The sequence below is a fragment of the Centroberyx affinis genome, unplaced genomic scaffold, assembly GCF_046629955.1.
Source record: "Centroberyx affinis isolate AG114_WGS23_722 - 3 ecotype Tasmania unplaced genomic scaffold, CSIRO-AGI_Caff_v1 ptg003179l_1, whole genome shotgun sequence".
Taxonomy (NCBI): domain Eukaryota; kingdom Metazoa; phylum Chordata; class Actinopteri; order Beryciformes; family Berycidae; genus Centroberyx; species Centroberyx affinis.
The window spans coordinates 22,849-94,937 of record NW_027281226.1 but is presented as its reverse complement, the minus strand read 5'-3'; the positions used below and the strand labels follow the sequence as shown (position 1 = coordinate 94,937).

General features: G+C 40.8%; 3 protein-coding genes across 5 annotated transcripts; all 3 read left to right on the top strand.

The window, feature by feature from the left end:
* Window positions 1-22,413: 22,413 nt before the first annotated feature.
* Window positions 22,414-29,618, top strand: zc3h14 (zinc finger CCCH-type containing 14). 2 transcript variants are annotated; one of them, XM_071537987.1, is made up of 17 exons: window positions 22,414-22,568; window positions 22,959-23,001; window positions 23,126-23,240; window positions 23,427-23,467; window positions 23,642-23,813; window positions 24,015-24,348; window positions 24,708-24,874; window positions 25,429-25,529; window positions 25,636-25,794; window positions 26,355-26,432; window positions 26,898-27,054; window positions 27,242-27,456; window positions 27,818-27,959; window positions 28,097-28,236; window positions 28,575-28,654; window positions 28,853-28,959; window positions 29,380-29,618. In XM_071537987.1, exons 1-17 carry the CDS (start codon window positions 22,533-22,535, stop codon window positions 29,381-29,383), a joined length of 2,091 nt encoding a protein of 696 aa, XP_071394088.1. In that variant the 5' UTR covers window positions 22,414-22,532; the 3' UTR covers window positions 29,384-29,618. The 2 variants fall into 2 exon arrangements, with proteins under 2 accessions (XP_071394088.1, XP_071394086.1); XM_071537985.1 differs by having other exon boundaries at window positions 24,012-24,348.
* An 11,840-nt stretch (window positions 29,619-41,458) lies between these two features.
* On the top strand, window positions 41,459-46,391 carry batf (basic leucine zipper transcription factor, ATF-like). Its single transcript, XM_071537997.1, has 3 exons — window positions 41,459-41,697; window positions 42,891-42,995; window positions 45,389-46,391. Exons 1-3 carry the CDS (start codon window positions 41,632-41,634, stop codon window positions 45,593-45,595), a joined length of 378 nt encoding a protein of 125 aa, XP_071394098.1. The 5' UTR covers window positions 41,459-41,631; the 3' UTR covers window positions 45,596-46,391.
* Window positions 46,392-47,515: 1,124 nt separating this feature from the next.
* Window positions 47,516-68,411, top strand: flvcr2b (FLVCR choline and putative heme transporter 2b). Of its 2 annotated transcripts, none has more exons than XM_071537993.1 (11): window positions 47,516-48,097; window positions 51,585-51,726; window positions 55,295-55,435; window positions 56,793-56,860; window positions 57,909-58,012; window positions 59,381-59,491; window positions 62,957-63,062; window positions 63,377-63,488; window positions 64,964-65,016; window positions 66,336-66,492; window positions 68,306-68,411. In XM_071537993.1, exons 1-10 carry the CDS (start codon window positions 47,516-47,518, stop codon window positions 66,426-66,428), a joined length of 1,512 nt encoding a protein of 503 aa, XP_071394094.1. In that variant the 3' UTR covers window positions 66,429-66,492; window positions 68,306-68,411. The 2 variants fall into 2 exon arrangements, with proteins under 2 accessions (XP_071394094.1, XP_071394093.1); XM_071537992.1 differs by having other exon boundaries at window positions 64,964-65,019.
* Window positions 68,412-72,089: the final 3,678 nt, after the last annotated feature.

The window sequence follows — 72,089 nt, the reverse complement described above, 5'->3', positions numbered from 1 at the left end:
GGAGCGAGATGGAGGGAGCGCAGAAAAACAAACCCTACCATTGCTGCCTGTGTGTGTTAAAGAGAGTGCGATGGATTAGTGCGGGGTGGGGGGTGGGGCATGCCTCCCCCTCCTTGATAGATAACTCCACACTCATACAGAGAGAAACAAAGGGGGGAGGGGGGAGATGAGGGAGTCGTAACAGAGAAAGAGGAGCAAAAAGACGCAGAAAATTTGAAGAAGAGAAATATGCCAAGAAGATAAAACACAGAAAGGTTTAAAAGGAAAACAAAGATTCAAAAGATGGTTGAAATGAAATAGCTGATGTGATGTCTGATAATATCGAGGGACAATGTGGTATTATGATTGTTATGAGATAGTGGTACCATGCTTATTCTGAGATTGTTATGAGATGTAAATTTTCAGCCATTTCAGTGTTAAAAAAGAGGTTCTCAGTCTTAGCCATTGTGTAGATGTCTAGAGCACCAGCTGTGACCCCAAGCTTGACCCCTGTGACCTTTTCGAGCTACATCCCAACCTGCAGACAAGGCAAGGTAAAACAATAGCCACAGTTGCGGTATTGCACAATCTATCACTATCTCTAAGTAAGCTAATAAAAACAACATATTGTTGATGAGATAGGTGAAAAAGATTAGGCAAATTTGTTCCGGCTGGCTATTCTAGCCCCCCTCTCTCCTCTCTCTCGCTCTCTCTCTCTCGCTCTTTTTCTCTTCCACGCACGTACACATACACACACAACCAATACCAACAACCAAAACAAAGTGGGATATCCTGTTTTTCCAGGGCCCACTCCTCCCAGAATAGCATAGCATGGCAAGGGAGGGTTGTTATCGCTCTTATCGCAGCCCACGTTATAATGGTCTGTGTGGCAAGGAAACATCCCTTATTGTTTTCTCACAGGCTTCCTTTCAGACAAGCGGCCGGAGCGGCCGAGAGGGGCCCCATACGCCTGGTATCACTGTCGTTTTTCCTCCTGCTCTGCCCACCTCATTAAGAGGCCGTATCTCCATCAGCATCTTCGGCTAATGTTACATAGACCACCTCCCCCCACCTCGCTTAGGCTGCCGGGGCATGTAGATGAGGGTGTATTGTAAGGACACGTACATACAGACACACACAAAACACAATCTCATAGTCCCCCGCTTTTATTGGGTTATGATGGTATGTGTAAGACAATATATGCTAAGGTTGCACACGCTCTAATTCTTGTATTTGAGGTGTGTCAGCAAGTTTCAGAGGCTAAAAGTAAGTAACATAGTGATACACCAACTAACATGCCCCTCGCTTGTGCACATACAGTGCATATCTCAGTAAGCATCCCATGCATGTGCAATGTGTATTCACTGGGCATTGCTTACGCTGGGTTTATGTATCATAAACACGCAAACACACACACACACACACACACACACACACACACACACACACATTCACACATTAGTTACACCCGTATCTGTATCTCTCCCTCGAGCGCGTCAGTTCTCATATCCACTCACTGATAGTTAGGTATGTGAAAATATCATAGGCGCATAACAACCAGCTCTACACAGCAGCTGCTGTTGTGGTCATGTGCGTACCGCTGGCACGCCTTACCCCATAAGTAAACCCACGCTCCAGGTATTTGCGGCATGCGATCCGTCCCACGCCAGGGGCATGGTGCACTTGCGCAGGGGTCAAGGCAAACTTCAGTGGAGGTCAAAAAGTCAGCTATGTGAACAGCGAGGTCAGAACTTTCAGCTGGAGGGGCAGCCTGGCCAGAAGGTTTGAGATGGGACGGGGCTGCAGCTTCATTGCAAGAGTAGACTCCCCTCTATTGGTTAAGTGTGCTGCTAAGGTGAAGGTGTGTGTGTGTGTGTGTGTGCGTGTGGGGGAGTGAACTGAACGTTTGTGTGGTGGGACAATAGAGGTTCTGGTGTTTAGTCCATTTGGCACATGGTACGTTTTCTATTTACAAAAGAACACAATAGTCCTCTGCGCTCTCTACTATGTCCTCATAGATATGCATACAAGGTGCGTTGGATTGAACAAAAACTCACACAACATGAAAGAAACCTGCACATTTGTCAAAAAAGGAATATCCAAACAGAAGAGGCTTCACCGAAGCGAAATAAATGTATTCACTCCAAAAGTTTCGGTCCCATAGACACAGGAACTGAACTGACAAATGCGGAAATGTTTTCTACTTGTGCAGGTTTTTTGTCACTATGGAACACCTTTTAGTGAAAAGTTTTATTTTGTATCCGTAAAACCTCTTCTGTTTGGGTATTCGTGCTGGTTTCTTTCATTTCATGTTTCTATTTATAGCTAACACAATATCTGCCTTTACTTCATTAGCTCTACTTATGCTAAATTTGTATTGTTTCCATTGTACAAATGCTAATCCCTCTAACACCTAACCTGATTCATCTATGGAATTATGGTACAGTATTTTTTTCCTGGCACTGTAATCTTAGTACTATTTATCCTGCAGAGCAATACTGAAAATCAGCTAGGCAAAATACACAATGACACAGTGAACGCCTTCAGATGTAGACTGTGTTTAAATAGACTAGTGTAACTAGGCTTACAAGTAACCATTTAATTCTGCAATGTAAACATAAGGCATTTTAATGTTAAGCGCCTGTAAGGCAAACAGCGAGGTCCTCCCAGTTCACTTAGGAGAGTCAAGGTCATTATGGTTAAATAGCATTGACACTGGAATGCATTGCATAGTGAAAGGCGTCCACCTGTCCCGCTAACCGTCAGGGCCAACTGTCGTGGACAGACAGTCGTGGGAAAAATCAGCCTGCACTGCGCTATGATGGTTTGTGAGTCTGCCTCAGCTTAGTCAACAGATGATTTGTCAGCTATGGAATACCAGCTAAATTTACAGGCCAATAGATTTGGTTGTGAGGCACTTGCCTTGCCACATGTGCTCTAGCTTTATGTGACAACGATGAGCAAGATTTATATTCTGACCTACAGAGTCTATTTTAAGAGAGACTAGTTTAACAAAAAAAAAAGAGAAAACAGGTTTAATTGCCTTCATTGCCTTTAAATTACCTATAAACACATAATATCTTTAGAAGTGGTTTTGTTTCCAAAAGCTGTCAGAATCACATTATATGTCCTACGCTGCACATAAATCTTGGCTGAATGAAGGAAATATTTGCCACATTTTTAAGGCAGGAAAGAACAGAAGGAACAAAAGGTATTAAGGTGTCAACATACTGGATCAATGGAGTTAGCTGTCAGTGGGCTTGTTGAGACAAAATTAATTTCAGTACATTTTCAAGGACATGGCTTTCTTTCATGTCCATCTTTATACTTGTATTTGTAGAAGTGAACATATTAGTGGTTTAAAATGATGCTATGCCGAATCTAAATAGCCAAATGTGTAACCCCCCTTTTCATGATAAACATTGTCTCCTCTGTGGTTCATGGGAGGACAGCTGAAATTGTTTGGCACACCACGTCTCACACTTCACCCACAAGGTCTGAACGGGGGCTGAGGAGGAGCGATGTCTGTGTCTACCTCCACACTCAGCTTGGCCGCACACGACCCATAAAGTCATTCTAACACAATCTTCAGAGGTTTATGATTTGTGCTATATGATGTGAGCAATTTCAGAACGATTTTAAGAGTCCTTGATGTTTACCAGCCTTTAGAAACACAATGGTGTGCATTATTTCTCATCAGCTTGAAAGTGTTGGAAGAAATACTAGTGTGTGATGAGATACCACAAGGAGTCTACTGTTCAGTCACATAAAATCATATTATCTTTAAGGGGAACTCCAAGGAGGTTTTGTGTGGCCAGCTTTGTGTAGCCATGCAGTGTATTATGGTCATGTGGTAATTAATTATTTCAATGCAATAATACAGGTTAAAGTGGATATGTATGACTTAACATTTATGGGGAGAATCTAACACAGTCTTAAAATGTGAAATGAGCACAAACTCTGAGAGGCAGATTATGACAAATTATGTGAAGATTATGTTTCTCCACCACAAATGGATAAGTGGAGATTTTCACTTGGTGAAATAGTTAGCTAACAGTTAAGTTTAGACAAGTAAAACTGCTTTGGTTACGGTTTGGTTTGGTTTGGTTAGATTTAGACAACTAAAACTTTGGTCAAGGTTTAGGAAACTACAACAATTTGGATAAGCTTAGGGATAAGTTTTGTTCAGGGATCAATAAAATTCACCACAGAAAACTTCTTGGGATGAGTTGGAGATTGAACCTGGGTTGCAGAGGTTAAGGCAGATCTATATGCCACAGTGTCCATGACCACAGTGTTCTTACTTTCCACAACGTCTTTCCAATGTCAAACTACTGCCTGTTTCTAGTCGTGTCTCCTCTAATCCTTTCATAGTGGGGAAACATATTTGTCTCACTTTTCGTGCATGGAGCATGTAATTGCATTTTAAGACGTGGTGCTTGTTTCATAAAATTTCAGGAGACCAGGCTCAATATGGAGCATTAGATATTTGTGCAGTTACCAACAAAGGCCACTCACAGGTCCATTCGCAGATCGTGGTGTGTCAACAAATCAATTTTGGCAGGAAAAAAGGTGAAGATTTGAGCAATTTGAGCACTCAGGAAATCTACTTTAAGTTTCTCATTCCAAGTTTCACAACTAACAATCTAAATGGCTTAAATAACACAATTTTTTTCTGTGGGTCTGGCTGAACCAGACAACAAAACCAAAAAAAAAAAACTTTCAAATTATCAGAACCAAAGGTTATCCCTCTGAAGTGCCTTCTGAGTTTTTTGACAGTGTCTCTTAATTGGTCAGGTTGTGGTGCCAAGTCTCTATATGAGAGTGAAGTTGTGAAGCGGTGCCAGCAAAATAGCCAGGCCACAAGAGGAAGGAGTATTGTTCTTGGCATGGATTGAAGCAACCAAATCCAAGCACCCAGATGGACTCCAACAGGCTCCAGCAATAATACACACACGGAGAGAGAATAGAGGTCACCTCAGGATACACACACAATAAATCCATTGTGACTGGCTGTCTCTTTTCAAAGATATTTCACTGCTTGGAGACCTTATCTACCTCGGCACACCGAGGGGAACAACTTAGTGAACAATTAGTCTCAAATCTAAACACAGACCAGGCCCTCAAAACAGCACAACTGGAGACTTTTAAGTATATAGTCAGCTAACTGCATCAACATGCAGGGCTTTGGCTTTAGATAAAGAGTCATCATGGGAGAATATTTGAAGAAACACACTATAACCTTGAATGTAAAAATCCACTAACTTGTTTTACCGAGTTTAAGCATTACACAACCACACCATGTCAAAGCACTGTGAGATTCAATCATTATAATATATTCTGGTCCAAGATCTACTGCAGTGCCTCTTGCTGGAATTCATTATGCTACTACAGGACATTGTCAGTGCAGTATGAACTTGAAGGAGCCTTTGTGTTGGTATGCAATGCAAAGGAAACTGATGCATTGACACTTAAGAGTCTGTGCAGATACACACAGACAGAGAGAGGCAAGGCTTTTTGAAAAATGAAACAAAAATTGCGAGTGCGGTACACACTCATCCCACATTTGTAGTTTCCGATCCAAACCATGTATTTTTAGATTATCATTCAGCAAAATCTAAACCTCTATTTTGTATTTTTAGCAGCCTGGCATGACATTAGCCATGCTGGCATTTACGGATTTGACTGTCTCCACTAGTAACCGTAACAAATTAATTTCTAATGCTTGCAGGCATAAAAAGAGACTGGTGGCGTCTGTGTAAAGTTAGCTCTCCAGGCTCGGATGGCCCATGTGTATCTCTGCTACTGGCATGGTGTGCAAACTCTAACAGGTTGCTGTTTACCCAGGTGACATGAATATGTCAACACAGTAGCAGTCTAAATCCACAATATGAACATGTGGCACTACTGTCTAGACAAGTGCAGACACCTAGCGAGATAAAGCGACAGACACAGACAAATGTTCATGCAGATTTAGAACAAGTGTGCATGTGCAAACCGCACAATTTGAAAGTACAAACTCAATCGAAATGTCCCACCCACGGAAAATCACACGTTTATCCACAAGTCATCCTCAAGTGCAACATCAGTTACTTTCACATTCACATCAGCCAACACAAAACCCACTATGACTCTTCGCCACAATCAACAGATTTCAACTGGGCATATATTATAAATGTTGACACCATCGACTTTACGATTAACTGCAGCACAAACACTGGGAGTGCATTAGATTGAACCTTTACCCTATATGGGAGCTTTACTGGACTTCTTTGAATGGGGGAAATGTTCTCTCTCTCTGTCTCTCTCTCTCCCCCTGTCTCTCAGTCACTCTCTCTCTCTCTCTCTCTGTGTCTCTCTCTCTCTCTCTTGCTCTCTCCAGGTTTTTCTCTCAGGAAAAACAAAAACCGCAGCAGCCATAGCGACAGAGAGCAAAAGGAAGACCTGGCCCGGGCCTGTCACCTTTGGAGCCTCCTGATTGGTCGAGGCCCACTGTGTGCGCTTTGTTGCCGTGTGGATGGCGAGGCAGGCAGTTCTGTGAGCGTTGCCGTGGACGCAGAGCTATCTCAGCAGTCCTGTCAGGGTGGATTTACACTGCAGGCTCAAAGCTGTTTTTTTTTCATGTGACACATTTTTGAACTGGATAGAAAAAGCACTTCATTATCAAGGTTCATATATCGTTCAGTGGCACTGACTAAGGATTGATTGACTTATTGATTATTCACTGACTAAGGACATTTTAATGAGCTGAATTTTGTAAAATTGGGAAAAATCACAGATAGCAATATAATTACCATTTTGTTGTCACACGAGTGTAAAAGTCATATTTGAGCATGCAGTTTAAATCCACCTCTTAGAGTATTACAATAGACTCTGCTCTCTCAGTAATCCTGTCAGTCAAATCAGCACTTTCATACTTTTACTGCACTGAAGTTCAGGTAGGAAACAGTGCAGATGAATCCGCTTATAACACCATTGTTAGTCACCCTATCCCCCTTTGTTATTGCCCTGCGGCATGGTGTTGATAGATGAGGTGAATATGGTGAAAAACTACCGACAGTTATTTCCTCCTCGGGAAGGACAGATACAATGACTCCTCTGATTCTGTTGTTTCCAGACTAGGTCCAGATTGAGGTTATGACTTCCTATGACTCCTCTGACTCACTTTTGTCTGCGTTGCGGATCCACTCTATGTTGATACAGACTGTGTGCGTCTCTCACAAGTGACAGCGTGGGTATCAGTGTGGATACAGTGAGGAGAACAAACTTAACCCTCTGCGTTCTCAGCTTTGTTTTTCTCCCACGCTGCTTGGATGGCATGAGTGTAGCACACAGCATTAAAATCCTTTTCCTCTCACTGTGCAATTACAATTCACTTATCATTTGGGTCCAAGTGTAATTCAAAAAGAATGGTTGACTGCTCTTTGGGCAACTGTGCGATACAAATGGAGAGATGACTGGGTAAAAGGATAAACTGTTTGTCAAGTTCCTTTGTCATGTATTTCTTCATGTACCCCATTGTAAAGGATAAGGCTGGTGTTGCATGCATTGCTTACCATCAACAAATCCTATGAAAATAACAAAATCAGCAATGCGTTTGCTCTACTCCTGTTACTTTCTGACTTCCCACGTACCGTTTTTAGCCGTCAACCCGGAAGTCTTTGGCTCCAATTGTAAGCTACAAACCTTGAAATACAGCTCACAAAGACATAGTTTACATTTTAAAAATCGCTAACTGTTACCACGGAAAGTCAGGCTGTTGTAGTTATTACCAAATCAAATTCAAATGGGAACAAATTCTTCATTACGCCGGGGACTATTTTACGGAACTACTTTCCTGAGATCGCAAAGTGTTTACAGCCGGCTTATTAAGTTGTTTGAGGAAAAAGTCGGCTGGCCCGGTGCATCGCGATGATGAAATATGCTGCCCAGAGCAACGGCATGGTTCTGTGACGTGTTTTTAATTGTTTTTTTAATACAATGGAGTTCTATGGCTGCTGGGACATGGCTTCATTGGGCACCGGCTACATGGACGAGACTTGCTGGCAAAACAAAATCATTGCTGATTTTGTTATTTTCATAGGATTTGTTGACGGTAAGCAATGCATTAAAAAACACCAGCCTTATCCTTTAACATCAATTGCTGTAGTAAAATAGTTGAAGACAAAGGCAAAGAAAACCAACACAGTCCACAAAATACAGTCATATGGTGTAATGAGTAATCCCACGCTGATCTGGCAGACAAAGCCAAACATGGCAGAGAACCGAATGTGCAACTTGAAGGCAATTTCAAACAACACTTCTCCTCTTACCTTTCTTATCCAAGATGACAGATACATACGTGCGGTTGAGGAGTGTCTTTTATTTAAACAAGAGAAATGGCTGTTTCCAGAGAGTGTCTGTGTACACACATCTGACACATAACAGCGCTTCTTTCTTTTGCTCCTGTTAGATACACCTTTTGCATTTTTGATAAACGCAGCTCTATCCATGACCGGTACTGTACATGCACCCAATATGTCTTTGTGTCTTTCTGTGTGTTTCTGTGTGTGTGTGTGTGTGTGTGTGTGTGTGTGTGTGTGTGTGTGTGTGTACGTGCACGGGCATGTTTCATACCACTGTAGTGTACATGCAGCTGGGTCTGTAATTACCTAATAATGCGTCACGCCATTAGACAGAGCTGTGACCCCTTGGTTTGCCCAACTCCCCTGTGAGCAGCCTGGGGGATTCTCACACACTACAGTCAACTCACAACAGTAACACACAGGATAAAGGCCACATACACAAGCATACACAGATACACACTTGTGTATGAGCATACAAATAAGGGCACATGCAAACATTCACACATGGACACATACAAAACCTCAAAAACTCGGGCAAGTGAAAAAAAAAAAATACAACATAGTGAAGTAATTTTCTTGATGATGGCATGAATAAGTTAACAGAATTATGCTTTTAACCCCAAACTGCTTGTTATCTATATTTAGCCTAATCAGGTGCTTATGGTACATGGCCATCAATTGTATGCTAGGATGACACGTGACAACCTAATGAAGGAATTCCCCACTGAATTCTCTCATAATCAATAAGCAAAAGAAAGATTCCTGGGACAGTGCCTGATGTGTCTGTGTGTGTGTGTGTGTGTGTGTGTGTGTGTGTGTGTGTGTGTGTGTGTGAGTGGGGGGTGGGTGGGGGGTACTTCTTTCAGACCACAAGACTAGGATGAAGGCATAAGGGGAACATCAGGAAAATGTATTGGCTCTGAAGTAGGCTTTTATAAGGGATGTGCTTCAAAAGCCTTATAAGCCTTGTAACAAGATTAGAGAATGTCAGTTATAGTAGTAGTAGTAGTAGATGTAATAGTAGTAGGTCACAGAATGCAATGTTTACTGTTACAGCTTGAGGATGACATGTGACCATTAATGAATTGTTTTCAAAAGAGATGTGATGTTGCTGTTAGAGCATTTATCAAATGGTAAAGTCGGCTAAAGTCTGTTTTGTTTATGAATTAGAGAGCGACCACTACTTGATGAAACAGCTATTGTTTGCTGATTAAAAATTGTTTATATAAAGCCCTGACAGATGTAGACAGTGTATCTTTTCATATGGTCCTTTAAAATCTAAATTTGCATAGCTCATACAATCATGTTTCAGTGTAATCAAAGCATGATATCCATGGACGGTCAACATCAAATTTAAATCAAAAAACATCACATTATCAAACCAACTATCCCTGTTTTCCTATGCAAAGTTGTAGCATATTAAAAAAACACTTTTATATCATCAGACTCGACTGTTCTTCGTCATTTAGCGCCCTTAATTTCACATGAGGCTTGTCCAACCCTCAGAGATAAGAGTCTAACTCCTCTGTGTGAGCCTCCCCTCTCCCAGCCATCAGGTGTAGTGTGTCCAACAGCTTTATTCATGCCATAACGCCAGCGGTGAAGTCCATACACTGGTAATTAATCTGGAAACCTAAGGCCGCTCCCCATTCATGGCATATTAGATGGATAATTATAGCCACAGGCTTTTGGGGGTACAAGGCCAATGCGAGTGTTGAAAGACATGGTTAAATGGGAGACTGAAAAGTTATATTTAAAGTTTTTTTGTTTTCCCCTGCTGAGTTTCATTTGCTCCTCGAACCAGCTGTCCTGTCTATGAAGTAGGGGAGAAGAAGGCAATAATGATGATTTGGCTGTGAGAATAGAACATAAGAAGAAAGCAGTCAATGGTTTTAATTTGTGTTTTATTGTTCAAAAGAAATGTTCAGTACAAAAACAGAACAGAAGAAAGATCTGAAAAAAAGTTAATTACACTTTCTGTCACCCCTTCAGAAAGAGCTGTTCCCTATCCCACTATAACTATCTAGCAGAAAGACATGGCAGGAGGTTAGGGGCGGTGTGGGTGTGGAGTTGACTTAATGGTGATGCTGATAGATGAGTTGAGAGGACAAGGTCACAGTTCAAACCTGGAAGCCAAACCTGATTACTGCAGAATTACCGTCTTAACTAGCCATTGTTGTTTGGACATTCCCTCACATCTGTGGGATGTCAGATCGGCGTTAAACCCTCTGCAGGGGTTCTGCAGGAGTCCACAAATTACAAAGTCATCACACAAACATTCATAGACATGTCCATCTTTTGCTTTGTGGGAACTGTTTAGCTTTAGTGCACAGCCAGTTCTCCATCAAATTGCAGAACAAATGTATGTGTAATTGATATTTAGGCATATATAAAAAGGCCTGAAAGCTTCCCTTATTGACTGTGTATCACACTGTGTATAATGTCATGTATGTATGTTATAGTAGTGTAATAGGCCTGTGCTTAAATGCAGCATAACTTTCAATCAGACACAACATAGTCACTGTTGATCCATTACCAGTCAAGGCCAGGCATTATCAGCTATGAATAATGAACTCATATTCTGTTATCAAATGGTTCAGTCATGTTGCCAGCTGCACCAGTGGGTAAAAAAATGAATGCTTGAACTGCATCACATGGGTTGTTCCTCCACTATCATTTCATTGCATCGTGACATGTGCCTGCTTGCGGTCAACATTGCTTCATAGAGGGTTCTGAGATAACAATCTATAATACACAGATGTAGATTTTGTAGCACTTAACTGCTGCAATGTAGCTATTTGGCTGTTTGCCAGATCACTCTCTTGTTATACAAAGGACAGCAATACTAAGAAAACCTGCACCCTCTGCACCCTTAAAGTGGGCATCGTGACTGAGCAGCCTGAAGAGACGTTTCTTATCTTATTCTTATCCTATGATAATCTGTGATGCTCTGGCCGAGTCACCAAGTAGAAAAGAAGCTGTTAATAAGTTCAATGTTCAAGTCAGCAGGTCAACTGTTGCTTCCTTGAAATATTTATTGGCTGCCTCAACTCAACCTGTGTGCTAGTTTGAAAATATGATTGCTGTATTCTGAGTCACACACAAATAACTAATAACCCTATTTCAAGAAAGCAATCTGCTTCGTTTAGCTTAAGTATAAAACATACACAGTGCGCTAAATAATGTCATAAAATTGCCAATATCTACATAAAGTTAAGATATAAGCATGCAGCATTTGATAATGTTGAAACGGTGGTACACAACATATTGATATATGATCAATATTGACATGGGATAATTGGAGATTTAGGAGGAGAAACAAAATTGGCCAAAAGCTTGTGAGAGCTTGTGGCTTTCAGGTTTTTTTTCTTCTCCTCCCAAAAATGAAATCATACACTGGGTTCATGCAATGCTGGAACAGATTTCCGTGCAAGAAAGGTTACTGGTAACCCCTACTTAGTGGTTTTGCAAGTTTGAGGATACATCTCACTGTACTCCACAGTAAGCAAATTCACACCCACAACCTGTCTAAATGAATATTTCCTGTGGCAGGGAAACGTCCTTCATGTGGATGTGAGAACATCTCAGGATGGCATGGTCAAAAGATTGCACCGTCTATCAAAGTGATTTAGTATTATATGGAGGAGCCGGAGTGTTGCAGGTCAGGATGGTCAAGATCAGTCGCAAACAAAGTGCTTCCTCTGTATTTAAATTATAGGAAATAATAAAACTGTCAGTAACTCCTGACCCCAGAGATAGAAAAATAGAAGAAGATTCTTTTGCCAAACGAGAAACTAGGGTTATGCTGAACTTTGATGACAGCCAGTAAATGAACAAAATAATGAAAAACGAATTATCTAAATTTTTCACAATGTGCAGCTTAGTGATGTCTCTTAATAAGTATATTCATAAACAACATGATCACTATTATAAAGATTTGCAAATGAATATCATATCTCAACATTCAGGGAAGAGATTAGTTTTATCAACAGCAGTGATAAATTAGCTCTGCAGGGTATTTCATTGTGCAATTTCTCTTTCCTTCAGTCCACTGATGAAAAGCAAGGCTCGGCATCCTGCTAATACTGTAATTAAAGCCAAACAGGAACACAGCTTGCTCCACCACATAATCAGTGACCCTATTACCAAGATTAATTTACACAATGACATGTATTATCTCCCTTATTCTGTCGTTATAAGAAGATTATTAGCTAAAATGGCCAGAACGTGATGTGCTTCATGATTCTGGAGGGGAAAAAAAGCCAAAATGTTTATGGAAAGAATATGGGAGCTTTGTCGACCTCTGTCAAAAAAACCTTGACAACTGCATTAGATGATGACTTTATTGGAATATATTGTCTACAGCCTAATTTCACATCCTTATTTTCTATAATTCTACCAACTATTAGGAACTTTAGGACCAAAAGTACCAGATGTCCTTAGAGGAATAATACTATTATTGAATGCTACAGTATGGGGGAAAAATTGTCTTTCAGGGGCTGAAGCCCTCTGCAAACAAAGAGGTTCTACATATGTTGTCTATTCAAATGGGAAAAAAGCACTTGTTGAAGCCAACCAGCTGCAAATGCAATCAGTGAAGGTTGTTACACATGACTCTGTGTGGCATGCCAAGACCTGAGGTTTTTTAACAGGCTTCGGTTACGGCTGAAGTCTCTCGAGTAGCTGCAAACTAAACCTGTCATTGCCATTGATTCAGACCAACACAGTCTCACCAAATGTGCAAGTAATTGTAAACAAGTCAAGCTCAGATAACACTGATTCTTGAGACCTGGAACAAAACGTATCCCACAAAGAAAAGTGCTGCTCTTGTTGAAAATGAATACAATTTTAATGTTAAAATGCATCAGAGGTGATCATCTGAAGGCCCTTTGCTGAAAACCAACACATTTTATGATATTTTGGATTTTTTTTATTTTTTATTATTGTGTGATTACATGTTAGCCAGGAACCTGTAAAACCACTTGTCCTCAGATAAGAGATCACAATTTCAAATTAACAAAACAGGATAAAAAGTTAAATTTTAATTTAAGTATCAACTGAGCATGAACAACATACCAAGAGAATGCAGTGAATTTTAAACAATATTTCCTAAAAATGTATCCTTTTTTTTCATCAGCACTGTCAAATATATATATATATATAAAAAAAAAGATCATAAAACCACACGGTCAACTATAACCCTTAAGACTCTTTCTCCACTTCCCATTTGTGCTTAATGCATCAAGGTCACATAGGTTCTAACAAGTCTGCTATTTTTTGATAATTTATACCGGTTGTATTGATAATACTGCTGTTTTGACCTTGTAGCACCCCCCTCAGGCTAATTGGTGTAATTTTGAGAAAGTACCAGAAAGCAGTGGTGAGATGCATCATTCTCCCAACCTTCAGCAAAATCAGATCAGCGATGTCTGAGATGAACGGACAGAAGGAAAAACAAACGAAAGGACAGAGAATGATCCGATGTGTTTGCATGATAATTCAGCAAACAGTGAAATAAACAGAGAAAATAATGTAGATAAGTTGGCATATAACGGCCCCAAGTCTGACTAGTCATACCTTGTCAATACCTTTTGCGCAAGTTAAAGGATTGAAAACCTTGCCCCATTTATAATGTGATTCTTTATTGATCCCCATAGGGTTATTATGTATTTGCTTGCCTGCTGCCCTAACTGAGCATAACCACTCTCAATTGTGAGGGAGAATCGTAATGATCATCATCATCATCGTCATCATCATCATGTGGAGTCCCCTGGGGCAACTCGGGCTCTTGAGATGACACCTCTCCACACATCCCGGTCCAGCATGCCAGAGCGCAGTTCATCAGCGCTGGCGTAGCCAGTGTCCTTCTTCAGCACGTCCATGTATGTTATCCTCCTAGCACCACGTGTGGCTTTACCATGCATGGGTTCCCAGAGGACAAGTTTTGAAGCAATATGGTCAGGATGGCGCACACTATGGTCGGCGAGCCTCAGTCTCCTTTGATGTATCTTATTGTATCTTATTAAATCTTGAAGAAGGCCATCACTGGACGTGAAGAGGAGCTCTGGGTCACCCTAGCACCCAGGAGGAGTCGTCGTGTACCAGCTGTCACAGTTACAGACCTCGACTATACCGACGACATCGTGCTCATCTCAAACACCGCTGAGCAAGCTCACGAGCTCCTGCTGGCAGTCGAAATGGAATGCCTAAGAGTGGGACTTCAGCTGAACTCAAAGAAAACCAAGGTCTTGGCCTTCAACTCTGATGACACAGTTGTGTGCACCAGCAGTGGAGAGACCCTCAAAGTGGAGGAGGACTTCAGGTACCTCGGTGCCTGGATCTCATCCTCCCTGAAGGACCTCAAGACCAGAAGGGCAATCGCTTGGAAGGTGCTGCACGACATGAGGAAAATGTGGAAGTCTGAGCTCAGCAGGAAGATCAAGCGCAACCTCTTCATCTCCACTGCTGAATCGGTCCTGCTATATGGGGCAGAAACATGGACACTCACCGCTGCCCAGGAGAAATCGCTGGACGGGTACACCAGGATGCTCCGTATGGCCCAGGACATCTCTCGTAATGATACAGCTTCCTGTTGCATGGTGAAGTCAGATGTTTCAGCTGCCATTCACAACGTTTCTTGCTGAAGAGCACTGACAAAAGTGAACCTTGATCAGCACTCCTGCACAAAGATGCTTTTTGAAAATGGTTCCAGCTGTGGTTCCTGAGTCATCCAGACTTGGTGCTAGAAAACCTGCAGAGTCCCACCCAGTCCATCTACTGAATCCCCAGCAGGTTTTGACAACAGTGACAAGTCCAGCTGTAAATCTTAATGGGCCTTCACTTTCTCGCCAGGTTAATGGTGAGCAAAAGCTACACCACTCAAATGTAGTGAATTAAAAGTGGGTTAATGCTTTGCCATCTGGTTGTGGTTGAATCTTGTCCTCAGTCAACCTCTCTGGCATAAGCTAGAAAAAAGGAGTCATATACACATTACACTGCAAAAAAATATTAAGGCACTTTAACTTAAAAACATAAGTTTCCTTGCTGCCCTATAATTGTGAGTTGACTGAAATAGTACTGAATAGTTAGGTCAAAGATCATTAGTTGTTATAATGTAGAAAACATAACTGAGTGAACTTACAACTAATACTAATGACAATAAGTTCAATCAACATGTCTAGGCATGCTGATAAGTGTTTACAAGTTGAACACATTAACTGATGAACTGCATTCCAGTGTTACTTATTATTTCACTAGTGAGGAGGATTTAGTGCGAGTTGCTCTTGTATCACATGATTATTACACTGTTTGGCATAAAGTATGCAGCTGCAATACAAGTGCTTGAAGTGGATAGTACTTGCCATGTGTAATAGATAATGTCAGCTTCACCTTACTGAAGTACCAAAATCTGTAGATACAAAATTGTATCGTGTTTTTTTCATCATCATCATCATTTTATCAGAGATTGATCTATGATTCACCCAAGATACATACATAACAAGTCTCCATCCTGTAACTTCATTCAAACCAGAAGAAGGAAGAGTTTCTGGAGAGTTAAACCAAATGCAGTGCATACTGGGAAGTCTGCTAATAAGCTAACAGTGTTTCTTAATAAACTCTACTATGATCAGTTTAGTGAATGCTTTAGAAGGTGTTCTTTCAACTCAGAATTTTAAGTCACAAGACGTGAACTCATGAAGTCATGAAGCTCATAACAAACACATCAAACACATCCATATACATTGTGTTAAAGATGGGTTGATTTTACCATGAGTTTTTACAGTGCAAGTATGTTGTTTTGGTGACAGTGCAAGATTTGAACCACAAAGAAAAAATATATCATATTGCCTTGGATGATGCAATTCCCTTTTCCATTAGTTACTCCATGTTTCAGCTAACTTGGTGATTTGGTCTTTCCAGGTATCTGTGGTTCCACTGGTCTTGTAGCTCTTCTGTGTATCTCTATCCAAGTGTGTTTCCAAGTGTGCACATAACCAAAACAGCTGTTGCAGTGTGTGAATGTGTATGCATGTGTGTCTGCCGTTCTGTGTGTGTCTGTGTGTGTATGTGTGAGTGCATGTGTATGTGTGTGTGTGTGTGTGTGTGTGTGTGTGCACAATATGAATGTGTGATTGTGTGCAGACACCCAGCTGCAGCAGCTTCATTCATACAGGTGTCATCTCATCCAGGAAAGCCTGTATTGGGTTACTGGACACTGTCAGAACAGGTGCAATGAATTATCTCCCAATGCACTTCTTTGTGAAAGCCTTTTGTCCGGTCTCTAACCTTCTATCTTTTCCTCCTCTCTTTTCTCTCCTTTCAGCCTCGGGGCAGGATCATGACTTATCTACACTGTAATGTGACACTAAAAGAGTATTACTTTCCCTGATGGTGGACAAGTTTCAGAGGGGGACAACAGGAGCACTTCATTGTGCCTTTGGGTCAGGAACAGGCGAGGTGGCTAGCAGGATGAACTATTGTCATCGCTACGCGTGCGGTGGTAGAATTCACGGAAGCGCATCAGTGATTCAGACTCTTAGTTTGCGACAACATTTCAAAGAAAAGGGAAGTGGCGTTACCACAGTCCTCTGTATAGGTGTGCAGGGTAACTGATGTCAGCCACAGGAAAACAGATTTACGATCAGATACATGCAGACCATCGTGACAAGAATGCAGTTGCAGTTGGCATTAGCACGCACACACACACACACACACACAAGCACACACTCATACACACAAACTAAAGGTGTGACTCAAGAGAGGTTTAGTGCAACTTTCTCAGAAGTGGTTTTCACACTACAGTATCAGCTTGCGTTACTATTTTTCCAAAATTGATCACGCTACTTTGTGGCAACTCAAGACAATTCAAATAGCACTGTGATAAATGTATGTGTACAATTTTTTAACTTAATTCACACAGAAATAGAGAGGGAGATAGTCAAATACAGATCACTGATTTCATGAGATATTTCTAAAAACAAAACTGATTGTGTTCAAATTTAGATAATAATATGCTGCCAGTACATAGAAAGCACACACAATGAACAATTTTACGGTCATCCACAGAGGATCATATGTTTATATTTTGTTCTTAGCAACTGCATCTAAGTTGCATTTGCATTGAAAGTATCCTGAGATGCATTAATGACTAGTGAAAGCCAATTCACATTGGGTTTAAATAAAGTTATGACTGACTCATGTTGGGAATTGTCTAGCTACCCTATGTAAGGCTGTTTTGAGGATATGCATATAGTATTTGAACCATTTTTTGACTTGAAGTGTTTGAGGCGCTCTTCCAAAAACGCAAGGTGCCTAGACCAGAAAAATGCAAGACGCCCAGCAATGCAGAAGCAGTGCGCAAAACACTTCACTCCCATTGAAAACAACTAGAAACGGCCGCCCTCTGCTGCTAAAAATACGTTCTGTGTGAATGGGCCCTCAGGTGAGAACAAGTGCAATTTTCTGGCCCTTGATGATGATGGTATTTTGGAAGTGGAGATTAGGCTTGTGCACATGCTCACCGCACACAATGATTGAGATTTATAAAACGGAACAATGTGTGAACATCATGTGAGCAGGGTTTTATAAATCCCAAGAAAAGACTGTATGCATGTTTCAAATTTTGTGCATTGTTGATCATTGGAATGTGCAGAAGTGTGGAGATGGGATGTCTGATCAGGCTAGAAAGACTCCAAGGACGAAAACGTATCACAAGTACTTTTTTATTGAAGTTGACCCACAGCAACCAGCAAAATACTGAGCTTTTCATGCTATTTACTAGGGTTTTTCCAAATTACATAAGCAAAAACAACCCAGATTCATGCTAGGAAACACAAGGTTCTGCTCTCAGCCTTGAAGCTACATGTCTCCATTATCTTCCCAGCACAAAAAGAAGAGAGCAACCAGCTGCATGGGTGCCCTCTTTACAATGTTAGTCCCGCCTTCCCAGTTTAAACTAGCCAGTCAGGGCTCAGGATCTGGAATCATTCTCATAAGAGATCACAAATATTTACAGAATATGATTAATCACAACTAGTAACCCATCGTTATCTGACATGATGATGATCTGTTTGACATGATCATATTTAACTATTTTAAGGTTCAGTGGTTAACACCTCATGTGTGGTGGTGCTTTCTGACAAACCTTCCAGTCAAACCCAAGTAAGCACCTATGGAACTGGATGTTTTGTATGGCACAACTCAGTACCGGGGACCAACTCCTTTCAAAGGGAACGGAGCAGAGCCTTGCCAGGGCAAGGTATGTGCATTAGTAATACAAATATTGCACCATCTGAGAAGGAATGAACACCTTCCTCTCATTGGAGAAAAAGGAAAAAAAAAATTCTGTATCGCAAATCAATGGGCAAAGCAAGACTCCAACTTATGGAATAGTACAGAGTATGTACTCTTTCACATACATACGCAGATTTTTGGTCTTGAATCTATATAGATTTTATTATTATTTTATACATCTGACCCTTGGTCTATATAATCACACCTACAGGGCCAATAAGCACTTTTGCATGTCAGGAATGGACCCGCTCCACCATTGTCTGGGTCATTTATGTCACATACTCACGTTTATTACCTTAGTTTGATTTGATTGATTGATTTCTGAACCTCTTTAAGGTCTCCTTTCTTTCCTTCAGGAAACTAGGGTTTGTATTCATAACCTGTTATTCCCCTTTGATCAGGCAGTACAGCGTATACACTGTGGGCCTAAATCACACTCTGAAGAGCCAAGGGAGAACAGCATGTGCCATGCTGGGGGCTGTCACGTCCAAATGCTAAATTCTCATAAAAGTGGTTGATGAAGCCCAGTTGGCTGCAGCACAAGCCTGCTTCACCAAAACACCTTTAGATAATGCCTTAGAAATGCTGAGTGGGCATGAATGCTACCAGGCAGCTCAATGGTGATGATGGGACGTCTGTCTTATGCTCTGGTCTTAGGTATCCTACCCCATTCATGAATTGGATAATACGGGGGTGTATCCCTTGTGATTTCCCATCAAAACTCACAAGGCAAGCTGCAATGTTTTAAAAGATAAATATAATAAAGGAGTTCTTATGGATCCTTAGGAATGTCAACAACAGTCACTAATAGTTCTTATGCAATAACAAAGGCATTGTGTGAGGTATCCTTACATTGGACAAATGAGACAAAGTTGTTGTTTCTTGTTCATCTGAGATCAAAAACATATCCATCAGCTTTGATTAACACAGACAGTGTGAACAACCTGGACGCAGGAATGAAGCAGACGGCCCTGATTGAGAGCTTGTCTAGACGGCAAGCAAGATCCTTCCCGTCATTGTTGGTTGGCATTGACCGGCTGCAAAACAGGAAATATTTCTTGAGGGAAAAAATACAGCCATGAACCTTATAAAGTCAAACACACGGAGTGTAAAATACAGCTCATGGCCATAAGAATTGGAAATGATTACAGTAAACTAGTTAGCAGGGAAAGGGATGCTAACGTGCATAATTGACAGCTGATTTAGCCTTCTTTGTCCAGCCTGTGCCCAACAGGCTGGAACTGACTATCTGGTTCAACAAAATATGGGTTGTGCTGCTTCATGCACCTCATATCTGACAACCCTTATTTGTTTTATCTGCATCCCCTGAGAGCAGCAGCATGTGTGCATGACTTTGCACTAGCCCACTGACAGATGTGGTTCAAGTGACAAATTTGGTCCTGATGAGGTTGAATGGATTGTTCAGGAGTAAATGGTCTATGATTTGAACTGCACCTTCTTTCCAAACAAGTAAGACAATATGTAACTATGTAAATATGTAACAACTTTAGTCCTGTTTAGTACCTGCTTACCAAACTGTGCTTGTTGATTTCGTTTTCAACCACTGTCTATTTGAACGGTCTGTCAACCATTTCTTAACTGGGTTGCTGAATCGTTCGCTGGACATTTTTTATGTTTAAGTAAGTAATCTCTTGTTCTCAGAGAACAAGATCACAGTGGTGTGCTCTTCAGATGTTTTTGTTCTGAGCTGATTTTGAATGGTCTCTTGTGCCATCTTGTGGATACAGCGTTCAGTCACATTTTAAGAGGAAGAGAAATCAGGCAACCGTGAGTCTTAATGTTTTATTTATGTTCATTTTTAATGCTGCCCATTTAGAAATCAGAGTGATGAAGACAATCTCAAGAATGTACTTATTCAGATCGTAAACATATACCTATGTTTGAATCATCAAACATTACTTTCTCATGAAAACAGTGAGAATCCTGAGAAAACACTCCAAAGCTAGTCTTAAAAGCCTTTATATTGTTAGTCCATCAAGATTAGGTTCTATCACTTCCACTCCCATGCATATAACCGTGTCTAATAACAAAAGCCAGAAATAAAACTTTACACTTCTGGTTGTATGAAGGGGGCAAAATGGCACCAAAATTTTAAGAATTTTAAGATGTTTATTCAAAGCTTGAGACAACAGTAGCGAAACCAAAAACTCAGATGATATTATTTAGCAAAAAATATAGTAGATCTGCACAATTATGATATTGTTTTTTGTGATATTTTTACCTTATCAGCATCCACCTTCTCCAACTGATTCTCCGCCTTGGTCTTCTTATAATAACTGTACAATTTGTCTTCATGACATTAGTGAAGGGACATATTAATAACTCATATAGTGACATAAGTTCATACTGATACACATGATGCAGGGACAACAGGACCCAACTTTCCATGAAAGGACAGCGTAAGACTTACAATAGACAGAAGACCACACATCTCTCTATGAAGAGCTTTTTTCCCAAAATGAGGTACCCACGTGACACCCACACTGACAAAATTATTACTGGCATGAAAGTAAAATTCACTCTTGAATATCACTAAAGTTAAGTAGTTCTGTTAGTAACAAAGAAAAAAAAGTTATATTTTACAAGATGTGAACTGTTGTGTTTTCTTTTTTTCAAATATTGAGAAATGAAAATCAAGTAACATTTTTTTTTAACATGGATACATAGCTCTTTTTTTTTTAATTAAACCCTTCATATATAGATTCAGCATTCAGTCACAGTGTGCAAACAGGCAGCATGGCACACATTAGGTTGCAGCCACAGGTGAGAGTCCAGTGAGGCAACATGGAAATGCATGAAACATTGAAGCTAAAGTGGCATATTGCACAAAGACTTACTGTACAGACATATGTATGTGTAGTGCAAATATGTAAACAACAGAGAATAAAATGCAGTGTACAAACACTTGTGTATGCGCTATGAGTATTGAGATATTTTTTTGCATCGGCCTACATATAGATAGATAGATAGATAGATAGATAGATAGATAGATAGCCTAGATAGATCTTAGTTTTCAGTAGAATTGATCTAGCCTTTAATCAATGACGCATTATACAGGTAGGTGTTCACTGAACCATGAAATACACTCATATACATAAAGGCCTACTCAGAATCATGAAGTTCATTTGAGGCTGCCGTGTAACTACACGGTTACAACGCCAGGTGGTACTAATCGCCTTTCGTCATACTGCATCATGCCCGTTAGAGACAGCGAGAACGATACCGGAAGTAGGTTGTTTTGCCCTCAAAATAAAAGTAGGAAATTTGTCACTCCCTAAAATAGTGTGTAAAATAAAACAATGTATCAAAATACTTTCAAACAGAAGCCTACGTTTTGCTTTTTTTTTTTTCAAAATATCATTTTAACACTGTAGCCATATTATGGGCCCATGCAATATGCCATGCAGACAGGGCTGTACAAATAAATCTATACTCAACTTACACCGAATTTGAATTTAAATTTTAAGATCTGAATTTGCCATTCAGATCTCGAATCGTCATTTGGCCGGTTTAGAAAAGTTGATACCATAGAATGTTTGATAATGTCATGGAAATAAGTGTTGATTTGATGCAGGAGTGTTACCATGGCAACAGCAATTGTATGTTTATTTATTACAGATTCCACCTTAAATGCAATATTGTTTTTCAATTCTTTACTTTGCATTAACTGAAAAACCTTGAAATGGTTGACATATTGGTTTTATTGTGAAGGTTGGCACAGGAAGACCTTTTTTCTGTTTTTTTTATTCGAGCTATCTTGATACTGGTGGTGAGACCCAAGTAGAGCTCGAGCTTAGTTAGCAATTGCTTGGCCGTTCTGACTTAGAGGCAGAGGAAGAGAAAACAACCCGTTCCTTATCATAAGAGTTTATTTTATTGGGGCAAACACCAAACATGGAGATCGGGACAGAGATCAGCAAGAAAATAAGGGTGAGTAGGTGGTGAATTTGAGTGTTTTGCTCTGCATATTGGCCCAGGTTAACGCTAGCGTAGCGTTAGCACAGAACTAGCTAACATTAGCTTACTAACGCTAGCTTAGTCAGTCCAGCAGAGTAACGTAGTAACTATATTTTGATTTGCAAGGGTTTGTAGAACGTGTGCAAACATAGTAGTAGCCAGTTTCAGAAATATTTTATTATCAGTTTCTTCTTTTGTTATTAAGGTAACTGTTGTCCGTAGTCCTATCTGTAGTTGTCGGCGTAAGCTAACTCTCCTAGCTTTGCAAATTTATGATATCTGTGTCCACCTTGCTAGCCATGAGATTTATTTGACTTGGAAACACGTTAACCATTAGTTAAACTGTATGCTTTATTGTTGTAGGCTGCCATCAAGGGCAAGCTTCAAGAGCTTGGTGCATATGTTGGTAAGTGAATAGACTGCTAACCTATTGCTCTTAATCAATGGTAAACTTTGCGTGTTGTTTGGACTTCTTTGGTAACAACTTATGTTTTCTATCGTTTCTTTGTTTCATATCTTTGCCATTTTAGATGAAGAGCTTCCTGACTACATTATGGTGATGGTGGCAAACAAGAAGACTTCTCAGCAGATGGCTGACGACCTCTCTCTTTTCCTTGGAAACAACACCATTAAGTTCACAGCCTGGTATGATCAAAACAAATCAAATCAAATCAAATTCTCTGCTGTTACACTCCCTAAATCAGTGTGTTATGTGGCCAAATAGCTATGTGATATGAAATATGAGTGCACTGTGCCCTTATCTATCTGCATATAGGAGTTTGTAACATGTTTGAATTTTTGCCATAACATGGATTTGTTGACTCTTTTTAGGCTACATGGCGTCTTGGAGAAATTAAGATCTGTTCCAGTAGGTAAGTCTAAACACTCTTGGATGTGGTGGCTCAACCCTCCAACATTATCTGTGCTTTTTAGCCTGCTGAAGGAAACGCATTGCACGATTGATGAGCACCTGTGGACTTGTAAATGCACTATGTCCCAGGAAAGCTCATGTCTTCTTTCTCCCCTTGTCTACATGGTGTTTGTAGAGCCTGCATCCCTCAGACCTCAACCTCAGTCTGACAGCGGCACCTTGGCTGGGAAGAGCCGTGTCTCTGTGAGTGAAGACAGGAGGGGAGAGGAGTCAAAGAGCTTGGCTGTGTCCAGCTCGCGCTCTGATAGGACAGAGGCCCGCGTGTCCAGCTCTGCTTATGAAAACAGGTGAGTAGAATATAATGCCAAAAAGTCTGTGCTGAGCTTCGCAAAGCAGGGATGTTTTTTTTTCTTTGATTTTTAATTTAAATCTGCCTCGGGTTTTCACATGCATTGTTTTCATTTCATGCTTCTAAGCCTCACAGTGACGTACCAGACTGGAGCTATATAAATGAGAAACACTAATATATTACTGTTTCATATCAGAAGAGGCTCGTTGGAGAAGAGTTCCTCTCGTCTCACCTCCACTGTTAAGCCCCTCATGGAACCGCTGCCCTCAGAGGCCGTCATCGACATCAAACCTGAGATGGATGACGACCTCATCGCTGAGGACCCTGTGGAAATGGGCACCAATCCAGGACGTACACGCAGCACAGCTGTCAGACCCACAGCGCAGATCTACAGGCCGTCTCAGAGCAGGTTCACGTCAGTCAGGTCTGCAGACACGTGTCGGCCCATGGAAGGCTCCTCTCACAGCAGGCAGCAGCACGGCCACTTGCAGGACAACAGAAGCAGCAGGCCCTCCAGAAATGGGTCCAGTAAGGTATGGTGATGAGTAGGGTTTGCCACAGGGGACTAAACAAAATCTCTCTGACTCGGAGTCGAAATAGGTTTTCATTTAATTCAAACTGTAGCCCAGTTGGAAATTCACCTAAGGCCTCGATAAGTTGTTGTAAGATACACTGATAGTGATATTGAATTATCTTGTCTTATCTGGTTCTACTGCTCTGTAATGGAAACCAGACTATAGAAAAGATAAATCACCCTCAAAACATTATATAGGCCTATTTATTTGACTTTTGACCAAAGTACAAAACACACAAACTATAACCCAAGAACTAAATAAACCACAATGGCGTATATTCAAACTAACAAGACGCGTATTAAATGTACTTTGTTCAGCAGGAGGAGGCTTCTAGGAAGCGCAAGGCTCCAGTGGCGAGTTCAGTGGTGCGGGTGAACCGAGCGGCAGACGAGGACAGTGATGATGTGGAAGAGGAGGAGGATGAAGGCTACGGGGGCCGAGGCCTGTCCAGTAGGGTGTCCCTGCCCTCCAAACAAGAGCGCAAGTCAGTGATAGCACCTGATACATATTTTGGAGTCATTTATTTATTTTGAAGTTTTGCATCTGATGCAAAGCTGTTATAAGACACTATTAATCAGAACAAATGGGGGATAAATTTCAAACTGACAGTGAATAAAGTATTCAGATTTGGCTTAGCCTTTCGCATCTCGGAAACACATGCAATATCATCTATTTTCAGACACTGTGAAAAAAGATAATTTGCATGGTACGGTAATTACAATGTTCAGTAACATTCGAAATGGATAGAACATGATAAACTTCAACAAAAGCAGTACAAGATGAGTTATATTCATTATTGATAGTGAATTTTTGAAGAACACTGGATTTGGCCACCATAACATTAAATAAACCTTTTCCAGCCTCAAAATATATGTACACTCATATGTACACAAAAGGTAATATCGGAAAAAAATATTTTCAATCCAGTAGATCTCTATGTAAACAAAGGCAGTAGTGAGCCATGATCTCTTAATAGGGGAGGGCAATCCTGAAGTCATGTATTGTGCTTTAACAGTACTATAATTTATATTGTTTCAGACCTTCTCTGCCACCAGCCAAGCAAGCTAACAGGAACCTGATACTAAAAGCCATTTCTGAAGCCCAGGACTCAATCACCAAGACTACAGCCTACCCAACAGGTATGTTTGGCGCTGCCATATGTCTTAACCATGAACATTATGTGAAATTCAGGACATGCTTCTTAATTTTCATTATGACTTTCTTCCATTGTGCATTGTTCCCCAGTACCACAGAGGCAGACTGTCCCTGTGGCGCCTCGTACTCGCTTGGCCAGCAATGAGGAGATGACTGCAGCCATCCAGCTGGTCCAAGAGCACCTCCAGAGCCTCGCCCCCAGGGTGCAGTCCTACAACCCCTCAGAGATGCTGCCCCCTAGGACGTTTGGTATATACAGAGTGTAACTGGAACATATTAGATGCTGTTTACTGAGGGATAACACCATTCAAATGTGCGCCCCTTCAAGACACCCTGTCATTAAGGCCAGGATCACACTTAAGCTTTATGCAGTTATGTTGTTGCAAACTATGCGCTGAGTTCTATGCAGTAATCCCATGTCTCAAAGGCACTGAGTTGAAACTGATGACATATGGATATGAATTACTACAACATACATTTTCATTACAACTTTGATTCACTGACAAAATGTTTTCACCTTGAAAACTACAGGGAACAGTAATTAACAGGGAAAACCCACAATTGTTTTTGCATACGCGTGCATAATCAACTAATGACTACGCTAAATCCAATGCAAGCGATGCCGGTCAGTAACTCATTCAGTGCATTAAATGTGATCTCGGTCTTAGACCAAAACTGTCACCCTCCTCCTTATAATGCCATGGCTTTAAAAACTGAGTTATATTGCTGTGTTTTAGAAAATCAGTTTGTATTTGAAATTAAGACTTCTTCATTTGAGGAACTCATTAAAATTGTATATCCCCCCCCAGCTCCAGCCAGATCTCTAGCTTCACGCCTTCAGTTGGACCTACCAGAGAGCAATGTCCAAAAAGAGCAGAGTGACTATGGTGAGATGCTTTTACTCTGTTCTGTTATTATGGTAGGCAAAGGGTTCTACACTGCTACTATTTTAGTAATGTGTACTCCTTAGAAGAAGTTCATGCAACCTAGAAAACTGCCTATCCAACTTAAGATCCAAAGTATAAATGGGTATCCTGTTTTGGATAGACCTCATGCTCCTTATTCTCTTACCTGTGTTCTTAAATTCTTCTATTTAGGAGCACATGTGCTCATTTGGAAAAAAATGTTACCAAGAGCCTTGAGACATGCATAAATTCTGCAACTGTTTAGATTGGAAAACAACCATCCTTCTATCTGTTAATATAGCTTTTGTTTGCTATTATTACTATTTACTTACTAAAATAATGAATGATAAATTGTGCAGTAGATGCTTTATAGTGATATAACACAAATTGTATGACATCGGTACAATCTATTAACACATTCAAGATGTTTTCGTGATGTCCATCTAGGTGTGGAGGTGGCTGAGGGCAGTGAGGCAAAGGCCTTTGACACCCGCTCCTTCATCATGAGTAGACCGCTACTGGAAGAACCTGCAGTCAGAAGCCAACAGCGTCTCCAGGTCAAAGAGGATGTCCAGCCTGCTGCACTGCGCATGGTCCAGGCCAGGTACACACATATGTACAGTACAAGTGTATGCTCACAGATCTATCCGTTCATACGTATATGAATACACAATATAACTGGGTGAGCTCATGGCATTCAGTCTTTTATTTTTGTCTTTGCTGATTTGACACCGATTTTATTTCATCCTCTCACAATCCCCGCTCTGTGGATTTTCTCTGTCTCTCTCTAGTAAGGAGAAGGGCGACACAGCGGACTCCGCCAGCCCCAAGTTCATTGTGACGCTGGACGGGGTGCCCAGCCCGCTGGGGAACCTGGGGGACGGGGACATGGAGGTGGAAGATATCAGACCAACCTCAAAGGTCACTGCGGCGACCATCCACTTCAACAGGGAATCCAAAGTCAGCGTCCTCCACAGGCTGCAGGGAGGTGTCAACCTGTCAGACGGTACAGGGTCTTTCTAATAGTTCTTACTTGGAAAAATGGCTCTTGCAGGTTTGGGTTTCTGTGGTCTTGTAAACTAAACTGGTCCACTGAAATACAGCAATCTCATATTTTTAGATTGTAATTATAATTTGTTGAAGAGTGAATTAAGTTACAAGACAATTTGGGGGTAAAATATAAGTGTATATAAAAAAATTCAGTGTTCTGTTGACCTTGTTCTTCAACAACTGAAGAGGATGTTCTTCAGATGGGGTTATTTATAAATGCCCTCACTAGCTAAACATCTATCATCTATATTATCTGTACTCTCCGTCCTCTCATCCCTTCACTCTTCCATCCTGTCCTTTTTTTTTTTTCTTCCCAGAAGATGCGATGGACACTGACGCTGGGGAGGAGGAGGACGGTGCCCCTTTGAAGAAACAGAAGCTTCTGGAGCGCTGCAAATTCTGGCCCGTCTGTAAAAGTGGAGACGAGTGTCTGTATCATCACCCTACAACACAGTGCAAGTGAGTAGTTTGTTAACAAACAACAAAAAAGGGACAAAGGCATTTTAATCACTCAAGGCATTTGGCTTCATTTTAATGTGGAGCTAAATTGCTTGAAAAATGAATTCATTTTTATCTGTCTTGTTGTTTTTCTGTAGGACTTTTCCCAGCTGCAAATTTGGGGATAAATGCCTCTTTGTCCATCCAAACTGTAAATACGATGCCAGGTGCACCAAGCCAGACTGTCCCTTCACTCATGTCAGCCGCAGAAGCACAGTTGCCCCTCCGCCCAGACCAGGTGCAGTCTCATTCTCACTGTGACTAAAGATGGCACTAATAACCCCTGGGTCTTTTTCAGTTGATCACACATACAGTATGAGTTGAATGGAAGGGAGGCGGATGACATAGATTCATATTTTCTGTATACTTTGCACCTTCTATGTACATTGTGGTTCTATATACTTTTCTATACACTTTGTATCCCTCATTTATGCAGCTGTTACTTTTATTTTGGCAGTTATCTGTGGTTTCTGCAGAGTGGTGTAAGCCTGTGTTGAAGCCTGTGTAACTAAGTTGAATCTGTGTGTGTGTGTGTGTGTGTGTGTGTGTGTGTGTGCGCGTGTGCTCCCCCAACAGTGCCAGCAACACAAACCAGCAGTGTGTGCCGCTTCTTCCCGGAGTGCAAGAAGATGGACTGTCCGTTTTATCATCCCAAGGTAAAACATTTTGAACTGTAGATGTGGAGCTTTGATTGCATAAAGGTAGTTTCTATTTTGCCAGGATTTGGTGCAAGGGAAAGTGCTATATTTTTGAAAATTGTTGTTTTATTCCTACTCATGCCTTCACTGAGGAAATTATGTAGGAGCATTGGAGGGAAAAAAGTGCATTCCAACTTATCTTCCTCTTATCCGCAGCCTTGTCGGTTTGCTGCCCAGTGTAAACGAGCTGGATGTACCTTCTACCACCCGACCACAGCCGTGCCTCCGAGACATGCCCTGAAGTGGACTAAAACTCAGACCAGGTGAGCAGAGCGGGGACAACACATCCACCCAGTGATTTCACCATCGTGGGAAAAAATACAAGCCCGATAATAAAGTCCTCATCAGAGTTTAAAGATGAAGTTCAATCAAAGTGTGAAGGGGTTTCATTCCAAAAGCTTCATATCCATGAAAAACTGTTAACTGAAATGTATCAATTAGTAATATCTGATCTGATAATCTGATGTAAATTGCCAATCCCTATGGTAATTTATCATTATTCAAAGATTGAACAAAAAAATTATCAATTCTGTTTTTTTTCCCCCTCAAAAATGTAATACCTAAAGAAGGAGCTGTATTTTACCCATATCTAATAATCAGACATATTGAGGTTGAACTGCAGCTTTGTTATATTTTATTGCATCTACTAATGGTTTTATTTTGTTTGTCTGTCTATCTCATAGTTAAATCTGCAAGAAAGTCCCAAGAAATTTCAAGATGGAAGAATCAAAATGTGAAGCGGTGGAAGATTTTCCATTAAAATGTCTGTGGTTATTGATTCTCGGATGCTAATGTTGTTTATTTTATTTCTTTTTTTGTGAACTGCGTTTTTAAAAAGAAGTGTTTTTGTAAGATGAACGGTCAGTTTTTGCAAATGCTGTGAGTAAATTAAAACACTCAACATCAAGTTTTTGGCATGTCTTGGAAAAACATTTATCTCATGTTTGATTCGGTGACATTTCCAGTCTCAGCTGATGGGTGTGTTCATCACAGACGGATCATGATTGTTGTGTTTTGTTGGGGTTTTTTTTAATCTGATAACTGAATGACCAGGTACATAAATCAGGATAGTTGCGAGGTGTCTGCTGGAGCTTTTGTTCTGTCCTGAAGGATACCAATCAACAGCACCAAGAAACAGGCACAAGACACGTTTCTAAATGCAAACACTTTCATCATATGACTGAAAATTGCAGGTATATTACAGTGAAAGTGTCATAATTTATATAGTGTCAGTAGTTAATTCTGGGTAATTTACAGATATGTTAATGAGATTACCACATAAACCTTTAGGAACACAAATTCTTAGTGTACACCACAGAAAGTATGAAACTGATGTATTTTATATAAAGATAGGGTCTTTTTATGGAAAAGGCATACATTAATATTTTCCTGAAAATATTAGTGATTTTTGTTTTTTAGTGCTGATAATGCCTTATGTAAATCACTGAGTGGAGGTCAAAGTTTACCCACCTTTTAATTTACCACTGGAGCATGGTAAATGCTAATTACCTTCATCCTATACTTGCATCCTGATGGCGGTCTATCCTGGGACAACAGTGCATTAATAGCAGTGACAGAGCAGAATAGGTCAATGAGTATTTTGTTGATGATGAAAACAGCTCAGTCAGCAGATCTCAACCTGACTAAACTCTGGTTCTGAAACACCTGATTTACTGTTTATCACCACCATCATCCAGACAACAAAAGATTTATTTGAATTATTTTGGTAAAGGTATCAGAAGACATAAATATCAGTTCATTGTGAAGCAGCGCCACCTGCAGGCAGCTGGAGAAGTAATCAGTCTGAGTTGTGGTTATTACTCCTCTACTCCGAGTGGAGGCGGTGTAGGACAAGCAAGACAGACTCTGTTAGGAAGGTTTCTCATGGGAAAGAGCAGATAAACGAGCTCTGATCAAGCTGTTATGGCACGTAAAAAATAATGGTATGAAGTGAATGTGAACAGACAGAATGAATAGATGTACCAGTAGAAGCAGCATAAAGACTGGGTCCCGCTGTATTACTCAGGCTGCACTACAGCGTCTATTCACAGGCGCGATCCCACTACTGAGCGGCACGGGGGCTTTGACCTGCTCCGTTTCCGACCTGGACCGGTGCACCCCTCCTTAGACGACCTGGTGGTCCCGGGCTCCCCCAGGAGCACCATATCGATACCGAGCTTAGTGCGGACACCCGATCGGCATAGTCCGCTGCAGCTCAGAACTCCTGAGCTCAAACGATCCACCAGCCTCAGCCTCCCGGTAGCTTGGATTACAGGCGCGCGCCACCGCACCCGGCGAGAAAGACCGACGTTCATCGGGTTTTTGGCTTTTAAAACGTCATCAGGAAGCGCGTCAGCAGCATCTAGTGTGGAAAAGGGAAGTTGCAGCTGCAGAGCTGAATGCTGCTCAGCGTTTATACTTTCCTAAGGCCACTCATGATAAACCCTCAACAGATCTGTTTTTAGTTGACTGTAAATGTGACGATATGTTCTTCCTGCTTGAACTGTATCAATACCTGTATCAATGTCCATACTCTCTGCAGTAGGCCTGTTGCAGTAAGACTACAATAATTCAATAACAGAACAAATCTTCCTCACAAACTGGAGGCTGGTTTAGCTATTCCCGAAAGTATGAGAGAATCCACTTCTTCCCAGTGTGTGGAGCAAATTTGTAAATTAACTAGAATGAACTATGAGCATTATATGAATTCTGACATCTTCTTTTTTGCATAACTGCATTACTATGGACTAAACGGACTAAACGCGCTTTTAGTCCGTTTTCACACCTACGCTTTTAGTCCGGTTAAATCGGACTCTGGTTCGTTTTCCCCCTTGGTGCGATTCGTTGGGCAGGTGTGAACACAGTAATCGCACTCGGGTGCGGACCAAAACAACCGCACCGAGACCCTTCAGAGGAGGTGGTCTCGGTCTGGTCCTAGGCTAGGTCCGGTCCCAAACGAACTCTGGAGCGGTTCGTTTGTGGTGGGAACGTGATCCCACCTCGATCCCACCCAACTACCAGGTGTACTCAATGTACTCCGCAAGTTTGAGCTGAACGGCTCCTGTAGCCAGGTATAGCAGTATGGCATTTTCAAGACGTTTCCTCGAAGTGCATTCGGCATTCTGCTGGTACAGTTTTGCCTGGTATATTGCCCAGACAATTACAACAGTTAGGAGCAAATGCCAACTCTGCCGTTGCCCCATGTTGCATAGCAATGTGCACTAGTCATGGATGTATTAAACTAGGCACTAGTCCAGAACACAGGACCTTCTTCCTGTATTTACTTTCTTGCTCCCGCCCCAGACACATCTGACCAATAAGCGGAGTGAACGTTCTCACGTGGTTTGTAGTGATGCATTTTTGTTCGCTTGGATTTTTCTCCGTGTGAAAAGAAACCGAACCAAGGGGAAAACGCTCCAAGTTTACAAACTCATCAACTGATTCGGACCAGAGCAAACGAACTATAGGTGTGAAAACGCCCATCCCCATGGGGAAATTAGGTAGAGTTTCAGGAGTTTATAGATGCTGTATGTACAAGGAAGATTTGGACCCTTAAGATTGCTCTAATTAATGAACAATAACCAGATTCCCTTTTGTGAGGAAGGTCTTAGAAAGTTAATAAATTGAGTCAGCAGCCTGCTGAATTTAGCAAGACTACATCTATATGCATATTTATTGTAAGTATACAGTTTGATCAGTGATATATCCATCTGTTCATTTCACAAGAATAACAATTTGCATATAGTCACCTTCAAAACGAGGCTTTCTGACGAGTGGCCATTGCAGTTGGATCTTTCGTTTGCACCGCTAGATGTCGCCATAGCGTGCTTCTCGATGACGTCACGTTTTTAAAAGTCAAAAGCCCGATGAGCCAGCTTTCTTCATGCCGGGTGCGGTGGCGCGCGCCTGTAATCCAAGCTACCGGGAGGCTCAGGCTGGCGGATCGTTTGAGCTCAGGAGTTCTGAGCTGCAGCGGACTATGCCGATCGGGTGTCCGCACTAAGCTCGGTATCGATATGGTGCTCCTGGGGGAGCCCGGGACCACCAGGTCGTCTAAGGAGGGGTGCACCGGCCCAGGTCGGAAACGGAGCAGGTCAAAGCCCCCGTGCCGCTCAGTAGTGGGATCGCGCCTGTGAATAGACGCTGTAGTGCAGCCTGAGTAATACAGCGGGACCCAGTCTTTATGCTGCTTCTACTGATGCATCTTTTCATACTGTCTGTTCACATTCACTTCATACCATTATTTTTTACGTGCCATAACAGCTTGATCAGAGCTCGTTTATCTGCTCTTTCCCATGAGAAACCTTCCTAACAGAGTCTGTCTTGCTTGTCCTACACCGCCTCCACTCGGAGTAGAGGAGTAATAACCACAACTCAGACTGATTACTTCTCCAGCTGCCTGCAGGTGGCGCTGCTTCACAATGAACTGATATTTATGTCTTCTGATACCTTTACCAAAATAATTCAAATAAATCTTTTGTTGTCTGGATGATGGTGGTGATAAACAGTAAATCCGGTGTTTCAGAGCCAGAGTTTAGTCAGGTTGAGATCTGCTGACTGAGCTGTTTTCATCATCAACAAAATACTCATTGACCTATTCTGCTCTGTCACTGCTATTAATGCACTGTTGTCCCAGGATAGACCGCCATCAGGATGCAAGTATAGGATGAAGGTAATTAGCATTTACCATGCTCCAGTGGTAAATTAAAAGGTGGGTAAACTTTGACCTCCACTCAGTGATTTACATAAGGCATTATCAGCACTAAAAAACAAAAATCACTAATATTTTCAGGAAAATATTAATGTATGCCTTTTCCATAAAAAGACCCTATCTTTATATAAAATACATCAGTTTCATACTTTCTGTGGTGTATACTAAGAATTTGTGTTCCTAAAGGTTTATGTGAGACTAAAAGGGTAAACTGGGTTTAGGTGAGGTTACTCTCCACTACCTCTCTGCCTTTCTCTCTCAGGAGTTAAACAGACCTAAACCAGGCCAGGAAAATGCTTCCCATCTCTCTGTACTTTGTTTCCCTCTTGTAGGCTTTCCTGTAATTGCTTGTAGTTTCTTCAAATGGGTGTAAAAACCTTGAAGCCTGTATTTCTAAACTGATTCTTTGTTTACAGCAGTGTCAACTCACAAACTGGTTGAGTGTCACTTAAGCAGCATTCAGATGTGTTTTGTATGTTGAACAGTCAATTTTTGACTGTTCTGTGAATATATTAAAACACGTCTAAGGTAATGTTTTTGAATGTCTTGAAAATATTTGTTTTGTTTTTGGTTATTTGGCATTTCCACTGTCAGTTCATGGGCAAAATCATCGCAGGCAGATTCTGAATGTTTATAGCTGATACATGAATGATCACGTGCAGAAATCAGCGTGTTTCATATTTGTGTTTCTGTTTTGACCTGTGAAGCACTTTGAAATAAATAAAGATTTACTACAAGTTGTGGGCCTACTGGAGGATACCAGTCATCAACAGCAGCATAACTCAAACACTTTCATCATAAAACATAGTAATGCAGTTATGCTAAAAAGAAGACGTCAGAATTCATATAATGCTCATAGTTCATTCTGGTTAATTTACAAATTTGCTCCACACACTGGGAAGAAGTGGATTCTCTCATACTTTCTGGAATAGCTAAACCAGCCTCCGGTTTGTGAGGAACATTTGTTCAGTTATTGAATTATTGTAGTCTTACTGCAATAGGCCTACTGCAGAGAGTATGGACATTGATACAGGTATTGATACAGTTCAACCAGGAAGAACAAATAGTCACATTTACAGTCAACTAAAAACAGATCTGTTGAGGGTTTATCATGAGTGGCCTTAGGAAAGTATAAACGCTGAGCAGCATTCAGCTCTGCAGCTGCAACTTCCCTTTTCCACACTAGATGCTGCTGACGCGCTTCCTGATGACGTTTTAAAAGCCAAAAACCCGATGAACGTCGGTCTTTCTCGCCGGGTGCGGTGGCGCGCGCCTGTAATCCAAGCTACCGGGAGGCTGAGGCTGGCGGATCGTTTGAGCTCAGGAGTTCTGAGCTGCAGCGGACTATGCCGATCGGGTGTCCGCACTAAGCTCGGTATCAATATGGTGCTCCTGGGGGAGCCCGGGACCACCAGGTCGTCTAAGGAGGGGTGCACCGGCCCAGGTCGGAAACAGAGCAGGTCAAAGCCCCCGTGCCGCTCAGTAGTGGGATCGCGCCTGTGAATAGACGCTGTAGTGCAGCCTGAGTAATACAGCGGGACCCAGTCTTTATGCTGCTTCTACTGGTACATCTTTTCATTCTGTCTGTTCACATTCACTTCATACCATTATTTTTTACGTGCCATAACAGCTTGATCAGAGCTTGTTTATCTGCTCTTTCCCATGAGAAACCTTCCTAACAGAGTCTGTCTTGCTTGTCCTACACCGCCTCCACTCGGAGTAGAGGAGTAATAACCACAACTCAGACTGATTACTTCTCCAGCTGCCTGCAGGTGGCGCTGCTACAAAACTACCGATGAAATAATATTTATGTCTTCCCTTTTCTGCAGGACTTCTCCCAGCTGTAAATTTGGGGGTAAATGAGCTCCCAGATGAGCCAAACCAGACTGTCCCTTCACTGATAGCTGTTTCTCCACCCAGACCAGATGTTTCAGAACCAGAGTTTAGTCAAGTTGAGATCTGCTGACTGAGCTGTTTTCATCATCAACAAAATATTCATTCACCTCTTCTGCTCTAACAGTGTGGTCAGAGCAGCTGCCATATAGATAGACCGCCATCAGCATCAAAAAGGTGACTGACATTTACCTTTCTCTCTCAGGAGTTAAACAGACCTAAACCAGGCCAGGAAAATGTTTCCCACCTCTCTGTACTCTTTGTTTGCCTTCTGTATGCAGGCTTTCCTTTATTTTGTCAGTTGCATGTGGTTTAGTATATAGGCTATATCAAAACACTCCTAAGGTAATGTTTTTGAAATGTTTTGAAAATATTTGTTTTGTTTTGGGGTATTTGGCATTTCCACTGTCAGTTGATGGGCAAAATCATCGCAGGCAGATTCTGAATGTTTATAGCTGATAAATGATCAAGTGCAGAAATCAGCGTGTTTCATGTTTGTGTTTCTGTTTTGACTTTGACTTGTGAAGAACTTTCAAATCTCAGGTTTGAAAAGTGCAATATAAATAAAGATTTACTTACTTACAAGTTCTTGGCTGTGTGGTTGAGCTTTTGTTATGTATTCTCAACAGCAGCATATAGCAAAGAAAAGGGAAAGGGTGAAGAAAACCAAAGGGGGCGAGATGTTTAAGAAATGGTTTTAAATGCGTTAAATATGAAGCATGTTTACTATTTTGTGGCAGATACTGGCAAATACTTACCTACTTCTCTGATCTACTGTAATTGATAATCTGCGTTCAGAGCTAGTGTGAGACAGAGAATAGATAGATAGATAGATAGATAGATAGATAGATCTTACTTTCATCATAAAAATAGAATTACAGTTATGTTCAAATTAGACATCAGTATTAATATGTTTGTGCATAGTTTATTCTGTTTAATTTCCAAATTCCCTCTACTGAAGAAATTGACTATTTGAAAGTTAAGAGAATGCAGCATTTGAGGCTTTATGAGGTTTTATCATGAGTGGCCTTTGGAAAATTGTTCAACTGCTGAAGAGTGCCTCCTGATGCCGTCACGATTTTAAAAGCCTACAGCCCGATGAGCGTGTCGTTTTCTCGCCGGGTGCGGTGGCGCGCGCCTGTAATCCAAGTTACCGGGAGGCTGAGGCTGGCGGATCGTTTGAGCTCAGGAGTTCTGAGCTGCAGCGGACTATGCCGATCGGGTGTCCGCACTAAGCTCGGTATCGATATGGTGCTCCTGGGGGAGCCTGGGACCACCAGGTCGTCTAAGGAGGGGTGCACCGGTCCAGGTCGGAAACGGAGCAGGTCAAAGCCCCCGTGCCGCTCAGTAGTGGGATCGCGCCTGTGAATAGACGCTGTAGTGCAGCCTGAGTAATACAGCGGGACCCAGTCTTTATGCTGCTTCTACTGGTACATCTATTCATTCTGTCTGTTTACATTCACTTCATTTTTACATGTCATAACAGCTTGTTCAGAGCTTGTTTATCTGCTCTTTCCCATGAGAAACCTTCCTAACGGAGTCTGTCTTGTTTGTCCTACACCGCCTCCACTCGGAGTAGAGGAGTAATAACCACAACTCAGACTGATTACTTCTCCAGCTGCCTGCAGGTGGCGCTGCTTCAGAACCACTAATGAAATGTAGCCTTATGTGTTCCTTTGTATGATTGAAAGATATTTCTGTTGAGCTACACGTGACATGACCACATCACTTTTGCATATATCAGTGTTTTAGTGTTGACAGTTTCATTCTGCTGAAATGTGGAGCTGCGGCAACTTACAATCAACTGCTGAAATAAAGGAAACACCAACACACAGTCATATAAAATCACTAGAGCTGCTGAAGTACAGCTTGGCATCGAATCTACAAACATCTGGATGGTTGTAACACCATTCTACCAAAATAGGTAACTAAATTAGGCTATTTGTTTTGGATGATGGTGGTGGAAAACAGTGAATCAGGTGTTTCAGAACCACAGTTTAGTCAGGTTGAGATCTGCTGACTGAACTGTTTTCATCATCATCAAACTATTTACTGACTACTTCTGCTCTGTCACTGCTATTAATGCACTGTTATCCCAGGACAGACCGCCATCAGGATATAAATGTTTCACCATATGATGAAGGTCATTAGCATTTAGGCTACCTAGCTCCAGTGGTAAATGAAAAGGTGGGTGAACTATGACCTCGACTCAGTGATTTAGGCCTACATAAGGCATTATAAGTCAGCACTATAAACATTATAAACAAAAATCAATAATACTTTCAGAAAAACATAAATGTCTTCTCCCTAAAATTAAAATATCTTATTACATGCATCAGTATTTACTGTTGTGCATACTAAGAATAGGTCATGAGTGGGCTTTGGAAAATTGTTCAAACGCTGAGCAGCATTCAACTCTGCAGCTGCAACTTCCCTTTTTGCCACTAGATGCCGCTGACGCGCTTCCTGATGACGTCACGTGTCAACTTTCAAAGTCCTATGAATGTGTGTTTTCTTCGCCGGGTGCGGTGGCGCGCGCCTGTAATCCAAGCTACCGGGAGGCTGAGGCTGGCGGATCGTTTGAGTTCAGGAGTTCTGAGCTGCAGCGGACTATGCCGATCGGGTGTCCGCACTAAGCTCGGTATCGATATGGTGCTCCTGGGGGAGCCCGGGACCACCAGGTCGTCTAAGGAGGGGTGCACCGGCCCAGGTCGGAAACGGAGCAGGTCAAAGCCCTCGTGCCGCTCAGTAGTGGGATCGCGCCTGTGAATAGACGCTGTAGTGCAGCCTGAGTAATACAGCGGGACCCAGTCTTTATGCTGCTTCTACTGGTGCATCTTTTCATACTGTCTGTTTACATTCACTTCATACCATAATAAACACAGTTACATTTATTGAAGGTAGACAGGAGGAAGCCTAACTTAGGCTGTCAAATAGATAATAGTGATAGCCACACACACCGTACCATTAAATTGTTTCGTGATATAACAGCTGAAATGTTTATGTCCCACGTTTATCTAGGCCTACTTATTCCACGAGAAACCTTCATAACCTCGTGATGGTTTGCTTGTCCTACACCGCCTCCACCTGGAATAAAGGGGTAAGGATCCCTCTTCAGACTGCTTTAGTTCATCATAAAGTTCTGATCATATTTTGGAATTTCAAAATCCATTCGTCTTCCTAACGTGAGCTAAGTCTTCCTCTGTCAGAAGATCAGATTATTCATGTCCATACATTCTGTGTTGTGCATCCTACTTTCAACAGTAAATAAGTCCAAATATATTTATTAGTGAAATCAATAAATAAAAAAATCTGAATTGGGACTCGCATATAACATATGGGAATAAAAGACCTCTAGAAGCCAAAGTATATATCTAAACCCAGTATAAATGAGCTAACAATACCAAAAGAGTGCAATCAGGGTGGAAGTTTATAGGGCAGTGTTATCTAACCAAAATGTTGCATCATGTAAACAGATCAACAGGAGGCCACACTCTTTATTTCATAAGAAATAGGTGACATTTTGAACCACAAAATATACCAAAGAAATGCTTCAAAATTGCCATCATTACAGTTAAGTGTGCCTTTATTCCTCAAATCTCTGAGCAGAGATCGAGGATAACTGATAATGTTACTTAAGTGACCCGACTCATTTGTTTGTATCTGAAGGGTTAAACTGACTCCAGCTCAGTATCTTAATACCGTTGACCCAGTATAGGCCTACCAGTTCTAACCATACTGATTATACAAATGTTTGCATAATCAAGACTTTGGCCTGCATGTTAGATGTGGGGCAAAAAAATGAGAAAATGAGACAAAGTGAGTTAATTTAAGCTTTTTACTGATTGTGCACATCCTCAGTAACAATAACACTGAAACATGAATGAATTCTATTCACCTGTGTTCAACAAGCGTACACTGACAATGTTTGTGTGTAATGTTTGTCATTTAAAGGTCATACGCATCTTGATCTTCACTTTCATTTAATAGTTGTGTGGTTAATAGAAACCTCCCACAGTCATTTCCAAGGAAGAGACACCACAAACGGGGCCATCTTACACCTCTATATAAAGAAATGCCTCTTGAAGGAATCTTTAGGGGTTTTTCAAAGTGAAACTCAGGAGTGGCATTTAGTTGACGCTTCTCTGAGGAACCCTGATGACATCAATAATAACAGTAAGGAATTGAAGACATCATCATACAGTTGAAATTCATGTTAAGTACACGTATCATCCCTCACTTCATGTCATGATACTCGTCACCGTTAAATTTTACTGTACCATTATTATATTTCATCTACTCCAACACTTTTGTACAGTGCAGGTGCCCAGATAGGATCCAACACAAATGCACCTGCAGCAGAGGCCACTTTAACATGAGCAACACTGTCCATACTTGATTACTGGAAATATGTTTGTGATAGTAATTAAATGACAAAAATATCCAAAATGTACAAAACATGTTGATACCTTTTAGGAATTATCACAGTCTGCTAGGCATTTTAAGAGTTTATTTTTTAGAGTTATATGGTTTATCAAAGTTCACCAAGACCCAAACACTTAAGGGAACCTTTTGCATCTTCCAGGCACCGTAAGGTCATTTAAGGTTTAGAGAGCAACTCATGCCAGAAAATGGGCCATACTAAGTCAAATCTCCAGACTTGCTTTTTTTTTCAACTGTCTGTGCATGTATTGTGTCTGGGTCCTAGTTACAGCAGAATTTGGCTAATCAGCTTCTCTCCTTTTCTTTTTTTTTCATACTCAAATGTTTTGGACGCCGTTAAATGCCAAGTATTAGAAACGTCTGCCCTTGTCCAAGCTCTTCAAAATTCCTGTGATGGTGGAACATGTTTTTGTGTGGGAGGGCTGTTCTGCCAAGCAAAGCTGTTTTGGTCCTGATTTTTTTTATATTTCTCACAAGAAAATCTTGTTCTTGCGCCACCAAATGCTACCTTGTGATAATTTGGGGGGAAAACAAGAAATATAAGAAATAACAACTTAATGGCACAGCAGCTTTAGCGTTTTCACCCCCTGGATATGTATGTGCATTTCGGCACTGTGTCGGGCATACAAATATTTTCAAGGAGCATTATGTATGACTGTAAGACACACGCAAAATATGAACACTCTGTCCAAAGTCAAGAGGATCTGAACGCAAAAATAAACTCGCTGCCAGTGTAATTTTTTTTCAAGTGTCTATATTCAACGAATACGTGGAACGATTTCTTCAAACTGCCAATTTGCTTGAAGATGCCCCAGCTCCTTATTGTATATGCAGTCATTTAGAGTAAAAGGCTCAGAGGAAATTTTAGGTGGGGTGCTGGGGAGCCCCTTGAGCATTTCTCAATGCCCAAGTCCTTGACATTGCCTCAAATCATTGCAGCTGGTGTGGTGCAAGCGAGAGACCGTAGAATAGTACAGTGGCGGAAAGCACCATGAAGCAATGTGTAAATATTCAGAACCCAGTCATCCATGTGGAGTTTCTCTGTCTGCATGGGATGCGCTGTCTCTTGAGAATTTAGACGAAACGTGTCAGTGTAGTTGTTTGCTTAAAAGGGGAAGAGGGAATGCCCATGATGTGTGTGTGTATGTGCTCTCTGACACATACACACACACACACACACCCACGCACTGACACACGCACCCACCCACACACACACACACACAAAAAGAATTACGCAGCAAGGTCAATATCTTCTATCATTCAGGAGAAAAGTACTCCCATTATTTCTGTCATTTTTATTATGCAGCTGATTAACCCAAACAATAATTTCATATAACAATTAATTTCTTGCATACACTCAATCAATATTCATCATATAACTTTGAGTGAGATTGGCATATGTCCAAATATTTGTTGAGAATGTAACTTTAATCCTCACCCCAGTAATCAATATGGCCTTGTTCTGGAGTTTACAAGATTACCTTATGTGCTTTTATGTAAACTTTCCATCAGACATGTGACTTCCAGTCTAATGTAACTTACCCTGATTCTTACCAGAAGCCACATCAGATACAGCTAATTAGGCAGACGGTGAGTCTCACAGTGTATGTGTGTCAGAGAGAGAGAGAGAGAGAGAGAGAGAGAGAGAGAGAGAGAGAGAGAGAGAGAGAGGTAAAGGAAGAGAGCATGAGCGAGAGAGTGAAAGAAAAGGAGGAGTGACAGAAAGGGAAAGAAGAAAAGAGAGGGAGAAAAAGAGTCATTACTCACTAAGTGATAAGCCAAGTTCTCCTCAGCACTCGTTCTGGTACATAGACTCACACACGCACACATTCAAAAACACAAAGCAGAAGTGGAGAAAGACGAGGGGTTTCAGTCGCCACAGTTGGCTATGGCTCAGGGCTCCGACAGCAATGACACAAGTTACAACAAGTCCCCATCACCTGGAAGCAGGCCGGTAAGTGTGCACTTCCTTTACTCTCTCTACAATATACATTCAGTTAGCACTTATTTGGTTACATCACATTTTAACGAATTACTTCTGAACGTGTAAATAGACCATTAAGAGAGAATTTTTCAATAATATGCTTATGAGATAAACACTAAATCTTCCAGTGTGACTGGGTACGGTGCTTTTGTGCATATTTGTTGGACAGTAATATATTGTAGAGGTACTAGTTCAGTCTTTCTTGGCTCTTTTCACACTTTCTCTGAGCCTTTCACATGCACACATGGGCTCGTGGCATGACTCGCTTTAGTGTAGGCTTCTGTGAATTGCAAAATGTATCACTTGTCCAAGTAGTAGGGATATGGTCACTTGTTTTGGAAGTCATCAAACTGTGAATGATGTGAGAGCTGTCAGAGACAGAGAGCGTGTTAGAAATGTACGTTTCTGTGCATGTGGGATATTGCTCATCACCATCCCACTTGAAAAGTGTGCTAACTGGTTTCACGTGTGCCTATCTCCAGCACATTGTAACTCCATCCTTGCTGAAAAGCATGTTGTAAATACAATATTCAGAAGCTATGTTACACACATGTGACAAACTGTGAGCCTCAATGTATTTGGATAAAGCAAATTATCCATAGCATTACTTCTTTTTGCAATAAATATACAACTTGGTAAGAGTTAGAATGTGATGTGAAGGTGATTGGTTATTTTTAGGTGGTCTGTGTATAGGTTATTCAATAAAGCATTAATGGAAGATACGGAAGACGTTAGACGATCAATGAAACAACTCAATGAATTGCACAACTGACTCAGCATTTTGACTGTGCTTAGTTATTGTGATACCACAAAAATGTAGTGTTCAGGACATGAAACAGGGTGTGCGTTCTACCTAACCGATGACTCAGCCACTCCCTAACCCAGCCCTTGCCATTAGGTGTAATGTTAAGCCCATCTTCTGTCAAACTGTCATTAAAAAGAAACGGATATGACTTTCATTTTTTGCCTTCCATCAGTAATGGGCAGTGACATAAACCGCAACAGTCTTATCAGCCTCCATGCTGATTCACCTTAAACAATCAAGCATCTGCTGTAGTCATTTTTTCAGGTTTGGAATACTCCCAGCACTATAAATATCTGCTTACTGTTTGATCCTTATGCCATTGCATAAACATTAACTTTAAGCCTTTGTATTTTGTTAGAGCTCCTCAGATGATGCCAAGAAGGTGATGCGGAGGGAGAAGAACCGGATTGCAGCTCAGAAAAGCAGGATGAGACAAACTCAGAAGGCTGACACTCTACACTTGGTGAGGAGACTTTTTTTGGGCATCATGGCTTGGGCATCAACAGCAACACAATTTTAATCTGAAATACTCTAGAATCTAATCATTTCACAAACTATTTGACCTAATGTGACCTTGTGCAAACATTGAGGCACCCATATGGTATTAAGTATAAAAACATTGTTCCTTTGTGTCAAATATTGTTCCAACAACATGACAAAGTACCACATAGTTTTCCAACCACATGGCAAAGAAAGTTGGCAGGTCATACTGTACACAAGCCAAATTTATAGCTCTAAAAGCCACCATTTTGTAACAGCTTCATTGTACTGTAAGAATGGTCACAAATCAGATTATTTATAGAGGGTACACACTCCAAGATGTTTAGCGGATTTAGCAGTAATTAGGCTATCGCTCTCTAATACTGCAAAATGGGGTGAAACTTCATATATTGCATAGATTTTCTCAGAGGCTTTAGCAAAATTCCCGGCTCACGATTTTGGTGCATGGTTGTTGCATAAAGAACAGCAGGATTGATTCTGTTAACTGTCCAATCTAACTCCACCATGTGTAGCCAAACTTCGCTGTCTTGGTCTGTTTCTAAGCGCCCATGCAGTTCTTCTAAGTCTCTGGGAATTGGTTTGTACTATATTTACAAGACGCTGCCTGACCATGTGGCGATGTGTCATGGCTTCTGTTGAGCTGCACACTTGGACGCTTCTCTCTATGTTTGCAGAAGCCTAAGGAATAAATTATCACGTGTGGGCATCACTCCCTTTGCAGCAGAACCCAGCACTAGAGATTATTCCACTGAATATAATAACAAAAGTGTGCTTGGTCCCGCAGCTTTGTTCGTTGCTCCCTTTGTCCTTTTCTGTAGCTCACTTCATGCGATGGGTGGTAGTCAGTGCTACAGCTCACACTTTCATTACAACGCTCTATTCTTTGACTAGGTGAGGCTTTTAGTCACCAACTGTCGCTAGAACTTAAAAAAAAAGAGCGCAGGCATTTCTTTTTTTTCTATTTACAAACATCTAGCTTTGTAGGCAGAAGTATTTATCAGTGGGATGGTGCTGTTGTGTTCATTTCCTTGTCAAATCTTGAGTTAACTAACCTGTTTATCCAGTATGTCCATGGACAATGACATCTCCAACAATCATAGTAATTATCTTATGAACACCTTTCTAACATACAGTATCTTTAGATGCTGTCACCTCGTACATCAACACATATTTGTACATACTGACCTAGTATCTGCTCTGTCTGTGACTTGAGGCGTCAACGAAAAGTAATTTCTGGTGTAGTGTGCTCTGTCAACACACTACGCAACGCACGTCTTTTGTGTAGCTTTTCTTTTTAACTTTATCAGATGAACTGGAGGGAATATGGTGTCATTGACCTTCAAACAACCCACATAGTAGGTAGCAGTAGATCCTGTCTTTGTGATTTGAATAGATGAGATTCCCTCTGCACAGTATCTTGCACATTATCCATCTCTTTGAGCCCTGTCAGAGTCACACAGAACACTGGGGGACCACACAGCATATTTTGTGGTTTTGGTTTCATCGTCTCACTAGATAAACAGGAAGGTGAATTTTCCCTCTCTATGACACTGGGCTTATTTCCTGTTTCTTCAGTAGTATTTTTTCTTCAGTGTAAATGAGCTTCAGATTGTAGGTCGTGGGCAGAAGGGGAGAAAAAGGCAGTCACTTCTGGTAAAGTGCTGATAGCAGTGGGCTGTATTTGGCTAAGTGACGCAAGTGCAGGGGTTTGCCCAAAGTGCCTCTGACAGTAAGGCCCTATTGCTCAGTGCTATATTCTCTGGCCATGGTGTGATGACCTTTTGAATACCCAAGTGGAAGATTTCTCCCCTGCTATTCCCACACTATAAAGAAATAGTGCCATCACCCACTAACTCGCAGTTTGCACTACTGATCCTATCTCAAAGTTGTACTAACCAGTAGGTCATTTACTCTGTTTTGGAACTTTACTTGTGAACATGTGAACCCCAGTAACAGGTGTACAGTTACTCAACCAAAGTAGAGTTACATCCTCTAAAAATATTATAATGGAAACTTTTGATACTGTTGTGCCTCAGTGACTTGCACAGTTCAGTCAGTTATTTGACATTGATTGTAAGGCTTGTGTTTGAGTAAGTATCCATAGCTAGGGTTAGGGTTAGGGCAACAGGATATAATGCAGCAGATTAAAAGCAGATGAACAGTGCTTCTTGAATAGGCTATCCATTGTTATGAGTTGAACAATTTCCATTACCTGCATCCATTTTATGTTATCTAATATGAATCCACCTTTAAGGATCATACTGTGAAACCAAAGGGATAACATCTTCAATAACATCTTCATTGCCATAATGAAGGACAAGTCTGTTCAAACTTGGTGTCACTGTTTGCTTTCAGGAGAGTGAGAACCTGGAGAAGGAGAACACTGCCCTGAGGAAGGAGGTGAAGCGGTTGACGGAGGAAGCCAAGTACCTCTCCTCCGTGCTGAGCAGCCATGAACCTCTCTGCACCGGCCTGACTCCACAGACACCGGACCTCCTCTACCCTCCTCACCACAGCAGCTATCACCACCAGCACATTGCTGTACCACACTACCAGCACTGACCTGACTGACTACTGAGATGGCCGAAGATGTGCTGCGAATGATGACTGACCTCAACGGAGAGTGAATGACTTGGAGGACGGACATATTGCCTATAGATGTAAATCTTTGTTCAGTTTTTTCACATAATAGTTTACAATTTTTTTTTAAATGGGAAAACTGATCAAGGAGTAACATGCAGGGCTAGTATATCCGCCAAAGATTGAAAAGATGGAAACCAAACTGCTTTTGGGATTGTAACAAGCAGCAGTATTCAAAACTATTTATTTTGCTTCTGATCATCTATTTGCTTATATCTGACTAATATCAGTGATCTGCATGTGACATTTTATGGCTTGGTGGGTAGATTTATGACCTTTGAACTAGTCTATGTTTACATTGAGAAAACCAACCTATGTTAGGGTGACTCAGACGATATTTTTGTAAATTGCTTTTTCTAGTGTGTTGGAGAGCACCTTTGTCAAGTGTAACCTGTTAGTCTTTTTTTTTTTTTTTTTTTTAAATTGAAATCATTATGTTTTCAGTTTTTTATGTTAATAATATGTTATAGTCTATTTTGTGTAAATGTAGATTGAAAATGCTCAGGAGATTTGATTGTTGACACAAATAGAATGTAAAGTCAAGGCTTAGGTGAACCAAAACTTGATGAAAATGAAATGTTTTGTTGTAGAGAATGGGCATTCAAATGGTCTTTGACTTGACTGTGGAAACCATTCTGTAGTGGTGATAGCTATGGATAATGCTAATTTGTAAGAAGACCAGCACTGATATTTATTAAATGTGATGCCTTACAGCTGATCATTATGAACTCCTGAGTGTTGTTATTCAGGCCATACGTTTTCACAGATATTTCACAGATACTGTAACAGTTTGTATCATAAAGGATGGTGTATTTCTGTGATGTGTAGCTCCCTAGATGGCACTGTTTACCAGTAAGAGAAACCAAGTGACAGCAGTGTACACAATGCAGGCCTACCGGTAGGCCTATCCGGCTACAAATGAATATATGTTTTGTCCTTGAACAGAATTGAGGCGTTTATCTCATTCACCACTTTGCCAACACATTCCATTGTGTTGGTGAACAAAAACAATTGACCTGTTATCTTGAATGTTTTGAAGTGCCATAATGCTTTATTATACTCAACAAAGTTTAAACAAATTGATCACGTGCATATTTCAAATCATACATCAGACAAACCCATTCATAAACTACCACAGAACAATCGTAGTCATTCGTAAACAATATATATAGGCTATATAAAAAAAACCCCATGAAAGATATTCCGACTGGCAGTTTTACAGGCTGACTCTGTTCAGAAACCAGAAAGGGGAGTTTAGGAATAAACTCCGCCCTTGTGGCAGATCTGGCCGACTCCTTCCAGGATCCCGAAGCGGTCTGAGGTCTGGGTGGAGGGTCACAGGGACTCCTAACACGTGTTGACACTGGAAAACTGACCTGGCGCTTCGTGGACCTGAGCGGGCATATCCTCACATTACATTATCCGTAACCCCAAAGTCTATCTCTGTATGGGCTTTGAGCGTAAGTAGGTCACTAGAGCCAAATTCAACCCGGGGAGGAAATGCTAACGGACCTCATAGTGCTGCACAGGTTGGAAGTTGTAAAGCCTCACCGCTACAGTAGCTTGTGCACTATTCTGACAAACCATAGTTTACAGCTTTGAAGTATAGGCTAGCCTTTAAATTGTACTGTTAGTTTTAGCTGAACACGTCATGTTTTAATCTTACATTGTTGTTAACGTGACACTTGAATAGATAGTGTTGCCTGTTCGCGCTCATGAGTCACTTCAAGCTACTTGCCTATAGAGTAGTAAGGTCATTTAAGTGCAATAGAAAACTTTTAGGCTCTATGAGTTGCCTATATGTCTAGGCTATAGAGGATCAGTAGGCTATACTGTTTTAATATGGGCGAAAAACAAGCATTGGGTGATATTGAAATAAACGACAATCATAATATTACGGATTTAGAGAAACATGTAATAATGGATTCTGGAGACGCCGTGGAGCGCACTGAAGCTCAGCAGAACGGTCATGAACCGGTGCGACCCACCCGACTGTACAAACGGCGCTGGCTCATCGTCTTCTTGTTCAGCTCCTATTCTCTGTGCAACTCTTTCCAATGGATACAGTACGGGATCATCAACAACATTTTCATGAAGTTCTACAACGTCGACGCCTTCACTATTGACTGGATGTCTATGATCTACATGCTGACTTACATTCCGTTCATCTTCCCGGTGACCTGGCTCCTGGATAAGAAGGGGCTCCGGGTCATCGCGCTCGTGGCCACTGCGTTGAATTGTGCGGGGACATGGATCAAGCTGGCCAGCGTCAGACCCAACCTGTTCGCCGTTACCTTGCTCGGACAGTTCTCCTGCTCGTTTGCGCAGGTGTTCATCCTCGGGATGCCGTCGAGGATAGCGTCAGTATGGTTTGGTTCAGAGGAGGTATCCACCGCGTGCTCCATCGGGGTCTTCGGGAATCAGGTATGTTGGAAAAAAGGGCGTTCCGATTTAAAGAGTAACTGTGCATCTATTTGATCACTGGTTGATGTAATATATCATTGAAAAACTGCAGTTTCCCCACCGATCGCACTTGGACATCTCCACGTATCCACTTGGCAGGTTGCGTAATTACGCACGTTCACGCGACCACGGTGCCTCTCTTGGGTGCCCTCATCCGCAACAGTTTACAAAGGTGATAGATCATTGTCATCAGTATGAAAGACACACGTTCAAAAACACACGTGGAAAAATAGGCTACTAGGGTGTGCACTGTTTGCTGAGGAGAATTAATGGGAACAATCCAAATGGGGCTAGCCAATCTGACAAGTGACATATATAAAAAAAAAAATTTAAGTATGTGGCAGGCATGATGCTCAACACACAGTAGGCTATTCTAGGACTTTAACCATGTACATTGTTTTCTGGATTTTTTGTTCCACTGTGGACTCTGATGATCCTCATTTATGGTCAACTTCCTGCTTAGTAATTGACTTTTGCGAAATTATGATGCTCATTCATTTGACATTTGTTCTATACTGTGGCTCCCAACCACACTCTCATACAAAAAAGAGAAGAAGAATTTCCTCAGTTCCCTTTTTACGAAAACTCGTGCTATTAAATAATAGGCATTGCCCTGGTTAAGATAGACTTACAGAAAATGTAAGATCACTGCTATTGTCACCTCACTCACACTTACACACTCACTTTCACACATGCTCACACACAGTCACTCACACACTCACACAGTCAGCCACTCTCTATATTGTTTATCTAAATTGGTAGCAGTAGGGCATTTTAAAAGCCGCATGGGCAGACAAGAGACTTATGCACAGCAAAACTGTCAATGTGAATTTAAATCGGAGCGTAAAAATCAACACTATGCCAGTGTTAATATAAGTCCACACCCGTCACAGTTAATTCAACACTTTTAGATATATAAGAAATAAATATAAAATAAGAAAAACAAAATCATATGACCGATTTACTTACCCTTAAAGGTTTTAGTATGGGGAGTTGTGTTTTTTCATATCAATATCTGCATTATGTTATGCTCTGCTTGCTATAGGAAGAAATGAAAGTCTCCGCCAGGAAATAATCCCTCAGATCATGCCGCCTTACAAACTTTATTGCCACACCCATGTCTTCTTAATTTGGGCATCTTTGTTAGCCGAGACAATAGGTCAAGCTAGATTTGACACAAGAAAGTGTGTGTTTTAAAAACGACAAAAAACAAGTAAATATGAATAAAAATCTAATTACATATGGCATGCATTGCAAAATGATTGGGGGAATGTAAACTAGACATAGACAGAAGTAATGGGCTTAAGCTCTTGATGACACTGGTATTCGTCTTTAATGCTATAGTGTTAGACTTTGAATAAAGTCAGTTTCAAGATTTTGTATGTATTGCCTTTACAGTCAGGGATGAACTGTCCATAGCTGAACAATAACAAGGACAGAAAAATAATAACCTATAGCACTTCTGTAGTTGGCTCACAGCAACCCAGAGAAATATGTGTATTTTCATTTTCCAATGTCCCTGTAAATTGCACACTAAGCTAAACGATAGAAGTCTAAGTTGGTAGGAGGGGTTTGGGTAGAATTGGAAAATTGTCAGATATTAGCATCACATGACAGCACTGGAGATGATAAATATTCAAACATGTGGCCCAGCCTCAATGCCATCACAAGCAACGTATAGTGAACGGGCTGAGGACACTATCAGAGACGCTTTCACACATCAGCACTGGCAACAGTAACAGCAGCTCCAGCAGCTGTAGCTCTCCGGCAGGCTTTCAGGGGACAATCTCAGGAAAATGAATCAATGCATGACAGCAGGTCAGACAGATAAATTGTAAAAGCTCTCAGGCTGTTGGACAGACTCACTCTAAGACAGCTGAAATGCCTCAAAACAATGCTAGGAAAGGAATCCGTGCAGATTCTGAACTTTGTGTTGAAGAATGGCCTCGGTCCAAGGCTGCAGAGAATCCAGGCCTGGTTTCCATACAGTGGAGTCCAGGACATTTAGGAAAAGCCATGTCCATCGGTTCCCGGTTAGACGTCGATCCTTCATGCGGTGACCGGGCAGAACTGGTCCCAAAGCCTGAGACCAAGCTTTACGTCCGTCGCTGGGTCATGCTGTTTCTCTTCAGCAGCGTCTCAGGCAGCAATGCCTTCATGTGGCTTCAGTACGGCATCATCAGCAACATATTCATGCGCTTCTACAACATTGACTCGCTGGCCATTGACTGGCTGTCGCTGATCTACCTGCTCACCTACATCCCACTTATCCTGCCTGTCCTGTGGCTCCTGGAAAATAGGGGCATCCGGGATGTTGTGCTGGTGGGCTCAGCCTTTAACTGCATAGGTGCATGGATAAAAATCGGTAGTGCAGGTCCCGATCTGTTCCCAGTCACTTTTTTTGGCCAGTTTGTGTGCTCGGTAGCCACGGTGTTTGTCCTTGGTATTCCTTCCTACCTTGCCTCAGTGTGGTTTGGCCAGAGTGAGGTTTCCACTGCCTGTTCCATAGGAGTTCTCGGAAACCAGGTTTGTCCAAATGTCTTGTCCATCTCCATTTAATGTCTGCCTTTGCCCCAGGGTCCATACAGTGAGGCATGACCAGTGTATACTGACAAACAGTCTGGCTGCTGTTTGTGGGTATGCAGAGTCATACAGGACTTCTAGTACCTCAGTGTGAGAGTCCTGGGATAATTGTGTTACATGCTTGCTGAAACCTTCTGATAATGCTTTGTCAATTAAGCAGTTGTAAAATCACCCTTCCCCAGTTGTGAAGTCCTATGTTGGAGGCTTTTAGTCAAACAAAATAGATCCTTTTAAAAAATGTTCAGGTTTCATAGCAGCATGATTCAATACTATTAAGAGCTCAGTTACAATTGGAACTGAACTATACAGTACAAAATGTAACTTGATGTAAGTATTTTACAAATTTGCTGCAGCCAGAATAAACAAGGAAATGAGTGAGAGCATTTGACAAAAATATCAAATGGACTATAACATGCTATCTGATAATTGTTTAATGACAAATATTCAAACGCGTGTAACTGCAGTGTGAGTGTTATCATGTTGAAAGGGCATGCATTAATTGTTTTTTGAGTTTGACTGTTTAGGCTTGGCTTAGAAAGCAGCACTCCCTGCAAACTGAGAGGTACATAGCTCTACATTTTAAGGCCTAGTCTGACAATAACTGGAATTATTCTTTAACTAACCACCAATATTGGCGACATTTGGGACCCACAGGCACCACTACATTCTGTGCCACGAGTCCTACATTTCAACGAGTAATTTTCCAATTATTGTTAGTGAGAGCAGGGAAAATTGCCTGAATTCCAGTGGTGACAGGTGATCCTCACTGCAGTTAATTTTGGAGGTTGAGTACTCCTGTAGCATGTTACTGAATTTAGTTAACTTCTTTCTTTAATTTGGGCTATATGTGTTCATTGTCTTACAGCTGGGTATTGCCATTGGTTTCCTAGTGCCTCCTATCCTGGTGCCTAATGTGGACGACATGGATGAGCTGGCTCACCACATCCGCATTATGTTCTACATTACAGCAGGAGTGGCCACCTTACTCTTTATCCTCGTTGTCATTGGTAAGATGTTTACCTTAAAGGATAACAGCAGTGTAATTTTACTTTTTTCCTGTCGCCATTAATGCCCAAGAAATGTCTAAACCCACTGATGTATTTGCCACAGTCAGAAGCTATTGCTGTTGAACATGTGTATTGTATTTTTTCCTAACATGATAAACTTAAGGAAAGAATGGAACTAACTTTGATGCGGGTGCAACTGCAATGATTGTGGCCTCAAGTCATGTTAGGAAAAAATACAATACATGTGTTGTTTAACATGATGGATTACGTTAGTCAAGGCAGCACTTTGTCTCTGCAATGTGTTTTTGAAAACAAAGGGAGCCTATGACTTCCGGGATGTAGGCCAAACCTGCAGTAGAACAGGCAATAGTAGCTTCCGACTGTGGCAAATACATCAGTGGGTTTAAACTTTTCATGAGCATTAATCCCAATAGGAAAAAGCTAAAATTACACCGATGTTGTCCTTTAAATTTATCCTTTATCAATTAATTGTATTATGTTATAAGGACATACAATGCTGATTAATTGGACTTAAAAGTGACTTTCAAAATACCCTGTACTCAATGACTTTCTATGAATATGGAGAAAGAAATAAAATGGTCAATGAAACAGTTTTGTTTCATTGAGTTTTTGGTTTGTACTGTCTGGGCCTTATTTGCTCAGTCTGAAGGGAATTCCTTATTCAGCAGCCAAAGTGGTGACAGTTGTAGTTTACAGCAGTCTTGCACTCTGACAAGAAGCAGCATTCAGTAGACAAGAAAAAGAGCTGACCTGCATGTTCACACCAACACAAAACCGTCCCTCAAGGGGAGATTGGAAAAAAGCTGCTATTGTAAGAGACGTGAGGTCAGGAGAAACATCATAAGAACGGGCGTACATGCACAGAGTGTTTCAGAATACTGAAAACACCAGTATGTTTTGTACAGTGTGTATTTGTCTCCCTCAGTCTTGTGTTTTTGTCGTACTTTTTCTGCAACAAATGTCAGAGACAGAGGACCTAAACAAGAAGACTGTAGCTAGTTAGTTAGGAAGTGGCATATGAAATGGCATGGTGCAAACAGGATATGAGGTGGCGTGAGGAAAAATCGCTTAGTATCAGTCTGCTCCACATCTGCTGTCCCTGCGCTTTCACTCTCTCTGTCTTTTTTCTGACCAATCCACTCCGCATTCTCTCTGAATTTATACATTGCCCTTTCTGCCTCTCTCATACAACAGTAAGAGTCACATGAGTTTTTTTTAGCCATGTGTCCAGTAGTGAACCATGTCATAAGTGTGCAGTACTGTTCTGTAGAGGGCACTGGGCCAGGTCACTAGCAGTGAGGAACCAGCCCAATGAAAAAACCATTGTCCTGTAGGGGCAGGGGGAGGGTCGGGCTGCTTATAAGCATTCTGCATTCAGAAACACAAAGGATGCTTGTGAAGGCATTCCATAGTAGTGCCATGCTCAGCATTGGCTAGCAGGAGTGTCACTGTTGTTTGCATTGTCTATAGTCTCTTCTCCTGTTAATAGCACACCTTATAATGCCAGAACTTCAGCTCACCTTGAACAGCAAATCTAGATGACTTGTGTTCATTTGGGCAGAATTGGACAGTGTGTACTGCTTCCATTTTGGCAATGTGTGTATGACTCTGTGTTTGTCTTTGAATCTGACGCGTTTACTTTTTCTAACCTCATTTTATCCTGAGCTATTACAAGTCATAAGCACTTTATTTCACATAAAAGATAACAATGCATTGAACGCATAAAACAATTCAGTTCGACCACATCACATCCTGTAGACATAAATTTCGCTATCTTAAGATGTAACAGGATACAGATTCATTACAGGATGTACAGACTTTTCCCCCCTTTTGGTCATGTGACGGATGGTGTTTGGCAAGAGATGTGACTAATCTACGGGTAGCCCTTATGCCGTTCTTTCTTACTCCAACCAGTTAATTCACACCAGTTGGTCACAGTAGTTTCATGATATGACACACACTCACACACACACACTTACACACACATGCAAGATGCCATGTGTGATGGGTTGTCCTGCTGGCAGAGCCATCTGTGGCTCCTGAGTAATGGCCCTGGTACAGGCCTGTGAGTCAGCAGGGCAGACAAAGTCCCAGGATTCAGAGATTAGCCTAAACTGTATGCAAGAGAGGAGAGATGAGAAGTTTGGGTGCTGCCTGTCCCTAAAAGAACTGACAGCAAGCCAGTTTGTGTTAATACATATATATGAGTTGGTTATGTGATATGGTTGAATGAATCAGGGGAAGCACAATGGGTGCCAACTTACAATTAGCATGCAGGAAAAACTTTGTTATAATAAATGAACAAGTCATTTGTTTTATATGCCCACTCCAAAGGCTATTTTCAATGAAATTCTGTATTTCCCTTGAATAACAATGGGCACACACAAAAAACAGCTGTAATTTGCAGTAATTAGCTTGATTTTTTTTAAATGACCACCATGTCCAATCAAAGAGCAGCTGTATCAATGAAAAGGTTGCTTTCTTAAGATTAGCAAGAACTGTTTAGAGTACACAAGTCTTCAGGTCAGGCAGCCTGGGGGAGGCTGGCTCAGCTCCAAGAACCACAAACACAGACATCTGCATTGCCTCGTCCCCCACAGGGCCTGCATGTACTTTCTCCCAGGAGAAAGGCCTGATTGAAACAGGCCTTTGGGGGTGGCACCTTTGGGGCCACCCCCAAAGGTGACAATCCTCCGGGTGGGAGACTGGCTTACTCTCTTTCAGTCTGAGAAAGGCTCAGTGGAATGGGTATTTACATCCTGCATCATGCACGGAGATGTATTGTGTTCAGTGTGTCTGTTTTTGTGTATGCTCATCCAACAAGAAATCTTTACAGCCGTTCAAAATGGAGCCATGACACAAAATGCAGAATGGTCATTTGGGCTGTGACACAACAAATCCATGCCCTTGTCCCAGTAGTGCATGTGGTGAACATGGGGAATGTTGCAGTTGGATGTCTTGTGTGTGGTTGTGTGGAGAGGATCAAAGATTACGTCCACCAATAAACTACTGTTATTTTAACATGGGTTCTACTAATACCCCAAATGCAAATTGACAAAAGAAAATCTTAAAGCTACAATATGGAACTCTCTAGACATATAGATGAATAGGATATATTATGCATTATTACTCTGTGTCCGTCAGGGACCCTGTGTGTTCATGCCTGAATCTCCGCAGCTGTCTGAAATTGGCTTTTCAATAATATTTGAGACATTTTTGGGTGTATATAATTTGCTGTGAGTGCAGCCAACAATGAGCTAGTGGCCACAGTGCAGGGAAGTCATAGCAACAACAACAATGGCGGAAAGCAGAAAGAAAGCAAAGAACAGCAGAGCTAACCGTGGCAGAACATCAGTATTGTTAGATGATGTTTCAAGGTAGATGGCAAGATGAGTGACAACTGCTGGGGCGCGAACTTGACAAATTGAGGGAGAGGAGGGTGGGATTAGCCATATGGAGACAAAAAGTTCCATGTTGTAGCTTTAAGTTAAAGTAACAAAATTAGGACTTTATTTTAGCTAATTTTTGTCTTGTCTCCCTATGTCAGTTTTCCAGGAGCGTCCTGAGCTTCCTCCCACTCAGGCCCAGGCCACAGCTCGTAGCATCCCACCAGAGCAGTACTCCTACACAGCCTCCATACGCAGGCTGCTCCGCAACAAGCCCTTTATCCTCCTCATCATCACTTATGGTTGGTTGTCACCATTCTGTACAGAAATGTTTGTCATTTTGTTGTTTTTATGACTTTGTGTTCAGTATAATGGCATATGAATTCAGTTTTAAAATTTTAGGGAAAAAGCACTTCTGAACAAAGAAGTCCTCAATTACAAAAAATAGATTTAAATAGAATGCTTTAAATATACTGTAACAGGAAAAATGCTTTAAAAAGCATTTAAAACTCTTTGTGTTTGTGTGAATTTATTTGTTCAGGCTTTGTTTCAACCACTGCACCATCTGCAGGCAAGACTTTGACTTTTTCAGTGGAAGTCTACATTTTCCTGTCAAAGTGTAATGATGTTTCCCTATCTTATCACTGAATCTCATAAAAGTGCCTACACCCCATTACTTATTTAAACACTCATATAGATGAGATTGTTTCCTGGAGGGGTTCAAAGTTTGTCAGTAGTCTGTCAATGTTTGACAAATGTGATCGATCGATTTCTTGGCCCAAGGATCAAACTTCTAGGATTTTTAAATGTGTTTTTTTACAGTCTGTTTTCTATAATTAGCCATATTCCATGTCTCTGTAAATGGACACAATGACAACAGCTGTGAGTTTTAAGAAAAGCTACAGCACTTTCACCTCTCTTGACCCTACAATGCTCTCAATGCTGCAAACAGCTCATGTGACTATTATTGGTCTGTGTGTATTTGTGTGTGTGCATGTCTGTCTGCCTGTCTGTTTTGTCAATGCAAATGGTTCATGAGTTGCCAGATAACTGCAGGGTTCACCTTGTCCCAGAATGCATTTCATAGCCTACCTTGCTTGGCAGTGTTTCAGCTGCTGCTCCATCTGTCTCTGTCAGTTCAGTGAGGTATAGCCACTGATGGAGCAGGTTCTGTAGCTTCCACTTCTATTCATGTAACAGGATAATTGTCACAATAATGTTTGCAAATAGTTTAAATTAGAAACAACACTTGTATATCTTAAATTTGGACTCAATTTCAGCTGCTACCTAATCACAGTCATTTTATCATGAACTCTGTTAGTGAGTTGATTTTCTTAAGTGTTTAAAAAATCTGCTTTATGTAGCAGGTGCACTGTAGTTTATTTCTGAGTTACTGACTGACTGAAAACTTCCAGTGCAGGAATACCCTTTTATAGAAATCCTTGGTCTTAATAATCTCTATTTTGGAAACTAGCCTGATGGGCTCATTAGACACAACTTAGACACAACCTTTGACTGCTCACATTACAGTATTTCACCGTTCACTCTGTCGCAAGGAGGCTCTGAGCATTTCCTTAATGTTGTGAAAAGTGTCCTGAGAAATATCTTTGTCTTGTAGTTTTGCTTGTACTTTGCTTGACAGTGTCTCCCAACTCACAGGACTGAACGTGGGTTGTTTCTACGCTGTTGGCACTCTGCTCAACCGTATGATCATCGAGCATTACCCTGTAAGTCACTCCCACTGTGTACAGGCAGACACATAGAGTTAAACGCAACATTAGCAATGCATTGCGCAAGAGTGTGTTGCTGGTTTGTCCAACGCAATTTGACTTCTAATGCCCAGGACTCTTGTCTTACAGTTCCTGTAGTTACAGACTTAAGGTCAAGTTCAAGTTCTTTTATTGTCATGTGCAGAGAAAAACAAGTTGCCCTGGTCAATGAAATCCTAAAAAACTAAATAGAAGTAAGACAATAAAAAATGCTAATAGAAAATAGTGCAAATGACATACAAAATGTTCTTGGGGGGGATTTACATCACAGATTTACATCTGTGACAGTAGCAGGTTGAAGAGTCAGTTCAGTTTTCTAATTTCCATTAAAGCTACGCTAGGTAGATTCACATCCAAATTCCAGTGAGAGGTAACTGTCAGAAAAAATTGAACTTCAATACCCAGAAGTCATGTAACGTAACATCAGTAAACTGTGCACAGCACACTCAACCTGGCTGGTCTGTGATCACTTTGTACCAAAGCAAATGGACAAGAGAGGCAAAAGAGTTCACATTAGCGAGTCCATCTTGCTCTCTCACTGCTAATTAGGAGACAGTTTGTATTTCACTCTTAAGTTTTGATTAATCACTTCTTGTGGCTGGAGAATTGTCCATACCTGATATCAGAATTTAATTTGGGCAAATGGGATGAATCTACAGGGTCAATGGGACGTTCTTCTCTGCAGCCTCACTATAGGCTGCAAAGACGGGTATATTTTTATGTAAGAATCTTGCCTACTGTAGCTTGAATTAAATTTTCTGTTTAGTGGCTCAATGTAGTGCCTTATTCAAACCCTCCAACTCCCCCTGAGTGAAATGAAGAGACCTGCATTTTGTCTTCTTGTTTTACTCACTGATTCCTCTGAAGTGGTCACCAGTTTATAGGGGGTTGGAGTAGAATGCAAGAAGCTACTTAATGTTGTTCCTTTCCGTTCCTCTTTATTTTTAAAAGGCTATCTAAGGCCATAAGGTCATTAACCTCTGTCTCATCTTCCCTAAACTTTTAGGGGGAAGAGGTGAATGCTGGGAGGATAGGCCTTACCATCGTCATTGCGGGCATGGTCGGTTCCCTGATCTGTGGCATCTGGTTGGACAAAACCAAAACCTACAAGTAAGGCGAATATCAAAGCCCAAATGTACAGGAACAGCAGTCTGCCTTTCTTGGTAAAGTCTCTCTTTTGTTTAGATTGTGGGAAATCAGAGAAGGACCACAGAATAAATACTTACATAACAGGGAATGTAACCGTGGTTCACATGGCAGGAGAGACGGGAGATTTAACAAAATGGAAAATCTTAAATTTATTCACCACCAAGGGTTGTGAACGTATACACCAGTATTTTAGTCATTAGCCAGCTCAGGCAAGCACTGTTTAGTATCTTTGTGTTTTTTTCTCAGCAGGCTTTATTTGTTGTTATGTCCATTTTCAGCTTGCTGCATGGATTGTTTAGTGTTTATCTGTAGTTGATGGCTGTGTTGGCTGCTGGGGCTCAGTCTGTGTTTATCCAGGTGCCGCATGCTGCTATAACACTGACCCTTCTGACCTGGTGGTCCTGCCTCGTGGGCTGTCTGGCTGTATTGAAAGCAGTGGTCACCCTAGGGGGGCGAGAGTCAACCCCCTCCATCCACTCTTATGTTCTCTGCCCCCACCCCTTATGCCTTATTTATCAGGGTGTTGCCCCCTGATAAACGAGGAGGAATGTGCACATGCTTGTGGTGTACATGCAGGGACCCGCATTCACTCCCACCAAGCTTTTTAGTCTAAGCCAGGCATTTTAATTAAACTCTGGCTCCCCATACCCTAGTCAAAAGGTCAATTAGAAATCTTAATTTAAAAAATCTACACTTCATCAATTGAATATTGAAGAGTTGTGTAAGATTCCAATAGTTTTTTTTGTATTACCAATATCTTTACTTTCAAATGCAATCCATTACAGATTTCTGATTACCTGCTAAAAACTAATCCATTCAAATACTCCAATTTATCAGCATAAGTTTACTGCTTACTTTGAGTTACTTTTGGATTACTTTAAATTAGTGATTTATTGAAATTGTCAGACTGTTGGACCATGGACAACCCTTATTTCAAGGTATAAAATAATGTTGCTGTTATTCTCACAAAACAATCTAAATGCATTTCTTCTAACATGTCTCTGGGTAATCCAATAGGTAATCACTTATTTTTACAAAAGTGTCTGTAATATGTTTATGTTTACTTCTTATAATATTTTCTATTAAATCCATAAAGAAATAACTAGTCTGCTATGGTGTCTAACATACTGTATCCTCAAAAGGACATAACACATCCACATAAATTGAACTGTTCAAATTAACTGGATAAAAATGTCATTTACTTTCTTCTCAACTGGAGAAGAAGACTGGTGGATTCAGTGATACACTGAACTTATTCATAGTTCTTCATAATTCCCCACCAAACTACTTTTTATAGTTTTTGCCGTTGTCTATTTGTGTGTTTTCCAGACAGACTACCCTAGCAGTCTACTTCATGTCTCTGGTGGGGATGATCATCTACGCTGTCACCCTCAGTCTGGGACACCTTTGGGTGGTCTTCATCACTGCTGGAGCTCTTGGGTAATTTTCTTTTCTTTTTTTCTTTTTCTCTCTTTCTTTCTTTCTTTCGCTATGAATGAAAGAGTAGCGTAACCCATTATAATACATTCTTTTTCATGCAGAAATTCTATGTTTGATTCTCCAGGGATGTCCAAGTACAATATTTCTGTTGACATTTGGGACAATAATTTACAGTCATGTTTATTTAGTGGTCAACTATGGCTTGATAAGCATTCACACACACACCCATACACACACGCACACACATACACACACGCACACACACACACACACACACACACACACACACACACACACACACATACACAGTCTTACTTATGTCACTTTTGGGGTATTTACATAGACTTACATTCATTTCCTGGAGACTTACCCTAACCATAACCATACTTGCCTAAACCTAACCCTTACCCTAACCTTAACCACTAACCCAAAAATCAGCTTTTTACCAATTGGGGACACGGCTTTTGTCCCCAATTGCACAAGCCGTCCCCAGTCAACTGGTCTTAAGTCTGGTGTGTGTCCCTGAAAGTGACTTGAGTCATACCCACACACACACACACACACACACACACACACACAGTAGCACCTATAAGCTAAAGCTTTGCCTTTGTGCAGACTGACCTGGTGCTCCAGGTATGTAGAACAGAGGTAATGCATGCTGCTTCTATTGATGGGAGACAAAACCTATGGATAGTGACCACAGTTATGTAGATGGTTGTTAAAGATGGTTCTACAATTCAGATTACAAATATCAAAGCCAAGTAACATTGGTGCAATGCATTAAAATATAGGTGATGTATGACTACTTAGAAATACGGCACGTTTAGACCCTTTATGGGGGAAAGGGATCTATCAGGCTCATTGTACTTGAATGTTTCTCTTCTCTCCTGTAACTGACAGCAGATTTAGTAGCCAGCATAACTTACATGTATTTATCCAGTTTAATTAAAGTTGTTAAGAAATGATGTAAGAATTTGTTGAACCACCTCCTCAATAGCACAGATTGATCTCACAGATTGGGTTCACTCTTTGTGTGAAAACACACCTACATACTATACCATACATGCAGGCATGCATGCCAAACAGTATACAACATTCATGTGACTCGTGACTGAATCATCAAATTAAGTAGACACACAAAAGGCTTGATTTAGTAATGGAGACTAAACTAGCTGCAGCTAGCTTCAAGTCCCCAGTGGAATTCCTGCTACTCAAGCGATAAAATGAACATTGTCTTAGTTAACGTTTTTCCCCAGTGCGCACAACCAGTGTCCCCAGAGGATTGTGCTTTTAGTTGCGTTTTGTCTTTTTTTTCACTATAACAGTGACTACGTACTTCTGAATCTGTACAAGACCTTTCATAATGACTTGAGAAGGTGGTTGTGACGATCTCTTAAAATCAATTACCATGTCCTTTTATCTTTAGAACAAATAGCCTCAAGAAATGGTCATCATACCACATCAGAGACTTCATCACCTCAGGCTTTATCTCATGACTTCAAAGTATGTGATGTTCCTGTTCCTGAGATGACACTTCTAGGTGCTGGTAAACGGGGGATTAGATTAGATGAAGCTTTCATGAAATTGGGTCATTGTTTCAGCAAATAATAGGATACAGCAAAATACAAATCTGATAGAAACAAGAATAGAGCAAATGGTGTGATGTCAAACATAACACAACCAACAATTACAACACTAGAACCTATTGTATTCAGTATATAGGAATGAAAAGTATGAAAATAACAGCTGTAGAACACACTGAAATGAAGAAGTTAATGACAAATATGTATAATATGAGAATGTAAAAGGTATGTTACATACAAAATGAAATTAAGTGAAAAAATGTAAAAAATATCAAGATATATGCAATATATAATAAATGAGAAAATATGAGTGTGAAGCAAAAATACGTGAATTTACAGTATATTTACACAATGTGTGTGAAAATGTGTGTCGATTTCACATTAACAGACTAGACACTTTTCACCCAACTATTCACCTTATCAAATATATTCAAATTACAGGGGAAGATAACATATGTACAGAATGCAGATTTGCATATGTGTATTATTAGCTGTCCCCTTATCAAAAGTCCAGATGGGTTTACAGTGCCAAATGCACAGAAAAAGTAACAACATACAAGAGCACATGTACACTGTTGTCTGTTCTCATTATCAGAACATATCTATAGATGGAGGCAGCATATCTAATGTGAAAGAAATGTTTCCAGAAATAAATAGCAACTCAAATGCAGAAAATATACAGAAATATGTGCAGATCAGAAATGCTGCAAGCTGATGTCTAGATTTAAGAGGTATAATTGCTGCTGTCATGTGAAAACCTCATTACTCCAATTTTGGTGATTTTCATGGTTTCACTTAAATTGAAGGATTACACGCTCCTCTTTTGGTTGGGAAAATTCTCCAACCTCTTATTGGTGTAAGTGTATCGTATTAAACTCTTCAAAAGCCCAGTGGATAATGTCAAAAATGCATCGTCCTCAAGCTAGGAACAAGACTGTTTTTCTGAAGTTCCACAACATCACCCCACAGTGAGGACACGCACCACTGGAGAGAGAGCCTGTAGAGGAGGAGTGCTTCTCTGACCACTAACCCTAACCCACTGGGGCCTACATGCACACACATACAAGAAAATCCACTGTCCAGCCTGTAATATCAGAATCTGAATTAAAAAGGGCCACACATTGTGCTGCAACAGCAGAAAAAGCAGCTGTAACCTAAAGACTTTTTGAAATATCTCTTAATATATATCCACTGTCTCCAAAATAGTAAAGATGCCGTTCCATTATGACATCGAGAACATGGAAAAACCTGTTAACAATTAAATTAAAATATGATTCTAGCTTATAAATATTGAATATTGTTTAATAATATATGGTATGCAGTGGGATGGGTGGGTGGGAGGGTGAGAACTCCAAAATGAATGTCTATCATGTATGATTTTTAGGGATAGAACAATATATCGAAATTCAATATATCGCAATGCAAAAATGTGACAATACGTATCGTGGGGCAGAAAAATGAATCGTCATATTAGCTCCATTTTATTCTAATCACAAATGAGACAGCTTGACCATCACAATTTCACAACCTCTCTATCCAAATTATATTATTTGCACTTTGTAATGACATTTTGCCTAAGCCAATGCCATTGCTAGAAAGAGTTGTGGCCCAGAAATAAACATAATTTTGCACAGTCATACTTTGTTGTCACTGAGCTTTTACTTATTACATCGTATCAAAGTTGTATTGAAATAAGGAACCCCATATTGCGCATCGAATCGTGTCGTGAGATAAGCATATCTTCCCATCCCTAATGATTTTAACTGTAATATCTTGTGGGAAATAACTATGAAAACCAATAAAGACATTTGGGAAAAAAGTTGGTATGGTATTTTGTTATTATTCAACTTTTTCTGCATCTCTGTGCTTATGTGTGTTATAGGTTCTTCATGACCGGCTACCTGCCTTTGGGCTTTGAGTTTGCGGTGGAGCTGACGTACCCCGAGTCAGAGGGAACGTCCTCAGGACTCCTCAACTGTTCAGCACAGGTACAGCTGGATCATATGACAGGGCCTTTCTCAACCAGCCGGTGTAGTGCAGCAAAGCCCAGCACACCACTACAATACATTGCATGAGAACACATGTTTGTGTGTCTGTGTTTACACTGTTTGGACTGAAAAAAGTGAGTAATGAAATCGAAGTGGTGGAGTGCTTTGAGGGTGAGGGGAAGCATATTTGTGGAGCATCTGTCTTTTGCTGTGTCCATGTGGGTGCAAGTGTGTGCGTGTGTGGGTTTGTGGGTGGGTGTGTGTGCGTGCAAACACTCGCTTCAGTTCTAACCATTGCATTTCTGCATGCACAGGTGTTCGGGATTATATTCACCATCTGCCAGGGGAAGATCATTGACAGCTTCGGCACACTGGCAGGAAACATCTTCCTCTGTGTGTTTCTCCTAATCGGCACAATAATGACAGGTAGGGCCTTCCATGTTGATTCTGTTTTAATGTGAACCATAGGTGATTGTCGTTCTGCGACTTTGCCCATAGCTCTGCTGTGTAGGCATCATAACAAGCCACTAGTTGTATGTGCATTGTCACAAGAATGGTCCTTGTTTGGTACTGTACTTCTGGGAAAATATTAAAGTCCAAGAATTTAGGTCATGTTACTGTGTAACTTCGAGAGCTGTTTTCAGAGTTGAATGTTATTATGCAGATAGAATATGTGCAAAATGGTGACAAATGTATTTTTCGGTACTGTAGAGATAATAAACACTTTTGTCACATCTACACAGTCATAACATGCCTTAAACATTTTTTTGCAACTTTGTTATTTGTATACAGAGGATGGATATTTAACAAAGAATCATGTGCCCTCGTTAACTGAAGTTTAGGAGAAACAAAGTGTAACCACAGACATTTACTTTTTCCATCACACATGCTCCTCACTCACAATGAATGTTTTTAATTAAGCAATGCATTCACAAAAAGCAGAAGGTTCTAGCAAAACAGCTCACGATTGGACGACAACAGTAAACATTTTGTTGTCCATTAACTTAATGTGGCTTTCCTCAGAAGGTGATCAAAAGAACGTACTGCTGCACAGTTCTCTTGACACTATGAGTATAGGTGACACTTCATGCCTCATTTGACACCTCACCCAATACAAAACCACTTAGGTCTTTTGCATGGCCCATTTAGGGGGTTTTGAGAAATATATAACTTCTTAAAAATGCATGAGCCAGTGAAGCGTAAACTCTGTACACACTAACAAAACACTCCATGATGCTTTCAATAATGAAGCTTCTCTCTCTACAAAGGTCAGTTCCGACACTGACTCACTGTCTTTTGTTCTTTAGCATTTAAACATCTGAGTGGACTTCATGTTGTAGTCATTATGCCAGTTCTGTAATCCTCAAAATAGCGCTGTTGAAAAACACTCTCCATCCAAACTCCCAATACTCGCGTTGTGAAATAAATTATTTGTTGAAACTGCTGAGCTAGTTGCTTAAAAGTGCAGTCAAAATGTAGTTACAAAAGTTCAAAAGTTCTAATTTATTGTGAAACCCATTTTCCTAAAGTGCAAAATGGCATTAGTTGCAACTGCATTTTGTAATGTCAAGTTTTAAAGTAAGTTACAATCCATTACACATTTTCATCTGACTTGCATGCATTGCCACATACAATCATGTGGGAGGTGTACAGTATTTTAATAGAGCAACTGTGTTCTATCATGTCTGTGCATGAGAGCCATCTAGTGGATGTTCACCTTATTACTTCATGTCATTCCTAGGTCATGAATATCTTCATATGAAGTCACAGACAGGAATGCCTCTCATATGTATCAACAGCAGGAGCATGTAACTGAGATATTCTTTTTAGTATTTAAGATATGTTCATCTAATATAGTGGATAATACTTTCAGTGTTCTGTGTCTGTGTACTTTCCTGCAGGCTTAATCAAGTCTGACCTGCGGAGACAACATGCAAACCAGCTGGCCAATGCAGCAGTAAGTGTCATCAAGAGCCAACATAGGGTGTCATGCTGTGGTTATTGGGTTAGGTTGGTGTTAGAATAATGCTGTGCAGCCTAATGATACTCAATCAGACACCGTACATTACGCTTTGTTGACCATATTAACATAATTGAGTATCAGTGACCCAGTCTATTGGAGAGGCGGGTGGTAAATTTGTTAACCTGTCGTAGGTTTGCATGCACTTATGCGTCTTGTGCTGCTTCAAAAGTAACTAATTTCATGCTGCATGTTGTATCTATTTACAGCCTACCAGCATGTCTGTACCTAGTATTGCATATTCATAAAGATATTGTCGAACGCGGCCTTCCCCTAGTAAACTGTTACTGACGCATTTCTGCCATTTGCGATCTTTCTCAGGTATCTGCATGTTGTAAGAGAATGTATACATCTGCCATTCCTCAGACATTGCCCTTTATTCATCTACTTTAAGTTTATTTTCTAAGCAAGGACGTTGGTTCTGAGATGTTTAGTAATTTATTTATTGACTAACAAGTGTCCTACAAACTTATTGAACTGAGACCAAGTTATCTTTATACTGGAAAATGAGATTCCTTTCTGTGATTCCCAATTAATCCATATCATCCTAAAAGGGACTTTTCCTGCTTTTTCACCAGCGAGTTGTGAGACTCAATATTGTGACTTCAAACGTTTGGTAGCATTGCTTTGAGTGAATGGTGAAAGAAAGTATCAAGGGGGGATGGTTGAAGTGAGACGAAGAAGCGCTAGTGTGCGTAAAAGCAGTAAGATGGGGAGCAAAATTATGGAAATGCATATAGGCTTTTAGATATTCAGACTCAGAAGACGTGCCATAAGAAGAGAATGATACCAAGGCAGCCAAAGCAATGCTGCCATAGGGAGGTGACTGGATCTGGGGCAAAAGAAGAAGAGTCATTCTTGATACCTGTCCTGTAAACGTGGGCCTCCAAGCTCTGGGGTGAAGTTGCTGCTCACGGCTGACAGGGAATCAATTGAATTTCTCACATCTAGTGTTAACATTGTGTGTTGGACAGACTGGGGTTCATCATTTATTGAAATACCTTATTTCAGACATATGCTTTAGTAAGCATGACACCCAAGCTGGGTTTTGTTTGCACTTGTAGGAGAACTGAAATTGACTTCGATCAACTAAACAAAACCAACAAAAAAAAGAGTAAACTCATTTCAAGCAACAATTCAATAGGGGAATCACAAAATTGCTCCTCAGATCAGCTTCTGTTGAGGCAACTTCATCCCACATTGGAGGCTCCTGCCACCTCCAAACCAGTAGTGATCCCTAGCTGTTGTTCTAGGCGGAGGGGCAGATGTCGGGACAGGACTACGGGGCCACGGCTCTGATCAGCCAGCCGCAGACTCCTCCTCCTCCTCCTCCTCCTCAAGGCTGATCAATAAACCTTTCCCCTTCAAAACCTCTCCTCAAATCTTAGCTCGGCACGCAGATGGGCAAAGGTAGGAGCACAGCTGCAGAGCACCAGCAATCAGCACTCACTGTCGATAATCACCCACACCTGCTGCACACCTTTTCCTCCTTCACTTGTGGACCTTCCTGTTCTCTCTCCATTTCTCAAGCTCACATTCACTATTCACTTAATCAGACACAGTTTTTTTTTTTTCAGTCTTAAACCCTCTCCGGTCAGTTTTCTCTGGTTAGCCCAATAAAAATTCCAACAGAAACTACCTACTGTATTTTCAGTTAGCGCTGGTAATAATTAATCGCATCCGGATCAACATCTGGTGTTTCACGCAATTACCGACTATGCGCACCTGGCATCTTTATTACCAGAGCCATATACTGTAAAAGGGAAGTGGCATTGTGCGACACATTCGCATGGGAGTTTATATGGATTGCCACGGTCCCTCGGTAAATTATTTTACCATCTGGATGATTGACTGAAATTAGTGATGTGCAGAGGCAGAATCAGATTACCGACCTCCCCTGGTAATACTGATGCCATCCAGAGAGAGCTTTATCGTCCAGTCATACAATGTAAGAATACCTAAAGGGTAAAATGTTACAAGAAAAATACATTCATTCAGTTGCTGTTTTTTGGAGGTTAGGCCCTCACCTAGTATTTGAGACTACAAGTCGATTTATCTAACATTGTTTTATAGGGTATCTATTTATTGATGTGCTTTTGTCAGTTTTCATTAGCTCATTCTTGAATCAGTTATACATTGTGTTATCAGTTTTTAAAAGTTGCAGGGTATGAATTCTACAATATAATTTTGTGTCCTACAAGTCTTCTGCTAAAACGTCTGCTAGTACTCTCATGCTCAATCACGAAGGAGAGCTGTAGGATATAGTGTTGTCATTTGAATCTGTGACTCTTATTAGAACTCCCAATTTATATTTACTCTGCTTATGAGGATTAAATCTCTCAGCAGTATTTATCTTCCTGTCAGCCAGGTAATGCTATGCAAACTGCTGCACGAACAAGTCCAGATATCATTATTGGTTGAATAAATACATAGTCCAAATAACTACATATTTGTTTTCGTATTACCTTACTCAAGTTGGATATGTGCCGTCATCATTTTTATTGATCACTTTGGCCCTCTTTGTTCTGCCTGTTTCTGTGTGTTTGGCAATGTCAACAGCACAGGTCGGACACTGTTACCTGGTGCTACATTTTCCAATTTAAAAGTCTAATCTTTTGCACAACAATGACCCAGATATTAGATGCAAGTAAGGAAATAGATCTTTTTCACAGCAGCCATTTTGACGTGTCATAGCAGGGTAAACACAGGTGTAACTAATAACATTAATGATGGTTCCATTCCATTTAGGTGTTCCAGTGCCAGGCCCTGGTATTGTGCATGCTGGTTCATTGGAATGGCACTGGAACACCTAAATGGAACAGAAACATCATTAATGTTATTAGTTACACCTGCGTTTACCCTGCTATGACACGTCAAAATGGCTGCTGTGAAAAAGGTCTATAGAAGAACAAATCTATAAAGTTAGTGGGATATTTCTGTATTCAATCATCTAATAATATATTTGGCTTGAAGTTTTGCACAGGTATGAATTCCCAGCTGTCCACAAAGTGTTAGCTAGCTGACCTAGTAGTAGCCTAGTATACTTGAGTTTTGAAGATTTAGAAATTACAGTATAGTTACTGGTTTTTGGCTAATCCTAAAGCACTGTTGTATGAAGCTAGACAGACCAACCTAGAATATACACAAAAACATGTTCACCAAAGACAGGTTCTGTATTGAATCTATATGATTTTTGAATTAATACGCCTGTTTTGATTGACAGGGACCTGAAGATTATCAGAATGGGAGCATGTCTGCACCTGAAATCCTCAAAGAAGCCAAGTTGTAGACACACACACACACACACACACACACACACACACACACACACACATACACACACACACGCAAACAAGCCTTGAAAATGATGAGCAACTCTTCCCGTTACAATGGAAAGACACAATCAAGAAGTGTTTACACCCACTTCCCCTCTAACAAGACTTTTAAGAGTTGGTAACTCTTGCCTAATTGTATAAATGTTTAATTCCATATTATATTATAAACATCGCACAAAAAGTTCGGAACTTTGTGTTTGGTAGATTATTTCTCTGTTGTAACAATGCTTCTTGGCAATACATTTTATACCGTTGGAAAGCCTATTTCCCTTTTAAATGGTGCCTCATTTGTAAGGAACATGCATTTGTGGGATGAGCAGCACAGCTGAGTATGTGGGTTGCGCTCATGTAAAATTTGCCAAATCTTCTCTGCCAATGCCAAACAGCTTATTCTGCTGTTGCTATTGACTCTTGTTTGGTGTTGTTTGGTGGATTGGATGATTGAAGTCTATCAGTAACAAGGAAGAAACAAGATATATTGGCAATTTTACAATTTATTCATTTAACAAACAGTCAGGAGCCTCAGTAGCGTGTGGAAGAACCATACACAGCCACAACAGCCTGGCACCTCCTCCTCATGCTGGTCACCAGCCTGGTCACACACTGCTGTGGGATGGCATTCCACTCCTCAACCAGGATTTGTCGCAAGTCAGCCAACGTGGTTGTGTTGGTCACTCTAGCACGAACAGCACGCCCAAGCTGATCCCATAAGTGTTCAATTGGGTTGAGGTCAGGACTGTTGGCAGGCCATTCCATTCTCTCTACTCCCAAATTCTGGAGGTAGTCTCTGATAAACCCCGCTCTGTGGGGGCGAGCGTTGTCATCTTGGAGGATGGAGTTCGGTCCCAGACTGTGGAGATATGGGATCGCCACTGGTTGCGGAATCTCATCTCGATATCTCTCTGCATTGAGATTGCCTCCAATGATGACAAGCCTCGTTTTTCCAGTGATGGAGATGCCGCCCCACACCATCACACCGCCTCCACCAAAAGGTGTTCTCCGTCTTCTCCACACTTTGACCCTACGATCCAACTTCCGTAGGCAGAATCTGGACTCATCGCTGAACATAACGTTCCTCCACATGTTCAGGTTCCAGTGCAGGTGCCAATCAGGTACCTGATTGTCAGCACCTGGGGGTACCGGAAGCTCAAAACAAGAGTCAGTAGCAACAGCAGAATAAGCTGTTTGGCATTGGCAGAGAAGATTTGGCAAATTTTTCATGAGCGCAACCCACATACTCAGCTGTGCTGCTCATCCCACAAATGCATGTTCCTTACAAATGGGGCACCATTTAAAAGGGAAATAAACAGGCTTTCCAACGGTATAAAATGTATTGCCAAGAAGCATTGTTACAACAGAGAAATAATCTACCAAACACAAATTTCCGAACTTTTTGTTCGATGTTTATATTATATATATTATATTATTATCAAACATTTGGTAATGCTGCATCCATATAATTACAATCTGAAGCGTAAAGCACAATTTTGATATTTTACATTAAACATAATGATATTTTGCATAAAAGATTTGAATGTTCAGATGAAACATCTAATGGTATTTGAGTAGAATTTAAATGTTCTCACTAAACTTACCAAAAGATCAATCTGTGTAACATTTGTGTTTGCTTCAACAAATGTGTCTGTTAATATTTTGAAAGCGCATATATACAATTGTTTTATTACATCTGAAAAAAATAGACACTAATTTTTGACATTGCATAAAAGTGGGTTATTTTGATAGATGCAGATTTAAATGCAGATTTTTGTGACACTGATTTTTAAGTATTTTTAAGATCCTTTTTATATATATATTGCATATGAAAATATTTTTAATCCATGGCTGCTCACTGTAGGGAAAAAATAATATAACACATTGTTGAGATATACATTATTTGTAACATAATTGATGTTTACGTGTTTAACATAAAAGATGTTCTTTTCATAAAAAAAATGTCCTACTGTTTCTTGCCTTCATTTTCATGCTTTACTTTAGTCCTTATATGCCATGGTATGTAAACTACTTGAATCCTGTATTCTCAACATGTACATTGGATTAAGGATTAGTTATAGCCAGAGAGTATCTGTGAACAACACACAGTAAAACCAGATCTGCCCCCCAAAAATCAATTTGTCTCAGGTATCATTGACCTACATCTGCAAAATATACCTTTTTTTCTTTATGTGTTATCATGATATAGATGCCACTGATTGGGATGTCAGGCATGTTTTCCAGACAGCCACAGTGTTTGCTCTCTCAGTGGGACAAATCAAGACACACATGCACACACAGCTGTTATCTCCTTCCAGTAAACACGATGTCTCAAGCGTGATGTCTTGAACATCATGCTTGAGATATGTGGGGTTATATGTACGTTCATTAGCTTATATAATAGTTTGAGTTCCTTTTGAGTTTTATGAACTGCTTTATGTTGGATTAAAAAACAGGAAATACATAGGTGTTGATAATTCTTCAGACAAATTAAACATTTCAAGAGTGCTTATAATATGCTGTATCCTATTTTTTTATCATGTCAATTCACCAAAATGACAGCACAGCTGTTTCCCTGAGGTCAAAAAGAAAATAAATGTCCATCAAATTTGCAGTAAACAATAAACAACCAATCCTGGAGCAAGTGGAAGATGTTTACCAGAAGTTTGCTGCAACTTTTCTCCAGAAAGTTACCAGAGGTTTGCCACAAAATTCATTTTCATGTGAAAATATGAGCTTGCAGCAACACCAGAAGTTTGCCACAGCTGTTTGCCAGAGGGTGCACTTTAGTACAAGACCACTCAGTATTCTGATGGAAGTTTTACAGTAGACTGCTTGTATCCCTGTTGGCCACAAGGTGGTGATATTGGAACGTGCAAACAGTTCTGTCCCGTTTCTTGAGTAGGAAGGCCCAGAAGGATACTAGTTGGAAATTTAAGACATGGCTTAGAAAAAAGACATCCAATTATATTGTTTATACTATTCATGTCCTCAGTGACATATCAATTGTTGATACCATAGGTTAACATTTAAAATGCCTGCTGTAGTTTCACTGTGTGTTCGAGTGGCCTGAATAAAGCAGAGTGCTACAGTTGTAAGGTAAATGGTCAGAATATGTGACCACACAAACTCACTGACATAAGAGACAAACTGGCCTCTGACCAGCAGCACTGTTATGAGATCATTCTGAGTGCCGGCCAGTACTCGGAAAGTGGTTTGTGCTTCCCCTCTGACTGATTCTCTAATGATCTCATTGTTCTCTGGTGAACTAATGACTGGTCCCTGGCTTAGATTGGTTGTTAAGATCTCTATCAGCAGTTGTCCCAGTGTCACTGGTTTATCAGACACTTGGCACACAGACCTGAGGAATTACTACTTTGGTACTTTTTTCAGTGTCCATATGCAAAAGACAGCTGAGAGGGATTTTATTGCCTCTCTGCACGCTTATCTAAATCACTTCATTCTGCCAACTTTGATTTACATCTGTGGCTAGTCATCCAACAGCAAAATAAACCCTGCCTGACATTATTTAATATAACAGTTTTATTTAGAAAAGAAGTAGGATGAGAAGAAAACAATGGAGAGAGACAGAAGGGAGAATTTAGGTTTTGGATTATAGAGAAAGTAGCAGCTGACATTTGATGACTCATCGACACTGTTACCTTTTCTGTCAGCTGTTGT

Excerpts from the sequence above, each read along its gene's own strand:
- zc3h14 (XM_071537985.1), top strand. The coding sequence starts at position 22,533 with ATGGAGATCGGGACAGAGATCAGCAAGAAAATAAGG. Across the intron at positions 24,349-24,707 it reads CCAGAAATGGGTCCAGTAAG|CAGGAGGAGGCTTCTAGGAA; the intron begins GTATGGTGATGA and ends TACTTTGTTCAG. Across the intron at positions 27,055-27,241 it reads CTGCGCATGGTCCAGGCCAG|TAAGGAGAAGGGCGACACAG; the intron begins GTACACACATAT and ends GTCTCTCTCTAG.
- batf (XM_071537997.1), top strand. The coding sequence starts at position 41,632 with ATGGCTCAGGGCTCCGACAGCAATGACACAAGTTACAACAAGTCCCCA. Across the intron at positions 41,698-42,890 it reads CATCACCTGGAAGCAGGCCG|AGCTCCTCAGATGATGCCAA; the intron begins GTAAGTGTGCAC and ends GTATTTTGTTAG. Across the intron at positions 42,996-45,388 it reads AGGCTGACACTCTACACTTG|GAGAGTGAGAACCTGGAGAA; the intron begins GTGAGGAGACTT and ends GTTTGCTTTCAG.
- flvcr2b (XM_071537992.1), top strand. The coding sequence starts at position 47,516 with ATGGGCGAAAAACAAGCATTGGGTGATATTGAAATAAACGACAATCAT. Across the intron at positions 56,861-57,908 it reads TGATCATCGAGCATTACCCT|GGGGAAGAGGTGAATGCTGG; the intron begins GTAAGTCACTCC and ends CTAAACTTTTAG. Across the intron at positions 63,063-63,376 it reads TCCTCAACTGTTCAGCACAG|GTGTTCGGGATTATATTCAC; the intron begins GTACAGCTGGAT and ends CTGCATGCACAG.